Source organism: Aquarana catesbeiana, linkage group LG02 (assembly GCF_042186555.1).
Source record: "Aquarana catesbeiana isolate 2022-GZ linkage group LG02, ASM4218655v1, whole genome shotgun sequence".
In the NCBI taxonomy this organism is placed as follows: Eukaryota; Metazoa; Chordata; class Amphibia; order Anura; family Ranidae; genus Aquarana; species Aquarana catesbeiana.
In genome coordinates, this window is record NC_133325.1 from 787,302,993 (window position 1) to 787,375,081 (window position 72,089).

Below are 72,089 nucleotides of genomic sequence, written 5' to 3' on the forward strand. Positions count from 1 at the left end.
GCCACCATTTTTCTCCTTGGTATTCTGTGAAACTCCAACAGTGACCCTAGGTGGTGTTACCAGACCTCTTTGGTTTGGGCCAATCTGACAAACTCTCAGGAGTGTTCTGATAGGACCTAACTGTGGTCCTAGGGGATGGTAAAGCATTGACCCTCTGCACCTGGTTCCCTGACCCTGGTGCCGGGTTACTTGACAGTCGGTATGGCCCAGGTGTTTGAGCCGCTCTCCCCTACTGTGGCCTCATTCTGGCCCCTTTCTTTTGTTTCCTGGAGCTCTGCTCTTCAGCGGGGTTCTCAGTTGGCTCCCTCACTGAGACCCCCTGGAGTTTTCCGGCCGATTTATCTTTCAATAATGTCTTCAGCAACTCCTCCAGTAGTTCAACATTCCCTTCCTTCCATGGGCACTGTACCTTGAAGTGTCCGGGATCCCCGCACTTATAGCACTTTCGAGTACCCGCCCACTCAGTCTGGCGCTGGGCTTGTGCCTCCATCACTTGCAGCAAGTTTTGTTACATCTGCTCTTGAACTTGAGCTCCATTCTCTGGTGACTTGGCCAGAGTAACCTTTGGGGTGGACTGCACAATAGGAATCTTAAGGTGTTCCCCCCACTCAAATTCCTCATCACTCTCCTACGCTGCCTTCTACAGGTACTGATTGTGCAGCAATCTTCTCATTCTTCTGAAAGGTCCTTGGGGCGAGTCGAGCCTCTTGATCCTTCTCGTCTAGGAAAGCCTCCTTTTCTCTCACCAAACCCATCAACTCTGGGAAAGAAACGGCCTCCTTAGTGCCTTTCAGGAGTAAATGCAGGACGGTAGGATGGTTTGGCCTAGCTCCTTGTAGAGTCTGGTCTAACCAGACTTTGTCCACCTCTCTGGGATCAACATCCTTTTTCAGAAGATCTGGTGTAGAATCTGGTCTATGGGGACAATGTATGCCGACAATCTTCTCTCCTTTTATCTGGTGCGTATGCTCGAACTGGTACACCAGATCACTTCTCCACCCTTCAATAAATGGCATAGAGAGCTTCGATGTAATCCCTGGCTTCACAATCCAGCTTTCCCCTCCTAAAGCTCCTGATTACATCTGCTGCAGGCTCTCGCTAATTTGCCATCTTCCCACTGACCCCGACACATTCCAGTCTTCTAGGGCTTGCATAGCCTGATCCATCCAACTCTCAAATTCTTCCTCCCCATCAGGCCTGGGGATACGACCTGAGAACGTCAGCAGCTTCCGATATCTCTCATTGGTGGATGTCTGGTGACTCTGTATCAGACTATCCACCAGGCGGCTCATGTCCAGATAGAATGATGCAGGTGACATCCCGGTTCCGGGGCTTCCTACTGTGGCCATGGATTGCCCCCTGTTTAGTTTCTTGCAATAGGGCTCTCTGGTGGTGTCTCCGGTGATTTCTCTCCCTTCTCCACTGACAACTGTACTGGGATCACCTGGCCATCTAAGCCTTATGCTAAACTCACCACACCCTCTTTGAACTCTGCCAGAATGTACTCTTTCCATTCTAGAAGGGCATAAGTGAAGTCCTCCTGCACGTCATGTTTCAGGTCTAAAGAGGTAGGACCCCTGTTCTGGTACTGCCTTCTTCATCAACTGCCATACCTCTCTATCAAACCATTGGTCTCCTGGTAACCTCAAAACTGTGGTTTTCTCCAAATGGCTCCCATACTCTTGGCTCCATTGGGTAGCTGTTGCCGAGTCCATGACCTCTTCTATTCTGGACTCCTCTACTGATCTGCTTGGGCAATCCAGATGGGATATCTCGGTGGGTCCTCCATATGTAGCAGTACCCCCATAGGGGCTGCTGATTGACTATATACCCCACTGGCTCTGCAGATCCTCTTACCTCTGACATCTCGGGTTCAATATTGTAATGTTATGTTATCAATGAGGACCACACACAGAGTTACTGAACCACTTAAGTAATTTACTGTAATAGATGTTGAACATAAAAGAAAGTGTAATTCAGTGTAAACAATAAGTGACTATTGACAACATATAAACTTGAGAATTGTAGATCAAATAGTTACCATAATAGATGTATGTAGACAGGTGCACAATGGGATAAACATCCAATATACTCCAAAACTTATATTAAGCGCCTTCCCACTGAAACCTCAAAGCACAATTTGCAGTATAATATTATGAACATGCAACAGTACAATATATACATCCTGTACTCAAGGGCTCCCCCTAGGGTGTAATGCAATGTTCCAAATGCAAAGCGAACTGTGATGCTTTGTAGAAAAGGATAAAAGTTCCTTGTCTTCATGATCTTAAGCTAGTTTATGGTATTAGACTGCAGTATTTGTAAATCCAAACAGGGAAACAAGTAGAAAGTAAATTGTAAGATAAATGATGCGCTGGTAATCGTGTACTTGCACATATAAGACACTTGTAATACTTTCTCCTTAGAAGTGGGTACAACTCAATATTAACTTTATAGCACAGGGAAGACAGACCCTGAAGTTCCACTGTATGCAGCCCATGGATAAGTGAGATCACTTCTGTGGGACTACAAGTCTCACCGGCAGTCTGTAACTAACTCACACAGCAACAGTGCACTATATTGATCTGGGCAAGTGCCCGCTCACCACAACAGGCCCAGATGCTTGTTATGCTGCGTACGCACTGTCGGAATTTCCGTAAGAAAAAGTCCAAAGGGAGCTTTTCATTGTGTATTCCGACCGTGTGTATGCCCCATCGGACTTTTTCTGTCGAAAATTCAGACGGACTTCGATACAGATCATGTTTTATATTTTTCCGACTAAACAAATTGCTATCTGAAAAACCGCTTGTCTGTATGCTGTTCCAACGAGATTAGCAGAAGGAGCCCAAAGGGTGGCGCTCTGGCTATTAAACTTCCTTTTTCTAGTGCCGTCGTACGTGTTGTACGTCACTGCGTTCTCGACGGTTGGAATTTGGTGTAAATGTGTATATGCAAGACAGCTTGAGCAGAATGCCGTCGGAAAAACCTTCAAAGTTTTATCCAATGGCAAAACTGGTCATGTGTACGGGGCATAAAGCTCCTTTCCTGATATCTTAGTCCGACCCAAGCTGGCGCCGTCACACCGCTCCTTCTGATGACTGATGACTGTAATGCAGGAAACCTCTAGAAATCTTGGGTCTTCCGGTCCATCCGCACGCCGGTCCAACTGACTGTGCTCTGAAACACCTCAGAGACCGTTCGATTCCGCTCCGCGCCTCACAGGCCGCAGTTTCCCGGTCACACACACAGACCTCACTGCAGGCAGGCATTGAATGGCATCCCAAGAGGCCGAAATATGGCCGCCCTGTTCCTTATATTACTGCTCCCAGCATGCAGTGCAGTAACTTGGCCTTGTGGATCCTGTAACTTGGCATTGTGGGTTTAGTAGTTCCAGACTAAGATAACACATGAGTCACTTCCTCATTAAACTATATCTCCCACAATGCTTTGTAACACTGCTTCACAGAAACTAAAACCAAGTCTTAATAGGACACTAGAGGGAGCCAAACTCATTTGTAACCAACACAACTGTAATGTAATTAGCAAAGCATGGCTACAGGTGTATGGTGGTTGTCATGATCCAACCAAGTGGGAGTAGATCTGGATCATATTTTTTTCTTTTTAGCAGCATTGCCAGCCTGGAAAGGTGTGTGTGTGTGTGTGTGTGTGTGTGTGGGGGGTGATAGATGTACTACCAGATTCAAATACAGTAGCAATTTGAAGTCAAACTCCAGTTAGTACTTTAAAAGCAGTTACAGCAAACATGGTGCAAATCCTGAAAGGAAACTGTCCTATGTATTTTGCCACCAGGGAACCAACCAGAACATGTGCCTCTGCTTCTGATCCCCCAGGGATAAGACAGAATAGAGTTTGTTTTTTATATTAAAGTAGTGATTATAGTGTGTGGTTGGCAAGCTCCTCTGGTGCAGACTGATGTGATTGGCTCACTGTTCTCTGTACAGCACAGTGGTATATGTCAGAGCTATACAAATGTATCATAGTGTGACTGATTGGGGGAAATTTAGAGTGTAAGCTCCATTGGTACAGAGACTGATGTGACTGGCTCAGTGTTCTCTGTACAGCACTGCAGTATATGTCAGAGCTATATAAATGAATAGTGTGTGACTGGGGGGGGGGGCATTAGAGCGTTGAGCCCGAAAACTGACAATGTTACATAAAACCCAAAGCATTACCTTGAAAAAGTAATTTTTTTCCGGCAACAACCTGAGTACTGACGAGGATTGCCTTAAATTCCCCGAGGTTCGTCTCAGACTGCTTTTCATACTGTTTTTTCACCTGGGGAAAAAAAATTAAATAAAAATTGTTTGCATTTATAGAGCTACAACAATTTGTCCCAGTTCAGATTTAAAGAGACAAGTTAACATTTTAAACTTCCCTAGAGGACCTTCAACCTCCATCATACAGGGAAGAGAACACACACACACACTAGCCTAGAGAATGCAGTAAAAACGCACCCATCATGTGTTTTTGGTGCAGTTTGAGTCACATGTCCTTTAAAAACTGCACTGTAAGTGTGGTAAAGTCACAGCAAAAATGCATATGGGTTTTTGGAGGGGAGGAATCAGTGTGAAAGCAGCCCTATTTGTGCCAAACTATTTTGATATCAATGTTCTAAAAAGGTGCGGCATTATGATGAGGATCTATTGGTACTTTACCATGTCCATGCAGCTTACCCCTAAAATACCCCTTCATAGTTTTAATTTTCTATATACAGTAAATGCCACAAATTTTGAAACAATATTTTCTACGGTTATAAAAACCATATCCGGTAAAAGCAAATGTCGTCACAAGTTTATGCCAAAATATTCTGCTACATGTCTTCGTATTTTTTTTTTTTAACCAAACAAGAAGTTTATATTGGTTTGTGTGAAAGTGTCTACAAACTGATATACATCTATAAAATAGAGATTTGAAAAGTGATCAATCCTGATGTACGGACTAAAGACAGGATTTGACCAATTTGGTGTCGAGGAACTTCAGTGGTCTGTGGAGACTTGACTGACCGCCATCCATAAAGACATGGTTTGAGGAACTTGAGGACACTTGGTCCTCCATGGAGCCCTGACCTCAACCCTACTGATCACCTTTGAGAGGAATTGGAAAAGACAATCATAAGTCAGGTCTTCTCATCCAACACCAGTACCTGACCTCACAAAATTCACAGACTCACAACATTTTAGGGCTCAATTACACATAATCTAGCCATGTGGATGAGCTGTTGGTTCATGCAGCTGGGTCTGCCCATTACTCTATGGCAGTGATGGCAAACCTTGGTACCCCAGATGTTTTGGAACTACATTTTCCCACCATGGTGCTCATGCACTCTGCAGTGTAGTTGATCATGGGAAATGTAGTTCCAAAACATCTGGGGTGGCAAGGTTTGTATGAACACAGCCGCAAGTCCCAAATGTGTACAGGGGGGCGCACACCCACACCTGTCAAATTAGAACCTGCAGCTATGTTTACACAGCCTCGGCATCTCCATAACATAGGCTGCCTACACAGGACACCACCCATGAGAATGAACCCCCAGGCCTTCACTCAGATTTGTCAACTATATTTTATTATATTTAAATTGAACACATCCAATAATGATTTTAGTGTACTTTTTGGGGGGAGGGGGGTGGGGGTTTAGTTGAGCCCCCTCACAAAAGTCATAGTGTGTATGATCAGCTTGTAAGCCGTGTGGCCATTCTGTCCCAATGAAAACAAGGCACTGCCTTTGCAATTCATATTTTACTGTCAGGTAGGCAGAGATGTCCCTCTACTGGCCAAGCTACACATTTGTCTATTTAAAAAAACAGTATCAGAAAGAACAGCAAACAGGTAAAAGTTAAATACAAAATGAAACATTTCACAAAATACATAGGAGGGGGAATTTATCAAAATAGGAGCAGGCAGAATCTGGAGCAGTTGTTTATGGCAACCAATCAGCTGCATCAGCATGTAACATGCATTGTTAAAACTCAACTGAGCCATGCACAGCTGCTCCAGGTTTGATAAATCCCCCATTGTGGTTATATTTTTAGGGATCCAGGAGAGTGAAGCAGCTTCTCATATTAAAAGGGCCTTCCATGTACTATATATATATATATTGGCAGCCATTGGGAATTACATTGCTTCTTCCATTTTAAACTATGGGACTAATTCACAATGTCCAGCTAATAGAAACACATTATAGTTCCTTTATAGGGCCCATTCACACCAACAGGCACTCATTATGATGCACACTGGGGTGCATTGTTACAATCCATTGCAGAGTTTACAGTTATAAAATAATGCATTAATCTCCATACTGACACATTGTAATACATTTTAATACAACACACTTGTATGGAGAGCACAGGACACACAGAGATGAATTATCTCAGGATCCCAATGCAGATCATCACACCTGGTGATGACAAGTCCTTAGGATTGGATCCCCCAACCACTTATCTTATCAAGGATGGCTTGATCTTCTTCAGTAGGTTCCCTGGGCTCACCCATCCCCCCAACTACTGCCTTCTCCCCACTCATGTTTGCAAAGTTCCTAACATACTGATGCCCCTCAGCCAATACCTGGGATTATATACCTGAGGGCCATACCATTCCACAGAGAGGATGGGGATGTCCAATAATGACTACACCCTGAAGGTGATTGGCCATTAAGGAGAAATCTGATACTAGAGTATGGAAATGATGCCATATGAATCTTGTGATTGCTGCAACAAAGTCTGTGCTGAGAAAAGTATTTTTTATATTTTTCACCCCACAAGCAATCCGTGGAATGGTACAAGCAGCATGTGGAACCCTGGAGGCAAATTTTAGGGCAGTACACAGCTCCCTGGTTTTACTGCCCCCTATTCTAGACCTCCCACCTAATGTAAAACATACAGGTGATCAGAGCTGTACATATGGGGCATCAAAAATTAAACCCCCCTGTTACATGTGCAGCAGTGTCACCACCAAACGTGACCCATTCATAGGGTTGCCACCTCATTCCTTTAAACCTGAACACATATGGCTGATTTAATGTAGATAAGGCACCAAGTGAGTTTAATTACCACCTTAATCAGCCAAAGAACCTGTTTAATTAATATGTGTTCGGGTTTAAAGGGATGAGGTGGCAACCCTACCCATTCAGGTGACTTGGTCTGTGTCACAACCACATATGGTGGTTTGGCCTTTTTGGGGTTAAAACAGGCAATGAAAAGATGACATATCTCCCCCCAGCATCCTGCACCACCCTCCGAAAAGCGATCCACAATGGATCACTTCTCAGTGGGGCGGCAAGACCTCCCACCCATCTGAATGAGGCCTAAATGAATATTTTTTAAACACAGGTACCCCCAGACGGCTTAGCCCTACCTGTTTGCTATATCAACCTTCTGTTGCCTGTTATCACTAGTGGGGAAGACCACCATTTATTCCACATGGGTCCAAGTTCAGTTTCCTTATCTCTGCATAAACTGCCAGTGTGTGGCTTGTGTTGTTATATATTGTACTGCTGTATTCTGTGCATTTGCTTCAAGAGATAATACACTTAGTTATCTACTTTATAGTCCAGAGTCTAATTTCAGGGTGACCTGAAGGTATTGAGAATCCGTTTGTAACACACTGCATTGTTACTGGTTGCAGCATGTTAAAAAGCCATATGATGGCAGTGTTCTGCAGTTTAGCTATTACAAGATCTAGTATAGCAATGCTAAGAATGTTGGGACTTGGATGCTGCAAGCTGGATTTCTTCACTCAGATAAGCTGGAACTGAACTACAGATCCCAGAAGAGTGGGCGAGGGGTGGGAGCCTTTTAAAAGGAAAAGCCAGGGAACATTCGGGGGGGAAAAGGAGGAGACTGTGATAGAGTCACGGTGATGTCACAACGCCGTTAACCTAAAGTGTGAAGAAGTGGTAAAGTGCTTGAGACTGTGTAAACCTGGTTAGCTCAGGGGTAGGTGGTAGTTAGGGAACAGGAATCACACTCTTGGTGCTGAGAGAAAATCCCCCTCAGATATCATATGCATATGTGCCAGGTGATCAGGGCCCCCATGTAACATGGCATCTGGGTGCTTGGATTGATTCCCCAAGCCCTAACCTGGACCAAAGAAAATTGTAGGACCCTACATTAAAGGTGCTCCAGGTGATAGGGTTCCAGGACTGGTGACCAGGAGGGTGAGTTGGGACTATGGTCTGAATTAGTGCATAAGATGAGGTTTTGGGCACAAGAACCAATAGGTGGCCCTGAGGCTCTGTCTGTGGGTGGAAGCTCAGCTGCACTATCTTATCATGCATACTGAAAATGAGCTCCGTTTGCAAACTGGTCCCCAAAACTGAACTGCATATTCTAGATGAGGTCTTTTGAAGGCTTTGCATGGGGGTCGATTATCCCTCTCTAGGAGTCTAGTCTGTTTCATGCAAAAAGCATCCCGATGAAGAAAACATCAACCGTCAGCCACGAAAATCCATCGCAACAGGTTGTCCCTTAAGAACACTCAACCAGGAGATGTCACAAAGAACCTAAAGACACGGGTTCATTGCGCAATTCCTTATTGGACAAATGATGTCTCATAGATACAGTATAAATATCAGCCCTTGCTGTGCACCGTCCCTCATTCAGAACAGTCTCTTTACTCCTCATTTGTGTCTGATCTATATATAAAAATGCACTTTTTAACTTTCAAACTTCCCGCTTTCTCTCCTCCTCCCCCTTTCATCCAATTTCTAAATTGCTAAATTTTTAAGTTCAAAAAGCCAGTATAAAAGGAATAATAGTGGTAAAAAAAAAACACTTAACTTAATGATTTGGGTAAACCAATGGTTTTAGTCTGAATTTTTTGTAAAATTCTCCTTTAAGGGGGCGTGTCCTAGGTCTACATACTTTTTTTTTTTAATAGGTGTCCCTCATTCCCACCTCAAAGTTAGAAGGTACGATAATGTGAACCCTCTTCCAAAAGATAGTGCTCAGGTGTTTCCAGTGAAGGGTACTGTTAATGCTACAACATGCAAAAGACAGTCATGCACTTCCTACTTGTAGCAACAATTTGGGGGAAGACCCTTTTCTGTTCCAGCATGACTGTGCCCCTGTGTACAAATCCAGCTCAACAAAGACATGGTTTGACCAATTTGGTGTGGAGGAACTTGAATGGTCTGTGCAGAGACTTGACCTCAACCCACCCACTTGATCACCACCCATAAAGACATGGTTTAAGGAGTTGTGGGGAGGAACTCAAGTGTCCTCCAAGGAGCCCTGACCTCAACCCTCCAGCTCAATAAAGACATGGTTTGACCAATTTGGTGTGGAGGAACTTGAGTGGTCTGTGCAGAGACTTGCCCTCAACCCTACTGATCACCATCCATAAAGACATGGTTTGAGGAGTTGTGTGGAGGAACTCAAGTATCCTCCATAGAGCCCTGACCTCAAATTTGAGATGAATTGGAAAGAATCATAAGCCAGGTCTCCTCATCCAATGCTAGTACCTGTGATCACAATCTTCTGGCAGAATAGAAAAAATAAATAAAATTTCTTACTCACTACTCAACATTTTTAGGGCTCAATTACACATAATCTGGCCATGTGGATGAACGGTTGGTTCATGCAGGTGGGTCTGCCCATTACTTTAAGGCAGTGATGGCAAACCTTGGCACCCAAGATGTTTTGGAACTACATTTCCCATGATGCTCATGCACTCTGCAGTGTAGTTGAGCATCATGGGAAACGGCACCCCAGATGTTTTGGAACTACAAGGTTCACCATACTGCTCTATGGTAACACCACTGGCGGCTGGTGCTCAAAATTTTTTTTGTGCGGGGCGCAAACAAACTGAAAATAAAAACCCTATCAATTGTAGCCTCACTGTACCCATTAATCGCAGCCACTGTGCCCATCAATCCCATTCTTGCCCCATCAGACCTCAAATCATGGTATATAGCCTTTCGCACAAAGCCTGGTATATAACATGTCTCACAAATCCTGCACAATTACCCCCCCCCATCTGCGCAATTGTCATGCCCCCATCTGCACAATTACCCCCCCCCCAGTCACTCACTGAGTGGAGAGAATGAGAGATGGGCAGAGCACTGCAGTGAAGCACAGTGAAGGGAACCAACACAGTGAGGGAAGGGTCCAGTCCTCACACACTGCGGAGCAGAGGGGCAGCTCACGTGCCACGGCCATATACAAATTGAGTGAGTCAGCTAGGAGGGGAGAGAAAGACACCGTCCGTGACATTCAACAGCCTGGACACACACACACACACACACACACTGAGGCCCACAGCGGTTTACATACCTTAGAGAAGCCGGGCCAGCAAAGCTCAGGAGTCAGCCAGGCCTTCTTCACTCCACAGTCACCACGTGCTGCCAGTCCATCTCAGTCCACTCCTCCACACGCAGTGAGCTGAGAAACAGGAAGTGACATGGTGCCGCAAAAAGCACCGTCCTCAGCCATTAAAATAAAAGAACAGGAGCTGCAATGGCAGATCACTGGAGAAGTATTTGCGCCCCGGACACTCCCTAAACGTGGGCAAATCAACTTCCCAGCTTGCAATCAGCTGATTGCAGGCTGGGAAGCTTCCCATAGACCACCGCATGTCCGGCCACTCCTAAAGTGACTTTTTTAAAACAGATTGGGGGGCAGCACCCCCTATGGATGGGCCACCACTGGGTAACAGTGTCTGTATGAACACAGCTGTCCCAAGTTGATAGGTGTGGTGAGTGGCCCCAAATGTGTCCAGGGGCCAGACACCTGCAGCCCCACTAAATTAAAACCTGAAGCTGTGTGTAAGCAGCCTCTGCATCCCCATACCATAGGCTGCCTACACACAGCTTCAGCCACAAACCCACTGTACAGGACACCACCCATGAGAATGAACCCCCAGACCTTCACTCAGATTTGTTAATTGAGTATTTATATTTAATAGAAATTTTAAATTGTCTGAAGCCGTTTCTCATATTTAAGGGCCATCCATGTACAATATATATTGGCAGCCATTGGAAATTTCATTGCTTCTTCTTTTGTAAACTATGGGACTAATTGACAATGTCCAGCTAATAAAAACAGTTAGGTACCTGGTAACTCTTTTTCTAAGAAGTCTTCTAGGGCAGCATCAGAGTTTACAGTTAACAAATTAATTCAACTCCATACTGACATTGTAATACCTTTTAATAAACACACTTGAATGGAGGACAGAGATGAATTGTTATCTCAGGGTCCCAATGCAGATCACCACACCTGGTGCTAACAAGTCCTTTAGGATTGGATCCCCAACCACTTACTTTGTCAAGGATGGCTTGATCTTCAGTAGGTTCCCTGGGCTCACCCATTCCCCCCCCCCCACCGGCTTCTCCTCACTCATCTTTGCAAAGTTCTCAAAAGACTGATAACCATTAGACAGTACAGGGGATTATATACCTGAGGGCCGTACCATTCTATAGAGAGGGCAGGGGTGTCTAATAATGACCACACCCTGCAGGTAATGGGCCATTCTCAGGAGAAAAAACAGATACTAGAGTATTGAAATGATACCGTACAAAATCTTGTGATTGCTGCAACAAAGTCTGTTCTGAGAAAAGTATTTTTTACCAACCCTTTGAAACCTTGGGGGGGGGGGGGTTGAACAAAGCAAACTAAATATTGGCATGCATTGAAGAGGATTAACTTAAGAGAAAGCGATAATTCTCCCACTCTACAAGACTCTGGTCTGGCTGTGCCTGGAGTATAAATAAATAGGTGGTGCTGCGCTAATCCTAGCAAGATGCAAATAAGAATATAGATATACTCCAATTGGTCTAGATCGAACACACTAGGGTATAGACAAAAAAAAATTAATTTATGAAACATTATATATATATATATATATATATATATATATATATATATATATATATATATATATATATATATGATAAGTGCTCACTCTAGCGTAAAAAAAAAAAAAATTACACAGGAAAACATGTTAAAAGTGCACTAATGTTGTACAAAATAATTGATATCAGTGAATCTCCATAACCAAAATAACACTATTAAAAAAAAAAAAAAAAAAAAATATATATATATATATTGTAGGAGTACCAACTCCTATATAGAAGTGCAAAGAATAAAATATAAGTGAATTGCAAAGTGTAACATACATGCAACACACAAAGTGACTATGTGCAACAGTAGAATAAACGTGATAATAAAGCATAAAATGTCCAGTCAAAGTGCTTCAGCATATATAAGTCCTCCTTCGTAGAGGAACACCAACTTCCTAACATGCATAAGTTGCAGTGCTCAGATGTAAAAAAGTGCTCATCTTCGTGTACACACACACACACACGTGGGTAGTAGCCCCTTACCTCAAGGTAATAGGGTAAAGGCATATGAGCAGTATTGGGAATACCATCCTTTAGATTTCTCCTCTATCCTCACGGTCCTAGTCCCAGAGCATAATTCCCTCAGATGATAGGGGCACGGAAATAAAAAGGAAGGTCCCAAATAGTGTGATATTGTATGGCTAAAACTGGCTTTTATTGATAAAAAAAAAAAAAAAAAAAAAAAAGGGTACTCACAATAAACAGTAAAAAAAAGGCTCATCTCCAACGAGCCTCGATCAGCATAGGTGCCTGTCCTGTCCCTACGCGTGACGTCACAACACACGTGACTTCATCAGGGGATCCCGTGATGAAGTCACGTGTGTTGTGACATTACATAGGGCCGGGACAGGCCCCAATGCTGATTGAGGCTCACGAGCTCACCGCTTGTCAGAGATAAGCCATTTTTTTACTGTTTGTTGTGAGTACCCATGTTTTTTTTTTTTTTATCAATAAAAGCCAGTTTTAGCCATACAATATCACACTATTTGGGACCTTCCTTTTTATTTCCGTGCCCCCCTATCATCTGAGGGAATTATGCTCCGGGACTAGGACCGTGAGGATAGAGGAGAAATCTAAAGGATGGTATTCCCAATACTGGTCATATGCGTTTACCCTATTACCTTGAGGTAAGGGGCTACTACCCACTAGTGTGTGTGAACACGAAGAGGAGCACTATTTTTGTATGTTACACTTTGCAATTCACTTATACATTTTATTCTTTGCACTTTATATAGGAGTTGGTACTCCTATAATTGCAGCTACAACTTTGTTTTTTTTTTTTTTATAGTGTTATTTTGGTTATGGAGAGTCACTGATAAATTTTATACAACATTAGTGCACTTTTAAACATGTTTTCCTGTGTCTTTTTTACGCTAGAGTGAGCACATATATATTGTTTCATAAATTATTTTTTGTCCATACCCTAGTGTGTTCGGTCTAGCCCAATAGGAGTATATCTATATTATTATTTGCATTCTTGCTAGGATTAGCACAGCACCACCTATTTATTCATCCATCAACAGGGTCTGGCTGTACCCTATTCGGTGCAGGCAGCTTTTCCTAATAGCTCTGGTTCAAACACACATGATAGCGCAGGAATAATTATATACATATTGCGTCTGGAGTATACTGTCCAGTCCTCAGGAAGGATGTACTGGAAATGGAGCGAGTACAGAGAAGTGCAACAAAGCTAATAAAGGGTCTGGGAGGATATTATTTCTGAAGAAAGGTTACAAGCACTGAACTTATTCTCTCTGGAGAAGAGACGCTTGAGAGGGGATTTCATTTCAATTTACAAATACCATACTGGTGACCCCACAATAGGGATACAACTTTGTGGACGGGAGTTTATTAAGACACATGGCAACTCATTAGGATTGAGGTTTAACCTTAAACTGCATAGAAGGTTTACTGTAAGAGCTTTGTTGCCTAAATTTAGGAATCAAAAAATTAAAAAAAAAAAAAAACCCTTCCAAAATATTTTATTGTATTTCTCAGTTCACATTACAATGAGCAAGATAACACTGAACAGGATATTACAAATACATATCAATGTTATATACATAATGAGTGTTCAGTCTTAAAGTCAAGACAGCTCAGCCCACAAAGAATGTTGTTTGTTGTCAGCCAAGTGCATTTCTTGAAGATCAGATTATGTACTTTCAGGTTTTTTAACCCCTTGTTGCTGGTCCTTTAAAAAGGAGTTTCAAGAAGGATGGGATGTGGAGTTTTTGAACATGTGACCTCTAATTGGTCCTCATCTTTAGCTTTGAAACACTCCAGCTCATCATCCTTTGTCTTATTCGCCCAGAAAGACACCAAAGTGGGTCCCTCGTCTGAACCAGGCAGAGGTACGAAGACGCGAACGGGGATATAAGTGTCCTCTCCAGTGTCAACCTGAAGACAAAGAAAAAAAAACAAAAAAAAAACAAACAGAATATTCAATTGCATTGAAGAGGATTAACTCCAGGAGATAAAGCGATAATTTTCCCACTCTACAAGACTCTGGTCCAACTGCACCTGGATATGCTGTCCAGTCCTCAGAAAGAATGTACTGGATAAGGAGTTTTTGAATGTGTGACCACTGATTTGCCCTCATCTTTAGCTTCGAAATACTGCAGCTCATCATCCTTTGTCTTATTCGCCTGGAAAGACACCAAAGTCGGTCCCTCGTCTGAACCAGGCAGAGGTACGAAGACTCGAACGTGGATATAAGTCTCATCTCCAGTGTGAACCTGAAAAATAAAAAAAATTCCACCTTTAATTGTGTATTTTCATCTAATAATTATATTAAGAGTTCTACCAGAAAAAACAAAAAACTAAGTTCTTCTGGTGCAGAGACTGATGGGAGTAGCATTATCTGTACATCATGGTGGAATATGTTAGAGTTATAGCAACTCCAGGAGGTTGGGGGGGTGCTGTGACCCATGTGTGATTAGTGGTAGAGAAACCAGGGGGGAGGAGGATGTGAAAGTGCAGTGGCTGGGAAGGTGGTTTGAGGAATGGGGGCAGAAGCAGAGGATTTGGGAGTGGAAGACCGCAGTGTGGGATGAGGGTAAGGAATGGGCGACTGCAGCATGAGTTGGGGTGGTGACCAGCAGCACAAAATGGGGGGGGGGACCCAGTGTTGGCTGGGGCAAGTGAGGAGCAAGGGGACCCACAGTGTTGGATGGGCAAGTGAGGAGAAGGGACCAAAACCCAATGGCAGGGTGTGGAGCAGAGATTGTAGCTTGGGTGAGGGCCAGAACCATTAGAAGTGTAAGAAGTTGGGGATAGCAGTGTGGGATGATGGGGAGGGGGGCATAAGTTTGGATATGGTTGCTGAGGAATAACACTGAACCTGGAGGCAGAGAGGAAGAAGATCAGACAGTGGTTGGTGGTGGGCTGAGAGCACTGAGGGTGATGGTACGGTGTATGGTGGTTGTCATGATCCAACTAAGTGGGAGTAGATCTGGATCAAATTTTTGCTTATTTTCAGCAGCATTGCCAGCCTGGATAGGAGGGGAGTGTTAGATGCAGCAGATTTTAACAAATTGAAGCCAAACTCCAGCTGATACTTTATAAGACATTACAGCAGTTTATTTTTGGGGTTTACACCGTGTCCCATGTATTTTGCTGCCAGGGAACCAGAACATGTGCCTTCGTACCCCCACAGGTAAGATGGGATAGATATTTTCTTTACATTATTTATAGAAGTATATTATGTGGTTGGTAAGCTCCTCTGGTGCAGAGACTAATGTGACTGGCTCAGTGTTCCCTGTACAGCACAGCGGTATATGTCAGAGATATACATATGTAGAATAGTGTGCAACTGTGGGAGCATTGAGCCCTAAACTGACAATGTTACATAAAACCCAAAGCATTACCTTGATAAAGTAGTTTGTTCCGGCAACAAGCCGAGTACTGACGAGGATTGCCTTAAATTCCCCGGTGTTCTTCCCGGACTGCTTCTCATACTGTTCTTTCACCTGGGGAAAAGAAAAAAAAATCCACATAAAAGTAAAAGCGAAAAGTTTAATGAAGGCAAGAGAATTTCATGTCAACATGCAAAGCTGTATGATACTGGGTGTTTTTTTTTAGTGAAGGGGGATGGTCCACTTTAAGGCCACCTTTTACACCAAGGAGTTTTTGAAACACTTTTGCGTTAAGGCACCAGAAAAGCTCATAAAAAACCCTTCCCTTTAAATTCTAGGTACACACAAATTCTAGGCCTGCCATGTACCATGTGATAACTGCAAGTCGTGTTGCCCGTGTGAATAGGGTCTTAGAGCCAACACCCTTTTAGATTTAGAGCCAACACCCTTTTAGATTTAGAGCCAACACCCTTTTAGATTTAGAGCCAGGACATTTTTAAATTGTTTGCTTGTATCCAACACTAAGCAAGCAGTCATGAATGGAAACCATTCATGACCATTTTGCTTACATAGTAATCATGTGATCACTATGACCGGTAAGGTTAATCAAGTGAGGAGCGGTGTGCGCCCAACCAACATAAATCTACGTGGCTGTGCCTCCCGCCTGATGTATAGTTACTATGAGCGGTGGGTAAGATAACAAGGCAGAGTTATTGAAAGCTGAGTGTTTGCTCCCCTAGTGACTGATCTACAAATTGTTACAAAAAGTCAAACAAGCAAAGTGTTGACATAAAAAAAAAAAACTGCTCCAGCACCTGAATATCTATTATGGATATGGCATATAAGGCCCCATAGACTTCCATTGTGAGAAGGAGTCATAGAGACAAATCATAACCTGCATATATAATGAGCATACATACTTCCCAACTTTGGGATAGGAACAAGGGACACCTATCAATACATGTAGCCATAGGACACACCCCCTGCATACAATACAAGTGTTTTACCATTTCTGTATACTGGCTTTGAAATATACAAATGCAGCAATTTTGAAAATTGGATGAGAGGTTTAGCGCTGGGAAACACTTTTTGAAAGATAAAATAGTGCATTTTATATTCAGCTATATAGATCAGACCAAAATGAGGGACACATGGAGGAAAGGGGGACAGAGGGACATTGTTCCAAATCAGGGACAGTCTGGAGCCATGAGCATATATGAAGTCCTTCATACACTAAGGCCAACAAGTTTGGCACCTGACCATCACACCTACTTGTATGGCTCATAATGCATAGCTCCTAACTGTCCCTGATTTCAAGGGACTGTCCCTCATTCAGAACAGTCTTTCCTCCTCATTTGTGTCTCATCTGTATAGAAAACGCTTCCCTCTTTACCTCCCCCATCCAATTTCTAAATTGCAGAATTTGTAAAATTCAAAAAGCCAGTATAAAAAGGAATAGTAGCGCACCACTGATTGGCACCATGTGCGCCCCCACGGGCACGCAGCAGCTGTTATCCTGAAGGAAGTCATGATGCCCAGTCAGGATAACTGAACCACCGTCCGGCCGTAATTTTGCTATAGGCCAGGAAGTGGTTAAGGGACGTGGCAGGGGGGCATGTCCTATGTCTACATACTTTTGATAACAGGTGTCCCTCATTCTCATCTCAAAGTTAGAAGGTACAATAATGTGAACCCCTTTCCAAAAGGATAGAGTTCAGGTGTTTCTAGTGAAGGGTACGAGTAATCCTACAGCATGCAAAAGACAGTCATTCACTTCCTACTTGTAGCAACAGTTTAGAGGAAAGACCCTTTTCTGTACCAGCATGACCCCCCACCCCAATTTACAAATCCAGCTCCATAAAGACATAGTTTGACCAATTTGGTGTGGAGGAACTTGAGTTGTCTGTGCAGAGACTTGACCTCAACCCACCCACTTGATCACCATCTATAAAGACATGGTTTGAGGCGTTTGGTGTGGAGGAACGGGTGTCCTCTATAGAGCCCTGATCTCAACCCTACTATCACTTTTGAGATGAATTGGAAAAAAAAAAAAAAAAATCATAAGCCAGGTCTTCTCATCCAATGCTAGTACCTGACCTCACAAATGATCTTCTGGCAGAATAGAAAAATAAACTCAACATTTTTAGGGCTAAAAATATATAAACACAAGAGAAAAAGACCAAAGACCTAACCAAATTAACACAGGTGGATATGAGTGTCTATAGGGCTTACCCACTGCCTACTCAAATTAGACACCTGTATACATCATCATCCCCAATTGTGAACGGTGATTGTATCACCAATCATGGGGTGATTGTCCTCTGAACTAAATCAAGTATCAAAAAAAAAAAAAAAAAAAAAAAAAGGGAAAGAGATTCCAAAAAGCAGTTCAGCAAGGACCAGCTGACGTTGTTAATTACATAGCTTTATTAATTATCCCAAAATAGAAAAAAAGCAAATATATACACAAATAACTCCACCAAAGGGGAGATTACTCCTACCTACAACATATGATTAAAATAAGACAGATGTCTGGCCACCTAATACACACATCTCATGCACTCGTCTCACACACACATGCAGACAATGATCTTAGACCCGGGTCATGTGTATACTAAATAGTCCAGAAGAGCTCAGAACAAGTAAACATTATCAAAACATCAATGGGCTTATCAGAACAATTGCCTGCATACAGTTGGTGTTTAAAGATGGACGAGAGTTCCACTTGGGGATATTGGCTCCAGGCCGGGCATGTGCACAGTGCAGCACGGGTGATTACAGAGGTAAATGGTCAATGACCTAACATGTCAGAGTTCCACAGTAAGACCAGGCGCCACTGTCAGAGTGTGGAACTCTGACACGTTAGGTCATTGACCATTTACCTCCGTAATCACCCGTGCTGCACTGTGTGCAATCTTAAACTTAACATGGCCCAGGAAGAGTCCCTTATTACTCGTAAAGAATGTAAATACCTCAGTGTCCGAGAATTCAATACCCCTACGTTCTACACAATCCCTAAACTTCACAAATCTATGACAGATCCCCCAGGGAGACCCATAGTGTCAGCTATACAGGGTCCCCTGGAGATGTTAGATTCAACTTTTAAATAAGTTGCTCAAGTTTATATTGCTTTGCCAAATTATTGCTTCTTATAAGAAAGATGACATGGAGTCAGGTATGTCTGTATCACAGTTCTCAGCATAAAGGATTGCCGCTCTTTACTTCTTTCAAAGGCCTTTTTATAGGCAATTATACAAACAATAGCATCAGCACAGCCCCCCCACACAGGGCAAGGGTAAACAACAACAGGAGTCACCTGGGCTACGAACACAAGCTTCAACACCATGGCAATATAGTTACAAGAAAACAAAAGCAGCTTCAATTGAGTTCAACAGCCAAAAAGTTAAAAACAGAGATTTACATGTAGGCATCATATTAAGTGAGAACTCTAAATTAAATCCCTGACCTTATCAATTTCCCCCTTTGACATCATCCTCTCCTTCCCCCTGGGTCCTCATGAATAAGTTCTAGTCAGTTTTTCCCCAGAGTCCTTTCCCTGACCGCGAGTTGTCAGAGGGGTAGAACCCATCCCCCTAGGTATTACCAACATCTTAAAATTCAAGAAGAGGAGTTTTATAGGAGTAGGGTGATGTCAATACACATTTATCGGTATGCCCTGTCTATTCTCCTAATTTTCCGATTTATTTTCCTGTATACACATATATTCGTGATTGTAAGTGATATTAATATTAGAATAATAATAACCATTGGACTTAACAACCAGTGAAAGGTATTGGTTGCTGTAGAAGACCTTCCACTAAATATATCCCACCAATGTGGTGCAGTATCCTGTTGTATCTGTGAGGAAAGATGTACTAGTCTACCTTTGTCAATAATTGCGGATACAAGGTTATTTTGTAGGGTATGTTCTAGTGTTTCTATGTGTTATCTTAACAACTCTGATTGTTCCAAAACCTGTTTTAGTGGGTCTAAAGAAATTATAAAGGGTGTAGTGTCAGTGAGATTATGTACCTCATAGACTGAAGAGAATATCTTATCGGCGTCTGGTTCAAAAAGATAGGTGTCGTTACCCCATTGTAATATTTTAATCTTTTTTATACATCCCGCAAACGGCGCCGATTTATTTAATGCTGACATGGTGCGGTTATCATTAGTAATGATACAAATATGCTGGGGTCCTATTTCTATGAATCTATTGTTCACATTTATCGGTGTTCTTTGCATTTTGCATATGCTAGTTTGGTATTTTAACAAGCAAGGTTCATATACTGGGGAACTTCTGCCACATACCATTCCCTTATTAGTTCCTTCACATAGAGTTAAATCATGGGTTCCGTTTCCTTTATCTACATATTTCCCATATATTTCTGGATACCAAAACTCGTCTTTAATTACTAGTGGCATGACCACTATTTTACACATTTCCATTACATCTGCTACCCGATATGCTTCAAACCTTCCTACACACCATTTCTCCTCACATTCTATCTTATCCCCTTTTACTTGGAACCATACACCATCGTCAGTTAGACCCTTAAAATATTTCATCCAGGTATGATAATTTCCCAACTGTAGTTCAGTCCTGGCCCTATTTATTTGTATATGATAGGATAAGAGGTTAAAAGAGCACTGTGTGAAATTTACAAACTGTTGATTTTGATTCCACAGCTGGAGCTCTGCTCCTATCGTGTGATTTATTAACCCTCCCAAAAATTGTAATAGGGGTATTTCTTGCAATTGGGTTTCAAAAGTGGTGGGTAACCATTTGCTTGTGATAGTCAAGCTGTCAGCTATGTGTCCCCCTGCATGCTTCCATCTGTTGTTCATTTCTTCTATCTCTACCGAGTTTAAAATTCCCATCCCTGTACCTGTCAGTCCCAATAGTGTGTCATACCATTCTCGTTTATACCTACACTCCGGTATAGAGGGAAAGGTGATATTGAATTTTATTTTTTGTTTTCTGTTGTGATGTTGATACATTTATGCAAGTGTTTGGTACGGGTGTTAATATGGAAGATTCAATTATTGGCGTTACTTCTTCCTCCATTTGTATGTGAAATCCATAGGCCTCTGCACTCCAATACCACCCATCATTTCTCTCTTCCCTCCACCAAGATGCACAGAGGAAAGTACTGGATTGATTAACGGTAATATCTGTCAGATTAAACATCCCTTCGGTTATATTCCCTCCTTCTGCCATGACTGTTAATATTTGGTACATTTGTCCCACTACCCGTTCCCGGGCTTGTTTCCATGTCTGTGAAAGGGATATTTTATGACACCTATGGTTCTTACTATTGTTAAAGGGGAAACCCATATTATCATTCCACTGGAAAGTTACGGTTACTTCTGAGAGGGGGTCTGCCTGTATCCATGCTATACCTACATCTACATGAAACGGTCGCCTATGTCCTTCAACAGTATAATTACCCACAGTGTAATCCTTATTTATCTCATATCCTGATACATTTGCTACTTTAGGATCATCTATACTCCATTCAAAAGTCATTGTTTCTTCTACCTCAAGTACATTAATACCAGGAGTCCATGCATATATTTGTAAAACAACAATTTTCAACAAAAAATATGTAAGTAGATATTTCATCATGTTGTTTTCTCGGGTTGTTTCTTGCAATGTGATGCGTGTATCCAGGTAGGTTTTCCTTCCAGCTTTACTGAGGTGGCTGTGGTCAAGAGTACTTGGTAAGGACCTTCAAACCTGGGTTCCAATGTCTTTCTGGTGTGTTTCTTTACATATACATAATCCCCTGGTAGCAGCGTATGTGTACCTGTTATTGAATTAGGGTCTGGAAGAGAAGAATACACACTTTTGTGGATCTTAGTTAGACGTTGTTGTAATTGTATCACATATGCAGTCAAACTATCACATTGCAATTGCATACTCTGTGGAAAGTATAAACCCAATCTAGGTGCATTCCCAAAAAGTATCTCATATGGGGATAATCCTGTCTTTCCTGTTGGAGTGTACCTTATAGAGAACAAAGCCAAAGGCAGGCATTCTGGCCAAGGCTTGTTTAACTCTTGCTTGGCTTTTTGTATTTTTAACTTTATTGTCCCATTTACTCTCTCCACTGATCCCGAATTCTGTGGGTGGTAAGGGGTGTGAAAACTTTGTTGAACCCCTAACATGGTCATCACATTCTGCATGATTTCTCCTGTAAAGTGTGTCCCCCTATCTGATTCTATGGTTTCAGGAAGACCAAACCTAGGTATTAACTCAGTGATCAGTTTCTTAGCTGTGGCTTTAGCTGTAGCCGATTTTACTGGATAACTTTCGGGCCAACCTGAGAATAAATCGATACACACGAGGACAAATTCAAAAGGGCCGCTCTTAGGCATTTGTATGTAATCAATTTGCAGTCTCTGGAAGGGGTATTGGGCCCGGACCTGGTGTTTTCGTGGGGTTTTTACTCTCTGTCCTGGGTTATTCAGGAGACAGATTTGGCAGGCTGCACAGTAGTTTCTTGCAGTGCTACTGAATCCGGGGGCGAGCCATCCTTGGTTCACAATCCTATACATGGAATTGGAACTGACATGTGTGGGTAGGTGAACTGCCGCTGCCATTGCTGGGTACAGAGAGGCAGGTAGGCATATTTTGCCCCCTTCCCTCCATACATTGTCAAGGTCTGGTGCTGCTCCCATTCTGACCCACTTATCTTTCTCGCTCTCCCCTGCTTGCTCCTGTAATTTACTCAGCTGCTGCCATGTTGGTTCTGGGATACTCACCTCTACCGCTGCTAAGGTCTCAGGGCTTCCTTCCCCTAGAGCTGCCTGTTTTGCAGTCAAATCTGCAAATGCATTTCCTTTTGCCTCAATTGTTTTTGCGCTCGTGTGTGCCGCTATCTTCATGATGGCCACTTGTTTAACCTTTTGAAGATTGTTCAGGACTCTCTTAATCCCTTCTCCATGTTTTACAGGTGTACCTGCTGCTGTCAGATAACCTCTAGCCCTCCATATGTGGCCATAATCGTGCGCTACGCCATAAGCGTAAGCGGAGTCAGTGTAAATATTCCCTTCTCGTTCTTTTAAGTATTCTAGGGCTTGTTCTAAAGCTTTTAATTCTGCTTCTTGTGCTGACATGTGGGCTGGTAAGGCCTGTGCTTCAATTACCTGCGTATCAGTCACTACAGCATACCCTGTGTGATATTTACCCTTGTCATCAGCAAACCTACTGCCATCTATGTACAAAGTGTGCTCAGCATTTAAAATTGGTGTATCTGTAACGTGTGGGAATCCCATTGTCTCCTGTTCCATGAGCTGAAAACAATCGTGTTCATCTACTTGTTTAAACAAAAGAGTGTCAGTGTCCTTATTTCTTTTCTCACTAGTACTATTAGTACTATTATTCCCCCTTGCCAAATCTGGTGACTGAAGAGGCAAAAAGGTAGCCAAATTTAAGGTTGTACAGCGCTGAAAAGTAACATTTGGAGGTAAGAGTAAAGTACACTGTAACCTTAATTGCCTAGCCATTGAAATGTGTTTGGGCTGTACCTGAGACAAGATTGCATGTATGTCATGTGTGGTATGCACTACGACTGGATTGTCTAGAACAATCTCTGATGACTTATCTATGATAATTGACACTGCTGCTACCGCCCGTACACAAGACGGTGAACCTCTAGATACTGGATCTAATGCTGCTGAAAAGTAAGCGACTGGTCTTTGTTTTACATGTGCCTGTGTCAGAACACCTGTGGCATGTCCAGTGATCTCAGCAATGTACAGATTAAATATCTTGGTGTAATCTGGTATACCAATAGCCGGGGCAGAAATCAACAACTTTTTCAAAGTGATAAACGATTCATAAGCTACTTCTGTAAGCATGTACGGTACAATTTTCAAACAATCGTATAATGGCTGCATCAAAGCGCTAGCATGTGGTATCCACTGTCTACAATATGACACGATACCTAAAAACATACGCAATTGTTTGAAATTCCGTGGGGGTAACATTCCCTTTATCACTTGAACCCTCTCCTCAGTGAGATGTCTCGTACCCTGTGATATACAATGTCCCAAAAAGATAACTTTTTCCTGACACACTTGTAACTTTTTCTTATTAACCTTGCAACCTTTTTCTGCCAAAAATCGCAACAAATTAAGGGTGGTGGCCAAACAAGTTTCCTTGTCAGGGCAGCATAACAATAAATCATCCACATATTGTAACAATACACAGGAATCTGGTGGTACCCATTCTCCCAACACCGTTTGCAATGCTTGCGAATACAAGGTAGGTGAATGCGCCATACCCTGAGGTAGGCGTGTCCAGGTTAGTTGCCGATTTTTGATTGAAAATGCGAACCAAAGTTGGCATTCTTCAGCAAGCGGGACGGAAAAGAAAGCATTCGCTAAATCTATAACCGTAAAGTACATACTGGTTGATGGTATTTGTGACAGTAATGTATGTGGATTGGGTACTAAAGGTGTCATCGGGGCTAGTATTTTGTTGACCGCTCTAAGGTCTTGGACCATTCTATACTTAACCGGACTACCGGCTACTGATTTCTTTTTAACCGGGTACAAGGGAGTGTTTGCTGGTGATTTTACCTCTTTTAGAACTCCACTTTTTAAGAAGGATTGGACCTGCATTTCTATGGCCGTCTCTTGGGGTGCACTAAGTGGATACTGCTTTTGTTGGGGAAGCACTGCTCCTGGAATCAGCTGTAGGGTAACCGGAGGTATGGGCAAAAGTCCAACATCAGCTGGATGTTTCTCCCATAGTTCTCCTGGAAGGGACGACAAAATCTGATCTAAGTCTGAAGGAGGTGGGCCGGACAATTCCGATTCCTCCTCTAGGTATTGTATCAGGTTACACATCTCCATGTGTTCTTGATTATCCCCTATAGCTAAGGTGACAGTGCCATCTGGGTGATAGGTAATGTTAGCTCCTATTTTCTGCAAAATGTCAGCTCCTAACAAATTAGTGGGGGCTCCTCTGGATACCAGAAAGCGTGAAAGGAACATGTGGTTTCCTACTTTAACTTTCAGAGGTTTTGTAAGCGGGGCGTCGGCTAAAATGCCATCATATCCAGTTATTAGTAAAGTGTCTGGTGATTTTTAGCCAGGGAGTAGTTCAGAGTCAGAAAGTAACGAGCGTGAAGCTCCTGTATCGACTAAACAAGAGATTTTCTTATTACCAACCGTTATATTTGTCTTAAGCATTGTTGTTTTGGATTTTTCTAAAACCGGGGTGAGTCATGCTCGTGGACCATCTCCCTGCTGCCTGATATGACTATTTTTGTTGTCCCTGGGCTGGTTCCTTCTCTGATTAACTGGAGAATCAACCCCTTCCTCTCCTTCATCCCTTATTCTTTTCCTACAGTTGCGTCTGATGTGACCAATCTTGTTACAGTAGTGACAGGTAAGGGGTTTGCGAAAGGAACCTCTACCTTGCTCTTGGGGACCCCCGAGTGCGTTGATAGCATGAGATTTCCTCCCTTTGGTTTCTGCTAAGTCCGCCTCTATGCCTTGCGCTTTTTGTAACAACGTCCCTCTATCTCTAGTTGCCCTCCACTCTGGTGTGCAGGCTTTCAGTCTTTCACTTATCTGTGGAATTAATCCCTCCATAAATTGTCTATTGAAGGCTCGGATTGTGACTGGCAGGGCCAAGTCCAATCCCTCATCTGCCATCATACTTTCCATAGATAAGTAAAATTCCGATACAGTCTGTCCTGGCATTTGCTTCATGGGTGATATGGACCCCCTCTCCTGTTGTTTTGCCTGACAAAAAAAGCTTCTAATCTAGCAATAAAAGGGGCCCTTGAGTCTATATGTCTGACATGTCCTGTCTCTAAATTGCCATCCCCATCAACTTGTCCTGCAGGTCTGTGTGGACCTATTTCTGTCATAAACTGGTTAAACAGGGTCAGAGTCATTTTGTGTCTGCATAGATCCTCCCCATCCTGCCAGGTCGCTTCATGTGTATTCATTAACTGTGTCACAAATCTACAAAAAGCAGCTGGCTTTGCTACCGGGTCTGGGGCGCTCTGTATTAATGCCATAAGGGTGTCTGCCGACCATGGTGCCCAAGTCCTTATTTGCATTCTACGAGTGACAGTAGGTGGGGCATTTGGATGGGCTGCTTGTCCAAATTCTGGATTGTTTACCTGAACAATGCGTGTATCAGTGCGTACGGGAGCTACAGTTTCTGGATGTGGTTTTTGTGCCCCACAATGCACACATTCTACTGCCCATTCTGGGTTTTGTGCTCCGCAATCCTGACAAACCCATCCTCTCCCCTCAAGTACCGGATATATCTTGTGTGGTTTGTGTTCTACGTCAGTGTATGGGGGTGGGATGGCTGAGCTGGGAGCCTCGACATTTTTTGTTCTTCTATCTTTCATATCCCAACCATCACAATCTGGATTATATTTCCACCCCTCTTCTTTCGCTCTATTTGAGACCTTAATTAAGCACTGAACCTGACACATCCATTGCTTCTCTAACACCTCTCCTTGTCTGTCCCTTTTTATTTCACTCCATACATCCGGGTCTAAGCCCGCTGCTCCTTTCACCTTAAATTTACGAAGGACATCCTTTAAGTCCTGTGCTTCGGTTTTCCCATAAATGTTCTTAATTATCTGTGGCACCGTATAGTGCGCCACAATTCCCTGACGGGGTTTTGTGTTCCTCTGGCCCATTCTAACAGTCCTGCCTAGGTAGCGTGTGGGACACTTAGTGTACAATATAATGCGGCTACAACATATACAAGAATGAATAATTACTTTATATGCTAGCCCAATAACAAACCAGCTAAGTTACACTAGTTCCTCGTTGCCTTCCTCCTAGGGTGCTAGAATACTAGAAACCTCTTCCGGAATGAGATTTCTGAAATCGAATTACTTTATATGCTAGCCCAATAACAAATAATTACTTTATATGCTAGCCCAATAACAAACCAGAATGCGGCTACAACATATACAAAAATGCGGCTACAACATATACAAGCATTCCTTTAAGTGGCCAGGTATCCGACTAGATCTCGGGACTTTGTTGAGACCTTATTCCCCCCCTCGTATCTGGGAATCCCTCTCATACACTCTTATCCCTGCTTTATGGAGCAGACAGGGCTTATACTCTCAACCCGTCTATGGTTTATGAGTTAGATGTGAGGTTAAGCATAAGCATCAGACCCCCAAGCTCACAAGCCCTCAGGTTCCCAATCGTGTGAGGTAAGGCGCATTCCGTTGCTTAGTTCGGCAATCCCCTTCTAACTCATACCATCCTTGACAAGGCTCATTCACTTTCTCAACAAGACAGACAAGACAAACACAGATAACAAAACAAACAAATAATTCCAGCAATATAAACGAAAATATGCAGTAATTCTAGACTCACCACTACAGAGGCTGGTGTTTTAAAACCAGGAGAACCGTAACTGACAGAACGGATAGGCACAAATCAGGGGAGCACAGAATATAAGAAAAATAAAGCTTTTTCTTACCTGCGCAGGTTTTTTGATCTGTGGTTCCCGGAATGCCTGTCCTTTGGTTCCGTCAGCGTAGCTCAGCCACCTCTTGTAGCAACTTGGTGGGTCCCTGTTGTTCGGGCGCCAAATTGTTAGATTCAACTTTTAAATAAGTTGCTTAAGTTTATATTGCTTTGCCAAATTATTGCTTCTTATAAGAAAGATGACACGGAGTCAGGTATGTCTGTATCACAGTTCTCAGCATAAAGGATTGCCGCTCTTTACTTCTTTCAAAGGCCTTTTTATAGGCAATTATACAAACAATAGCATCAGCACAGCCCCCCCACACAGGGCAAGGGTAAACAACAACAGGAGTCACCTGGGCTACGAACACAAGCTTCAACACCATGGCAATATAGTTACAAGAAAACAAAAGCAGCTTCAATTGAGTTCAACAGCCAAAAAGTTAAAAACAGATTTACATGTAGGCATCATATTAAGTGAGAACTCTAAATTAAATCCCTGACCTTATCAGAGAGGATAGGTAAATATGTAGATGCACTAATTAAAGAGCTAGTATGGGAACTCCACTCATTTGTACAAGACACACGGGATGTCCTCAAAAGACTGGATGGCAGGTCGGTACCACAGGGTGTACTGCTGGTAGGAATCGATGTGGAGTCGCTTTATACATCAATTCCACACACATGGGGCCTTAAAGCGATACAATACTTCCTGGATAATAAATTTCCATTCCAGGCTACACAAAATGAGTTCATCATTGACCTCATACACTTTATGCTGGAAACAATTGTTCTCCAGTTCCTTGGAATCTACTACAGACAAATTAGAGGCACCTGGATGGGGGCCCCATGGGCCCCATCATATGCATGTTTGCATTTGGGCATGTGGGAGCTGGACTGCGTGTACCCCTCGTCGATGTACCTTGGCCACTGTCTTTTGTGGCTAAGGTACATCGATGACGTGATCATGCTGTGGAATGGTACACCTGGGGACCTTACCACCTTTGTGGACGAATTAAACAATAATGATAGAAATATCAGGCTTATGTACACCTACGACCCAAAGGTACTGTCCTTTCTGGATCTCTCTATTAAAGTTGAGGATGGAAAGCTCCAGACAAGGACATTCAGAAAGGACACAGCGGCCAATACATTACTCCTGGCCTCCAGTCATCATCCGAAGTCTCTCATACGGGGTATCCCGGTGGGTCAGTTCCTCAGAGCCAGGAGGAACTGCTCAGGCGAGGATGACTTCCACACTGAGATACGTAATCTGTATGGGAGGTTTCAGGACTGAGGATACTCCAATAAATCCATTAGAAGAGCCAAGAGGAGAGCTCTCCTCTCTGATAGACAGTCTCTCATAAATAACCATACTGTGAGCAAATTAGGAAATGAGAATCAGGCCCCAATCAGGATTACTACTAGATATGGGGCACAGTGGGAACAAACCAGGAAGGTTCTGGGCCACCACTGGCACATTTTGTCTGAAGCCCCCATTCTGGGAAATATTGTCGGAGATAGGCCACTCCTCACAGCTAGAAGGGCAAGGAACCTCAAAGATTGTCTAGTCCATTCTGAGTATACTAGACCCAAGAAACGGGACTGGCTCACCTGTCTCCCACCTCTGAAGGTTATGTACCCACGTGGAAGGTGCCACATCTGTAAATACGCTGATAGGACTGACATGTTCGCCAGCTCTAACGGTAGCAAACAATTTAAGATCAACAGTTTTATTAACTGTACCACAACACGCGTGATATACATGCTAACTTGTCCCTGCGGACTAATTTATGTTGGCAAGACTAAGACAGCTAAGGATTAGAGTTGGCGAGCATGTCCAGAGTATTATCAACAAAGAGGACGATTGTCCCCTAGCACTGCATTTTCTGAAGGAACATGAAGGGGACCCAAGGGGCTTGAAATGCAAAGGCATTTATAAACTGAACCTACCAACTAGGAGGGGGGACTTCGATAGGGTCCTCTACCAGAAAGAAAAAATGTGGATCTTCTATCTAAACAGTATGCAGCCCCTTGGCTTAAACAATGAGTGTAATCTGTCTTTTTGGAACGCTAACTAGACATTGAATAAGATATACACTACACAACACAAACTATGGGGATCCGATGACCATCTGTACTTATAAGATGGCCCACAACATATCCCGCAGGGAGATAACCTTCATCCAATTAAACATCTCTCTCCACCTTCTTATCCCCTCTTCCCTTATCTTGGGAACTAATAAAGTATAAATATAATGACCTTCATTGGCTTATCTGAGTATCTTAGCTACTCAGTATCCCCATACATGGTTGTGTATATCGTTTTATTGGCCCCTCTTTAGGATCGCACCTGTACTTAGATGTAGAGTTGCACTAATGGTGAATGACGTGTTGATTTGTGTTCAGGTGTGTTAGGTTCTGATTGTTAATTGATTTTATTAGTCTGGCTACTTAAAGCACGGACCCTGACCCATTGCGCATGCTCTGAGGAAGCCTGGGATCAGGTGAAACACGTAAGCATCTTGCCACTGTGCTATCGGTGGCTGGGACCCCTGGATGTCCACCTACACCTTGAACCATCTCCAAATACTTCCACACTGCGGGAGTGCCAGCAGCCATGAAATTCAAAAGTGATCCTCTCTACTCATTGATTCCGGGTGCGGCTTTCTACATTATGTTCCATACAGCCCCTGGACATTACTTGATCTGAGGATCTGAACCCTGCTGCTCACCGTATGCTGTGAGCTGGAACGAATCAACACAGACGTGAGCGTAGGGTCTCTCAGTGTGTATTCCTTCTGAGTGAGGAGACCGCGACTACATGGGAGCTTGGAGGAGCGAGAGTCAATCAGTACAAGACTTCTAAACGGTGAGCTGTCATACCCCAATACTTGGGAGTCACTCCAAATAGAGTTAGTGGCGCCTGGTCTTACTGTGGAACTCTGACATGTTAGGTCATTGACCATTTACCTCCGTAATCACCCGTGCTGCACTGTGCACATGCCCGGCCTGGAGCCAATATCCCCAAGTGGAACTCTCGTCCATCTTTAAACACCAACTGTATGCAGGCGATTGTTCTGATAAGCCCATTGATGTTTTGATAATGTTTACTTGTTCTGAGCTCTTCTGGACTATTTAGTATACACATGACCCGGGTCTAAGATCATTGTCTGCATGTGTGTGAGACTAGTGCATGAGATGTGTGTATTAGGTTTGGTGGCCACCTAAGTCCCCTTAAGACATCTGTCTTATCTTAATCATATGTTGTAGGTAGGAGTAATCTCCCCTTTGGTGGAGTTATTTGTGTATATATTTGCTTTTTTCTATTTTGGGATAATTAATAAAGATATGCAATTAACAACATCAGCTGGTCCTTGTTGAAGAACTGCTTTTTGGAATCTCTTTCCGTTTTTTTTTTTTAAATGATTTTTAGGGCTTAATTACACGTAATCTGGCCATGTGGATGAACGGTTGATTCATGCAGCTGGGTCTGCCTATTACTCTATGGCAGTGATGGCAAACCTTGCCACCCAAGATATTTTGGTACTACATTTCCCCATGACGCACATGCACTCTGCAGTGTAGTTGCGCATCATGGGAAATGTAGTTCCAAAACATCTGGGGTGCCAAGGTTCTCCATCACTGTTCTATGGTAACACAGCCGCAAGTCTCAAGTTGACAGGTGTGAGTGGCCCCAAATGCACAAATGTGTTCAGGGGGCCATGCACCTGCACCCCCACACCTGCTAAATTAAAATATGCATATATGTTTATGTGGCCTCTGCATCCCCATACAGTAGCATAACAGACTGCCTACACAGCTTCAGCCACAAACCCACTGTACAAGACATCACCCATCAGAATGAACCCCCCAGGCCTTTACTCAGATGAGCCAACACCCTTTTAGATTTAGAGCCAACACCCTTTTAGATTTAGAGCAAACACCCTTTTAGATTTAGAGCCCATTCACACAGGGACAACTTGTCAGGCGACCTAGTCGCCTGACAAGTCGCCTCCCGTTCTGTGCTATGGAACTGTTCTAAGGGGAGCGACGCAAGTCGCTCCGACTTAGAAAAAGGTTCCTGTACGACTTTGGGGGCGACTTGCATAGACTTCTATACAGAAGTCGTTTTGCAAGTCGCCCGGGCAGTCGCGTGCAGGTCGCCTCGCTGAGGCGACCTGCAAGTCGTGTTGCCCGTGTGAATAGGGTCTTAGAGCCAACACCCTTTTAGATTTAGAGCCAACACCCTTTTAGATTTAGAGTCAGGACATTTTTAAATTGTTTGCTTGTATCCTATAATTTTAGTGTAGGGGGGAGGTAGCTGGGAGTTTATCAAAATAAAGCAGACAGAATCTGGAGCAGTTGTGTATGGCAACCAATCAGCATCTAACATTCATTGTCAAAACTCAACCAAGATAAAAGCGGATTGGTTGCCATGCACAGCTGCTCCAGGTTTGATAAATCCCCCCCATTGTGGTTTCCATTTTAGGGATCCAGGATAGTCTGAAGCAGCTTCTAAATATTAAAGGGCCATCCATGTACAATATACATTGGCAGCCATTGGAAATTACATTAGTGGTGTATTTAGGTGTATTTTGTGCTGCCCTAGGCCTGACTAAACTTGTGCACCCCCAATTTAATTACAACCCACCCTTTCCTGTTAAGGCCATGCCCCTTCCTGTTTAAGGCCCACCCTGTCATCTGTAAACCACACCCTTTCCTCTTTAGGCTCCACCTCTTCTTGGAGCTCCACCCCTTTCTCTTCCCACTGCACACGATCAGGAACGTCCCTCAGAGCGAGTGCTCGCAGCACGGCTACAAGGTGCGCTGTGGCTTGATCCTGTGATCATTATGATCACGGAATCCAGCGGAGCAGAGATTGGGATATGGGCGCTGTGATCGGCCCTCCCGCTCACGTGACGGCTGTGTCCAATCACAGCCGTCAGAGACGCATGTCTCTGTGACAGTTCTCCCCACTGAGCTCAGTGCAGGGGGGGGGGGGGGGGAAGAATCTGCAGATCTGTGACAGCTCTGTGCGAGAATGATTTTACACAGAGAGCTGTTACAGATCACCCCACAAACAGTACACCAAGCACCACTGATATACCCCTGTCCCCATACACATGTCTGTGTCCCCATAAAACATCTGTCTGTCCCCCATCACTGCCAACCCCAAACACTGATTTGGGTTATTTTTACCAAAGAAATTTATCATTTTTGGTCAAAATTTATCAAAAGAAATTACTTATTTGCAAAATTTTATAACAAACTAAAATGCTTTTTTTTTAAAAATGTTTTGGTGTTTTTTTATTTGTAGCTTAAAAAATAACCCCAGTGGTGATTAAATACCAAAGAAAAGCTCTATTTGTGTGAAAAAAAATGATAAAAATGTTATACGAGTACAGTGTAGCATGACCGTGCAATTGTCATTCAAAGTGTCACAGCGCTGAAAGCTAAAAACTGGTCTTGGGAAGGAAGGGGGTGAAAGTGTCCAGCATTGAAGTGGTTAAAAGTGGGTACCAAGTGCAGCCTCATCAGTGGCCATCAAAGCAGCCTCATCAATGCAGCCTCGTCAGTGCCCATCAGTGCAGCCTCACCAGCATTACCAGTGTCCATCAGCGCAGCCTGATCGGTGCCCAATAAGGGTCTCCAATTGCATTCCAATACCAAATTATGTGCGTAGACTGCAGTTCCTATTTAAGCACCCATTCACATTGGGCCGATTTGGCATGCGAAATCGCATGCCAAATCGGCAGCTATTGCTGGCAATGGCACTGTCTGAATTGTGTGGTGCCGCAAAGTCGGCGTTGCACCACACCAATTCCCAAAAGTAATTTCTGTGCTACTTTTGGCGACTTTGGGGGTGATTTGAATAGACATCTGTGCATGAACCCACACAGAGGTGTATCAAATCGCCCCCCAAAGTCGGACTGCATTGCTGGTTTGAAATTGTGCGAGTTCAGCTGAACTTGCACAGTTTCTAATCTGCATCAGTGTGAACCTGGGCTGAATGGATGGGTAATAAAATTCAGACTAATCTATGATCAGAAATTACACTTTTCTTTATATGTCAGAAGCAGCATTAGGCTGGGTTCACACCTATGTGAATTGGCTGTGGCTTTACAAGCATCCAATTCACATAGCAGGAGAATGTGACTGGCTCTCTATGGAGCCGATTCACATATCTCCGGGGGCATCTTTTGCTGTTTCAGGGCTGAATTCAGGCAAAGATTCTGCCCCGATTTGTCCCTGAAACGGAGAACAGGGACGCACAGCGCTCCTGTGCGATCCAAGGCCGGTTCCAGTGTGAACTGAGCCTAGGTTCACGTTGGAGCAATTTGTCATGCGATTTGAGAGATCAAAATCACATGACAAGTTGCAGCCTATTGGAGGCAATGGCACTGCTCCAATCGGTGCGACACTGATTTTGCAGTGTCGCACTGATTTGCAAAAGTAGTTTCTGTACTACTTTTGCCGATTTCAGGTGCGACTTCAATAGACATGTGTGAATAAAGCCACACAAATGTCTATCAAGTAGCACCTGAAATTGCGCTGACCTTGCTACTTTGAAATCCCGTTATTTCAAGTGAAGTAGCATCAATGTGAACCAGGGCAAAGAGATACAAGTAGCTATGAAAGGCCAGGGTCCTGGGTGTAATCCTTGACTCTGACCTCTCCTTCAGCCCCCATATCCAATCACTGGCTAAATCCTGCCGCCTTAACCTCCGCAACATCTCCAGAATTTGACCCTTTCTGACTAATGACACCACAAAGCAACTTATTCACTTCTTGATTATTTCCTGCCTCGACTACTGCAACCCTCTCCTTAATGGCCTACCCTTACGCAGACTATCCCCCCCCCCCCCCTTCAGTCTATTATGAATGCTGCTGCTAGACTAATACACCTCACTAATCGATCCGTGACTGCCACCCCTCTCTGCCAATCCCTTCACTGGCTTTCCCTACCCCACCGTATAAAATTCAAAATGCTAACCACAACATACAAGGCCATTCACAACATCGCCCCCATCTACATCACCAACCTCATCTGCAGATATCGCCCAAATCGCCCCCTCCGCTCCTCCCAGGACCTCCTGCTCTCCAGCTCCCCTGTTACCTCCTGCCATGCTCGCCTTCAGGACTTCTCCAGAGCCTCTCCCATCCTCTGGAATTCCCTGCCCCAGTATGTCCGATCAGCCCCTACCCTGTCCACCTTTAGGAGATCCTTGAAAACTCATTTATTCAGGGAAGCCTATCCCACACCCACATAACTGTCCCTGAGCCACCCCCATCAAATCATTCTTTGCAGCTATTACCTTTTGTACCACCACCCCCTCCCTTTAGAATGTAAGCTCTACGGCTTTTTTCGTGCGGGCGGCGGAACCCCCCCCACAGTGCCACCCTAGTCCTGGGCCTTGTTGCCCTAGGCCAAAATACAGCACTGAATTACATTACTTCTTCCATTGTAAACTATGGGACTAATTCACAACTTGTATGGAGAGCACAGGACACACAGAGATGAATTGTTATCTCAGGATCCCAATGCAGATCATCACACCTGGTGATGACAAGTCCTTAGGATTGGATCCCCCAACCACTTACCTTGTCAAGGATGGCTTGATCTTCCTCAGTAGGTTCCCTGGGCTCACCCATTCCCCCATCTACTGCCTTCTCCTCACTCATCTTTGCAACGTTCTCAGACTGATACACATTAAAGCGTACAGGGGATTATATACCTGAGGGCCGTACCTTTCCACAGAGAGGGCGGGGGTGTCCAATATTGACCACACCCTGCAGGTGATGAGCCGTTCTCAGGAGAAATCTGATACTAGAGTATGGAAATGATGCCGTACAAATCTTGTGATTGCTGCAACAAAGTCTGTGCTGAGAAAAGTATTTTTTATATTTTTCACCAACCCCCCCCCCCCCCAACCAATTAGTAGAATGATACGAGCAGCATGTGGAACCCTGGAGGTAAATTTTAGGGCAGCACGCAGCTCCCTGGTTTTCCTGCCCCCTTTCCTGGACCTCCCACCTAATGTAAAACATACAGGTGATCAGAGCTGTAGATATGGGGCAGCAAACATGAAAACCCCCCTGTCACATGTGCAGCAGTATCACCACCGAACGTGACCCATTCAGGTGACTTGGACTGTGCCACAACCACCCTATAGCCACATATAGTGGTTTGGCCTTTTTTGGGTTAAAACCAGTAGTGGCTGGTGCTCAGCATTTTTTGGGGGGCGCAAACAAACTGAAAAATTTAGAAAAAAACCCCATCAATTGCAGCCTCACTGTACCATCAAACGCTGCCACTGTGCCCATCAAATGCAGCCACTGTGCCCATCAAACGCTGCCACTGTGCCCATCAAACGCTACCACTGTGCCCATCAAACGCAGCCACTGTGCCCATCAAACGCAGCCACTGTGCCCATCAAACGCAGCCACTGTGCCCATCAAACGCAGCCACTGTGCCCATCAAACGCAGCCACTGTGCCCATCAAACGCAGCCACTGTGCCCATTAATTGCCGCCACTGTGCCATAAAACGCAGCCACTGTGCCCCATAAAATGCAGCCACTGTGCCCATCAATTGCCACCACTGTGCCATCAAACGCAGCCACTGTGCCATCAAACGCAGCCAATGTGCCATCAAACGCAGCCACTGTGCCATCAATTGCTCCTACTGTGCCATCAAACGCAGCCACTGTGCCCATCAATGGCCGCCACTGTGCCATCAAACGCAGCCACTGTGCCCATCAAACGCAGCCACTGTGCCCATCACTTACCACCACTGTGCCATAAAATGCAGCCACTGTGCCCCATAAAATGCAGCCACTGTGCCCATCAATGGCCGCCACTGTGCCATCAAACGCAGCCAATGTGCCATCAAACGCAGCCACTGTGCCATCAATTGCTCCTACTGTGCCATCAATTGCTCCTACTGTGCCATCAATTTCTTCCACTGTGCCCATCAATTGCTCCAACTGTGCCCCATTAAACGCTGCCACTGTGCCATATCAAATGCTGCCAGTGTGCCCCCCCCCCGCCATCTATACTTATCTGTCTCGGTGGGACAGCTCCTCGATGTCTTCTCCCATCCTCTGCTATGATTGGACGCCTGGCATCTAATTACAGCGCCTGTCGTTTCAGCCAGTCAGGTGACGGGTAACAGATCCTGGTCACCTTTTTTGATACCTATTAGAGCCTATGGCTCTAATCGGGTGCTTAAAAACCACCCAATAAGGGGGTGAAAGGGGTCAGGCGCCTGAATAGGTGGAAGCGGCGGCCATAGATAGATTCATACAATGCATTAATCTATCTATTGGTGATAGAGGGGGGTGGCTGGAGAGAGGGGGCGGCGCCCGTGCACCCTTAAAGCACAGGCCGCCACTGGTTAAAACAGGTAATGAAAAGATGACACATCACCCCCTAGCATCCTGCCAACCACCCTCTAAAAGCGATCCACCATAGATCACTTCTCAGTGGGGCAGCAAGAGCTCCCACCCATCTGAATGAGGCCTAAATGAATATTTTTTAAACACAAGCAATGTAAGTGACAGAATTTGACTTGATATCAGTCTCTTGTAAGCTCTGTACAACACAGCTCAGACTGGAAAGGGAGAAGCTGCATAAGGAATCAATTAGTTGTGCTGCAGTGCTCATGAAGTAACATGGGGCATGTTCAAAGAAGGAGAGAGCAGAGTGACAAAGAAGTGAGCTGGTGATTCCTGTCCTCTAACCACCACCCACTCCTGAGCTAACCAGGTTCACAATTCCCAAACACTTTACCACTTCTTCACACTTTAGGTTATCGACGCCATGACAGCACAGTGATGTCATGGCCTTGTTAACCTAAAGTGTGAAGAAGTGGTAAAATGTTTGGGACTGTGTAAACCTGGTTAGCTCAGGGGTGGTTGGTGGTTAGGGGACAGGAATCACCACCCTGGTGCTGAGAGAAAACCCCCCTCAGATATCATGTGCCAGGTGATCAGGGCCCCCATGTAACATGGGCTCTGGGTGTTTGGATGGATTCCCCAAAGCCCTAACCTGGACCATAGCTCAGGGGTGGTTGGTGGTTAGGGGACAGGAATCACCATCCTGGTGCTGAGAGAAAACCCCCCTCATATATCATGTGCCAGGTGATTAGGGCCCCCATGTAACATGGGCTCTGGGTGTTTGGATGGATTCCCCAAAGCCCTAACCTGGACCATAGCTCAGGGGTGGTTGGTGGTTAGGGGACAGGAATCACCATCCTGGTGCTGAGAGAAAACCCCCCTCATATATCATGTGCCAGGTGATTAGGGCCCCCATGTAACATGGATTCTGGGTGTTTGGATGTATTCCCCAAGCCCTAACCTGGACCATAGCAAATCATAGGGCCCTACGTTAGAGGTGCTCCAGGTGATAGGGTTCCAGGACTGGTGACCAGGAGGATGAGTTGAGCCTATGGTCTGAATTAGTGCACAAGATGTGGTTTTGGGCACAAGAACTAATGGGTGGCCCTAAAGCTCTGACTGTGGGTGGAAGCTCAGCTGCACTAGTTTATCATCCATACTGGAAATGATCACCCTGTTTGCAAACTGGTGCCCAAAACTGAACTGCATATTCTAGATGAGGTCTTCTGAAGGCTTTGCATGTGGGTAGATTATCCCTTTCTAGGAGTCTATTCTGTTTCATGCAGAAAGTATCCTGATGGAGAAAGCCTCAACCGTCAGCTAGGGAAATTCATTGCAGCAGGTTGTCCCTTAAAAACACTCAACCAGGAGATGCCAAGAAGAACCTAAAGACACAGGTTCATTGCGCAATTCCTTATCGGACAAATTATGTCTTATAGATACAGTATATTATCAGCCCTTGCTGTGCGGCTGTTTATCGAAGGCAGGCTTTCTCAACTAGAGTTCCTCCAGAGGTTTCTAGGGGTTCTAGTTCTCCTACCTACAATGGCCACCAAGGTAAGAGTAGCGTTCTTCCCAATGACCACCAATAAGGAAGCAAAACAATGAGCACCAATGTTAATTGCCATTCTTCCTTCCCCTGACCACCAAGTTTCGTCATGACCAGGGTCACCATGATTTTTAATGTCTTTAAGTGTAGCACCCTCTAGGTAGGTAGGTGCTAAAGGTAGGATTTTTGTTAGGACAGGAAAGATTAAGGCAGGCCTGGCTGCCAGTCAGGCCTGTTTGTTTTGTTCTGATGTGGGCTCTGAGTGGCTCAGGGTAGCAGCTGGTGACTCACATCACTGAGACCTCCCTCTTCTTTCTAGAGCTTGCTAGAAAGATCTTGAAAGAGAGGAGAGGTGGCGCTGCCTGGGGTGTTTTGGGGAGCCCTGACCAATCCCCAACCAGGATTGACAGCGGGCAGCCCTCCCTAAATAACTAGGGTCAGCCCAGCTGAGGGGTTGTTGTCAGGTGGAAAAGCTGGAGATAGAGAGTGTGGACACTGTCGGGGCCTTTGAGGGAGCTCCCCAGTCTGGGGGGGGGTTGACCTTGGGCCTGGACTCTGGTGCAGTCGGGACCGCCGTCAGGAACACATGAAGAGGTCCTGGACCGGATTCCCAAGAGAGAGCAAAGTGAGGACAGCGAGAGAGACTCCAGGGAGGACAACTGGTCGCAGCCAAGAGTGCTGGTGAGTGAGGCACAATCGGGAGGACTGGGGGGCATGCCTGAGAGGACTGGGAGTTTGCAGTCTGAGATAGGTGCAGATCCAGAAGTGTGGACATTCCTCAAATATTTTAAGCCCAACTGGTGTTGGGATTCTACATTTGCACCCGATATTTGGGGGGGGGGGGGGGGGGTAATATATGAGAAGGCATACAGAACTGAACTGTTTTTCTGCCTACCCTGGCATACCTTCGACTCCTTGACACGGATGTAACAAAAGTATGTGGCCTTTGGCTTCAAGAGGTTGTACCCATTTTCTATTATCTAATAAATTTGTGTAATGACCCCCCCCCCCATATCATGTCTGGGAGGCCAACAAGGGAAGGCAGGTGTTCCCTTGGCACTATGAGGGGGCCAGCAGTGTCTGTACACAGGCAAAGGTGGTCGTGGACCTTCCACAGACAGGGCACGTGTCTGGTGTTGACTGTGCTATCCAGCCACAGGATGCAGAGAAGGTGGACTGATTTACAAAACCATCCTCAGTCATCCAAGCAGGGACCAGTGTGCAGCTGCCAGAATGCCCTATTCTGCTCCACTGTCGGGCTGAAGTCCCTTTCCTTCCACTCTGCAGCAAGAACATGTGGAGCAGATTCCTGCTCCTCTCATGAGGAACCGCATTACATATCTTCTATGGCCTGGGTACAACCCTTTGAAAACTATAGTGATCCCTGAGAGCTGTGGACTAACCTCCGGGTGGGCTGTTTTCTGGCTCTAGTAGCCTCTGTTGGCAGGTACCCTCTTTACCTGAATCCTGGCTTTCCTTCTGGGCCTGTTGGGGAATCGTACCCAGGAACAGAACTTTTTAAATTCTCTGGTGATATAAAAATTAGCATTTTGTTTTGAATACTTACTACAATCCCATGTCTGGATACACCCCTCAAGAAAGGAGGAACTGAAAACACATTGGGCATTTGTTCCATTATAATCTTCAATTGCACATATTCACAGCCTATAAATGCCAGATGTTTATTTCATGATATACCTTTTTGTTCCGCCCGCACAATACATACAGATCTGAATTTTTTTTTTCTACAAATACATTTTATCCATTGTTTCAAATAAAATTATGAATATTTTAAACTTTATCTAAAGTGGTCACCTTTAAAGTCCCAAGGTGAATTGTTCTATAATTACGTAGGGATGTTGGTAACCAAGTTCTCACCGTCATTATTCTGCCTCCTTGTCCTCAGCTACTCCTGCCCAATTTTTCCACACCTGTGTGACCTAATTTTCAAGAGTAGAGTCCAATCCTGCATTTGCCAGGGATAACTTTGAAGGGTTATGGTGTGAAGGCACCAACACCCAAGGCTCAATTTTCCCACAATTACTACTTCTATCCAAAGTCTACCAAAGAGACACTTTGAAAAATTAGTAATCTTGGCCTGAGTGTACTATAATTTGACTTCTTCACATAAAGCTTACACACTGTTGTGCAAAACTTTATTTTCAGCCAAAGTGACACAAGAAATTATCCAAAATATATATATAAAAAAAACTAATCTGTGCCAAGGGCACAAAATTGTGGACACAGACTCTAAGCCATTTTTACCAACTAAAGAAAGCTTGGAGAAAAATCAATTTAAATCCCCCCTTTGCCAGTTTTGCTGCAGCAGGTTCTATACATGTTACAAATGCACCACTTTACTGGTAGACTAAAGAGACCCCCCAGGCACTATATTTAAAGGAATTTTTCATTTTAAGCATAGTTAAAATATCACTGCTCAATCAAAAAATAATAGTTTTTATAACTTTTGTTGCATTGACCATATACTGGACAGTAGCCAGACCCTTATACCCCTTTTTTTGGCCAACAACTTGCATATAAGCCTTAAAAATTAGGGACTTCGATTTTTTTCAAGTTCTGGTCTCATAGACCAATAGGGTTCTGGTCAGAACTTGTTCCCCTGTCCTGGTGTAGGACAGAACCTGGGGGTGTTCTGCCCATCACCACTGATCATCAGTGGTTACATGATTGAGAGCTGGTCCCACTTGCTCCTGATCATTAGCAGTGACCATTGGTCTTTCACATCTCAGTCTGTGCTGGGTGCATGGAGAGTGAGCATGCTTCTCCCGTTATTAACCAACCCTCTTAGCTGTTCCTGCTTTACCTGGAGACTTGCCAGGCAGTGTTCTCCTTGCTCCCAGTGCCTCCTGGCCAGGACACCTCCATGGGTTTTAGGAAGCTCCTGTCTGTACCCAAGTTTTTTTTTTTTCCTTGGAGGTTGCATGTGATCTAGTATTCAGAAAAACCCTAGGTGCCCCCATCAGTCCTCGTTACATCAGGTACCCCATATCAAAGTCGTCCCCCACCCCTCCTTCACTCAAACTGAAAATGCAGCTCCTTTCTCTAATCTTCACTCCCCTGCAGTGCTGACACTGAGCTGTGTCAGCCATTGCATCCTGCAGGCTGGAGGGAGGAGAGTACCCAAATTCTCTTGCCAGCTATCTTAGGGAGCCTTAGTCCAGTCTCAATAATGAGTCAGATTTTCTGGCTGACTGAAAACCAGACACATGATTCAAAACCCGGACTGTCTGGGTGAATTTCAGACAGGTGGCAACCCTAACAAATGTGCACTTCCCAGGTGGTAGAGGGAGCCTAGGCAAGAAAAGCAGAAGTGCTGTTCTGCAGCACTAGGGGGGGAAAAAAAAAACCTTCCAAATTTTTTTTTTTTTAATTTTTTTATTGCATTTCTCAGTTCATGAGCAAGATAAACACTGAACAGGATATTCCAAATACATGTTATACACACAGTGTTCAGGCTTAAAGATAGCCCAGTCCACAAAAACGTTACGCGTTGTCATCAAAGTGCATTTAGGCATGATCAGATTATCTACTTTCAGGGTTTAACCCCTCGCTGCTGGTCCTTTGACTTTAAAAGATGGGATATGGCGCTTTCTGAACAAAAACATGTGAACGCCTTTGGGCCCTCATCCGTAACTTCGAAATACTCCAGTTTATCATCCTTGGTCTTCTTTGCCTGGAAAGACACCAAAGTGGGTCCCTCACCTGAACCAGGCAGAGGTACGAAGACTCGAATGTGGATATAAGTGTCCCTTCTAGTGTCAACCTGAAGACAGAAAAACCATATAATAAGATTAGCATTCTACCACAAGATCATGCCTGGGGGCTACTTCAGTTTGCAAGCTCCCATGGGGCAATGACTGACAAGGACATTAGAGTGTAAGCTCATTTGATGAATTGACAAAACTGCTTGAATGTTGTCTGTACAGCACTATGAATAGGTCAGCTGTATAAATGTAAGTTCTTCTGGTGCAGAGACATCATCTGTACATCATGGTGGAATATGCAAGAGCTATAGCAAGTCCAGGAGGTGGGGGGGAAATAGATGCTGTTACCCATGTGCAATTGGTGGTAGAGAAACCGGGGGGGCGGGATGTGGAAGTGCAGTGGCTGGGTAGGTGGATTGAGGAATGGGGCAGAAGAAGCATAGGATTAGGGGTTGGGAGTGGGAGACTGGAGTGTGGGATGAGAGTAAGGAATGGGAGACTGCAGCACGAGTTGGGGTGGTGGCCAGCAGCACAAGATGAGGGGGACCCAGTGTTGGCTGGGGCAAGGGGACCCACAGTGTTGAATGGGCAAGTGAGGAGAAGGGACCAAAACCTAATGGCAGGGTGTGGAGGAGAGATTGTAGCTTGAGTGAGGGCCAGAAGCATTAGAAGGGTAAGAAGTTGGGGATAGCAGTGTGGGATGATGGGGAGGGGGCACAAGTTTGGATATGGTTGCAGAGGAATAGCATTGAACCTGGAGGCAGAAAGGAAGATCAGACAGTGGTTGGCGGTGGGCTGAGGAGAGTACAGTGTATGGTGGTTGTCATGATCCAACCAAGTGGGAGAAGAGCTGGATCATATTTTTGCTTATTTTCAGCAGCATTGCCAGCCTGGATAGGAGGGGAGTGTTAGATGCAGCAGCAGATTTAACCAGTTCAATACTGGGCCTTTTCACCCCCTTCCTTCCCAGACCAATTTTTAGTTTTCAGCACTGTCGCACTTTAAACGACAATTGGGTACAACGTTGCACGACTGCGCAAACAAAATTGACGTCTTTTCCCCCCACAAATAGAGCTCTCTTTTGGTGGTATTTGATCACCTCTGCTTTTTTTTCCTCAAAATTGTCTCTTGTTTATAGCGCAAAAAATAAAAATAATATTTTTTACTTTTTGCTATAATAAATATCCCAATTTTTAAAAAAAAAAAACAAATTTCCTCAGTTTCGGCCGATACGTATTCTACATTTTTGTTAGAGAAAAAAAAAATGCAATAAGCGTATATTGATTTGCGCAAAAGTTATAGCGTCTATAAAATACGGGATAGATTTATGGCATTTTTTTTTTTAATTATTTTTTTTACTAATAGCAGTGATCACTTTTTTGTGACTGCGACATTATGGCAGACACATCGGACACTTTTGACACATTTTTGGGACCATTCACATTTATACAGCGATCAATGCTATAAAATTGCATTGATTACTGTGTAAATGTGACAGGCAGTGAAGGGGTTAACCACTAGGGGGCAGGGAGGGGTTAAATGTGTGTCCTAGGGAATGCTTCTAACTGTAGGGGGTGGGGACGTACAAGGGGAGGAGACCGATCAGTGTTCCGCTGTTCTGGGAACACAGATCACTCTCCTCTGAGCTGAGAGGACGTGGATCTGTGCGTTTACACATAGATCCACGGTTCGGCCAACGGGCAATCGCGGGTGCCCGGCGGACATTGCGGCCACACGCACTGGGTCCGGAGCAACGCGGCGGGTGCGTGCGCACCCCCTAGGCCGTCATATGACGTCCACCCAGGATGGGAGATCCCATCTGTGGACATCATTTGACTATAGGCGGGTAGGGAAGTGGTTAAAAAACAAACAAATTGAAGCCAAACTCCAGCTAATACTTTGTAAGCTGTTACAGCAAACATTAACTTTTTTGGGGTTGCACCGTGTCCTATGTATTTTGCTGCCAGGTCACCAGAACATGTGCCTCTGTACCCCCAGGGGTAAAATAGGATAGATATTCCCTTTACATTAGTGATAGAAGTATAGTATGTGGTTGGTAAGCTCCTCTGGTGCAGACTAATGCGACTGGCTCAGTGTTCTCTGTACAGCACATATGTCAGAGGTATACAAATGTATCAGTGGCGGCCTGTCCATAGGGGGCACTGCTCCCCCTCCAGGCAAAAAAAAATTTTTTTTGACTAATACTGGTCCTAAAAATACCAAAAAAAGTCTGTAAGTGCACTCTGTTCGGACGCCGGATACAGTGCACTTATGGGAAGCACCACATCTATGCAATAACAGGCTTGCAGATGCAGCACTTCATTTGTGGGCGTTTATCCCACCTTGTGGCACTTTCTGAAGCACTGAGTAGCTTCTGCCCGGCGCTCCTAGTATCTATTACTATGGCTGGGCGGTTTGATTGACATCTCAGTTTGAGGTCACTTTGTTTTCTCTCTCACTGCACCTGGGAGAGAAGAAACAGGAAGTATGAGAGGAGTGGACTTCTCCATCACTGCTGCCAGTGCCCACACAGTAGGAGAGGACACCACACAGCAAGACAAGTACCACTGTGCTGCTCCCACGGAGAACAGGGGAGGGGGGTTTGGTGGGACTCTGCTTGGGACACCTGGTGGCAGGCGACGTGGCTAGTGACATGCTCAGGGCTCCCACCGATTCTGCATTATGGTGAGTTGAATGATTTCATTTTATATTACAATGCAATAGAAATAATGCGCTTCAATCATCCCAAAACCATAACCATGGTGCCAGGATGATTGAAATGCTAACACCAGGTGTTTGGAATATCTTTATCTGCTGATTATTAAACTTTCTAGATTACACATTTATATTGTTGTATAGGATCTGGGCCTGCTGTCCCTCCATACTTCTCTCCTATCCCTCGTTCCATCTCAGACGCCAACCACACCACCTTAGAGCCACGCCCACTATTTCGCTGAAACCATGCCCATTTTCACCAAGTGGGAGGGGTCAAAAAAAGGGCAGGGTCTGGTGCCCCCCCCCCTCCCTAAAACTTCACCAGCCACCACTGAAATGTATAATAGTATGTGACTGTGGGAGCGTTGAGTCCTACACTGACAATGTTACATAAAACCCAAAGCATTACCTTGAAAAAGTAATTTGTTCCGGCAACAAGCTGAGTACGGACGAGGATTGCCCTAAATTCCCTGGGGTTCTTCCTGGACTGCTTCTTATACTGTTCTTTCACCTGGGGAGGAAAAAAAAAATAAATCGTAAAGTAAAAGCAAAACGTTTAATGAAGGCAAGAGAATTTAATGTCAACATGCAAAGCTGTATGATGCCTTTAGTGAAGGGGGGATGGTCCACTTCAAGGCCACTTTCACACCAAGGAGTTTTTGAAGCACTTGTGTTAAAAGGCACCAGAAAAGCTCATGAAAAATGCTTCCCTTTAAATTCTAGGTACACTACATTGTCAAAGATAATGGGATGCCTACCAGGTACCATGTGATAGCTGTGATTGGTTTATAGCCAACACTAAGCAAGCAGTCATGAATGGAAACCATGCATGACCATTTTGCTTACATAGTAATCATGTGATCACTATGACCGGCAAGGTTAAGCGAGGAGCGGTGTGCGCCCATGCCCAACCAACATAAATCTATGTGGCTCATAGTTACCATGAGCGGTGGTTAACAAGGCAGAGTTATTGAAAGCTGAGTGTTTGCTCCCCCAGTGACTAATCTACAAATTGTTACAAAAAGACAAACAAGCAAAAATGTTAGACATCAAAAAACTGTTCCAGCACCTGAATATCTATTGATATGGCATACAAGGCCCCATAGACTTCCATGGTGAGAAGGAGTCAGACAAATCAGAACCTGCATATATAATGAGCATACATACCTCCCAACTTTGGGATAGGAACAAGGGACACCCATTAACAAATGTAGCCATAGGACACCCCCTGCCCCCTTTAAAGGAGATACATACATACGCTTTACCATTTTTGTATACTGGCTTTGAAATATACAAATGCAGCAATTTTGAAAATTGGATGAAAGGTTTAGCGCTGGGAAACACTTTTTGAAAGATAAAAAGTGCATTTTATATTCAGCTATATAGATCAGACCAAAATGAGGAACACATGGAGGAAAGAGGGACTTTGTTCCAAATCAGGGACAGTCCGGAGCCATGAGCATATATGAAGGCCTTCATACACTAAGGCCAACAGGTTTGGCACCTGACCATCACACCTACCTGTATGGCTCATAATGCATAGCTCCCTACTGTCCCTCATTCAGAACAGTCTCTTCCTCATTTGTGTCTGATCTATATAGAAAATGATAGATAGAGATATATTCTCTCCATCTATGGTAAACCAATATTTTTTTTTTGGACCATTTTCCTTTAAGGGGCATGGCAGGGGTGTGTCCTATGTCTACATACCTTTGCTAACAGGTGTCCCTCATCTCAAAGTTAGAAGGTACAATAATATGAACCCCTTTCCAAAAGATAGAGTTCAGATGTTTTTAGCAAAGGGTACAAGTAATGCTACAACATGCAAAAGACAGTTGTGCACTTCCTACTTGTAGCAAAAGTTTGGGGGGACCCTTTTCTGTTCCAGCATGACTGCCCCCCATCCCCCCAAATTTACAAATCCAGCTCCATAAATACATAGTTTGACCAATTTGGTGGGGAGGAACTTGAGTGGTCTGTGCAGAGACTTGACCTCAACCCACCCACTTCATCACCATCCATAAAGACATGGTTTGAGGAACTCAAGTGTCCTCTATAGAGCCCTGACCTCAACCCTACTGATCACCTTTGAGATGAATTGGAATGGATCATAAGCCAGGTCTCCTCATCCAATGCTAGTACCTGACCTCACAAATTATCTGGCAGAATAGAAAAAAAGAAAAAAAAAAAAGAAAAAAAAAAAAAAAAACCTACACACTCACTACAACATTTTTTAGGGCTCAATTACACATAATCTGGCCATGTGGATGAACAGTTGGTTAAGGCAGCCGGGTCTGCCCATTACTCTAGGGCAGTGAGGGCAAACCTTGGTACCCCAGATGTTTTGGTACTACACCCCCCCCCCACATGATGTTCATGCACTCTGCAGTGTAGTTGCACAGCATGGGAAATGCAGTTCCAAAACATCTGGGGTGCCAAGGTTCACCATCACTGTTCTATGGGAACAGTGTATATATGAGCACAGCCACAAGTTGACAGGTGTGAGTGGCCCCAAATGCGTCTAGGGGGCCATACACCTGCACAATTAAAATCTGCTTATGTTGATGTAGCCTCTGCATCCTCATAGCATAACAGGCTGCCTACACACAGCTTCAGCCACAAACCCACTATAGAGGACACCACCCATCAGATAGAACCCCCCAGGCCTTCACTCAGATTTGTTCACTCCATTTTATATTTAGAGTTAACAGACATTAGTTTGCTTGTATCCTATAATGATTTTAGTGTGGGATGTGGGTAGCTGGGAGTTCATCATACCGGGGCAGCCAGAAACTGGAGCAGTTGTGTATGGCAACCAATCAGTATCTAACATTTGTCGTCAAAACTCAACCAGCTGAAGATAAAAGCCAATTGGTTGCCATGCACAGCTGCTCCAGGTTTGATAACACCCCCCCCATTGTGGTCACATTTTAGGGATCCAGGAGAGTCTGAAGCAGCTTCTAAATATTAAAGAGCCATCCATGAATATTATATATTATAAGACGAGGGTGAGAAATGCACAGCTACTGTAAGTGGAAAAAGAGGGTTAACAATGCCCATTTGCAGCTTTAGGTCCCCCGAACTTCAAACTCGGTAGTTAAGGGTTCCTAGCTGCAGCCAAAATTTGGGGTCTCTGAACCCAAAGGGTCCCAAAATGACATTGCTGCAGATGGACACAGTTGACCGAATTTAGGGCCCCGTATCTCAGGGTCACTTAGTGCTAGGAACCCCAAATTTGGTGTGCAAACCCAGTGAAACTAGCACCATAAAATATCCAAAGCTGGGGTTTCTAGCACCAAGTGGCCCTGAGAAACAGGGCCCCAAATTCAGTTCAGAAAATGTCAAGCACTTTTCTGCAGCAGAGAATGACATTTTCTGAACAGATTTTGGGGCCCCGTATCTCAGGGCCACTTAGTGCTAGGAACCCCAGCTTTGGCTATGTTGTGGTACCAGTTCCAATGGGTTTGCACACCAAATTTGGCCCTGAGATACGGGGCCCCAAAGTCAGTTCAGAAAATGACATTTTTTGCTGCAGAAAAGTGCTTGACTCGAGTATAAAAGTCAACTGGTGTACATTGTTACAATGCATTGCAGCATTTACAATTTAAAAAAAAAACAAAACTAAATTCATCTCCATACTGACACATTGTAATGTATTTTAACCCAAAACACTTGTATGGAGAGCTCAGGACACACAGAGATGAATTGTTATCTCAGGATCCCAATGCAGATCATCACACCTGGTGATGACAAGTCCTTAGGATTGGATCCCCAACCACTGACCTTGTCAAGAATGGCTTGATCTTCTTCAGTAGGTTCCCTGGGCTCACCCATTCCCCCATCTACTGCCTTCTCCTCACTCATCTTTGCAAAGTTCCTAATAGACTGATACACATTAGAGAGTACAGGGGATTATATACCTGAGGGCCATACCATTCCACAGAGGGGGGGGGGGGGTGTTTTCAATAATGACCACACCCTGCAGGTGATGAGCCGTTCTCAGGAGAAAATTGATACTAGAGTATGGAAATGATGCCATACAAATCTTTTGATTGCTGCAAAAAAGTCTGTGCTGAGAAAAGTATTTTTTATATTCTTCACCCCCCAACCAATCAGTGGAATGGTACGAGCAGCATGTGGAACCCTGGAGGTAAATTTTAGGGCAGCACACAGCTCCCTGGTTTTACTGCCTAATGTAAAACATACAGGTGATCAGAGCTGTACATATGGGGCAGCAAAAATTAAACCCCCCTGTCACATGTGCAGCAGTATCACCACCGAACGCAGTGGCGTCACTAGGGGGTGGCTTTTGGGGCTATAGCCCCGAATCTGGGGCCCATAGCCCCGAGTCTCTGCAGTGGTCCCTGAGGGGAGGCTCTCTGGGGACCCTGATGTAATTGGGGGACTCTCTGGGGACCCTGATGTAAGTGGGGGACTCTCTGGGGACCCTGATGTAAGTGGGGGGCTCTCTGGGGATATACAAACACACACATGTATATTACTGTATATACATGTGTATGCCCACCCAAGCGTATGACTTTCTTTACTACGCTGCTATGGGCTCTAGCCCCAGATCTTTTGTAGACCTAGCAACGCCCCTGACGGAACGTGACCCATTCAGGTGACTTGGTCTGTGTCACAACCACCCTACAACTACATATGGCGGTTTGGCCGTTTTGGGGTTAAAAACAGCAATGAAAAGAGGACATATCAGCCCCACCCCCCCAGCATCCTGCCAACCACCCTCTGAAAAGCGATCCACCATAGATCACTGCTCAGCGGGGCAGCAAGAGCTCCCACCCATCTGAATGAGGCCTAAATGAATATTTTTTTTAAACACAAACAATGTAAGTGACAGAATTTGACTTGATATCAGTCTCTTGTAAGCTCTGTACAACACAGCTCAGACTGGAGAGGGAGAAGCTGCACCAGGAACCAATCAGTTGTGCTGCGGTGCTCATGAAGTAACATGGGGCATGCTCAAAGAAGGAGAGAGCAGAGTGACAGAAGTGAGCCAGTGATTCCTGTCCTCTAACCATCACCCACTCCTGAGCTATGGTCCAGGTTAGGGCTTTGGGGAATCCATCCAAACACCCAGAACCCATGTTACATGGGGGCCATAATCACCTGGCACATGATATCTAAGGGGGGTTTTCTCTCAGCACCAGGATGGCGATTCCTGTCCCCTAACCACCACCTACTCCTGAGCTCACCAAGTTTACACAGTCCCAAATACTTTACCACTTCTTCACACTTTAGGCTAACGGCGCCATGACATCACCGTGCTGTCATGGCGTCCAAAACCTAAAGTGTGAAGAAGTGGTAAAGTGTTTGGGAATGTGTGATATGTAAATTGTGCTTTTGTGCTGTTGAACTGTTTTAAGTTGTCTTTTAGGGAGATTATTCTTCCAAGTCTGGGCTGTTATCCATCACTCGGCTGAACAATCCCCCTCTTCTGTATATCAATACCACATTACTCACTCCAGTAAAACCGTATATAATATAAACATATTTGACTTGTGTGTGACGTGTCATTGAAGATGTCTGAACCCAGAGTGTCAGGTGTTCACAGGTGTGGAATGTTCACAGGGTCATGGCAATGCAGAAGAATAGGTGAATCCAAGCAGTCCTTAAAGCGGGATTCCGGCCAGCGAAATTTTTCTTTTAAAGTCAGCAGCTACAAACACTGTAGCTGCTGACTTTAAATAAGCACACTTACCTGTCCTGGGTGCCCCGCGATGTTATCCGCCCGAGGCCGACCCGTCCCTTGGCTCTCGGGTCCCGGCACCGCCATCCTAACTAAGGGAAACAGGCAGTGGAGCCTTGCGGCTTCCTATTGCGCACTCTGTGAATGGCCCCGTGGTGTTCTGGGAACACACACAGTTCCCAGAAGGCAACAGGGCCGCTCACGGAGGAGCAGGACACGCCGCGGAATAGAAAGAGGCAGATTAGGAAGACTGCCTAGCAACAAGGGTTCAGGTAAGTTTAAAAAAATTTTTTTTTTTCAAATGTTTTTTTTTTAAATCTTTTAAAGATTTTTCATGCGATTTTTTATTTCAGGGTGGCCCTCCACTTTAAGGGCGCCGTGCTACATTGTATTTATTTATTCTTTGCTCTGACACCGCTTGTGTGACGTCAGAAACCAGAAGTGATGAGGATTTTGTCACTTCCAGTTTCGGTCCCATGTAAACAAGGCATTACCGGCTTGAACAAGAATCTGACCAAACCGATCTTGGTTTGATCAGATGCTTTAGAGGCCAGAGGACAGATATGGGGTCTAAAAGACCCCAGATCTCCATAAAGAGGACCTGTGATGGCCCATGTTATCACAAGGGATGTTTTTTATCCCTTGTGAAAGCAAAACAGAAAAAAAAAAAAAAATTAAAGATACAGTGTAAACATTTTTTCTTTTAAATAAAGTACAATTTAAAAGAAATGTAAACTGCCCCCGCTCCTCCATGCTTATGTACAATTACAAACACACACACATAGGCACTACGCATATGTAAACTGCAACAAACCTGCATTTTGTTTCGAGTTGGGATCAAAGGTGGGGCCAAGGGTGGGGTCAAGGGCGTGGTTGAAGGGGGGTCCCACCAGGAAGGCTGTACAGGCCCCCATGATTTCTAACAGCGGCCCTGTGTGTAAGGAATGGCAAAACGGTGACTTGGGAGCCAAAAATGTCAGAGGGGCAGCCAGAGAACCATGCAGCCTTGGCCACCGGCTACGGGATGAAGGGCGCTGAAGATGGAGGAAGCCACTGTCACTCAGTGACGGCCCATCCAAAAGGGGCGCAGGGGAGACGCCCCCCCTAATCCATGTGCCCAGCTCCTAATCTATATGCAGGACACCAGACCCATGGATCTCAATGTTTTTTTTTTTTTTTTTTGAAGCACATGATTAGAGCCTGAAGCTCTAATTAACTTAAAAAAGGGTGGGCTCGGGGCGCAGAGCACTTTGCCCTGAGTCCAGTTGTGTGACAATAGTAAATAACTATTCGCTGTTGTCTTCCTGATTCTGGTGCATTGCTGCACCTCCCAAAGCATACCTGAGTGGAACTCCACTCCCGCAGTGTTCTTGACCTGCAGCTTCACTTATGAACAGATGCCCCACATTCTCTGATCTTTGCTTCTAAGGAGGATGGTTACTCACAGTACAGCTTGCTGGGGTGCCTGTTCTTCACCAGCCTTAGGAATGCCCGCAGCCAGTCCTAACTGTGGCACAGGAACAGTGGTGGTCACCTCAACCAGCCATCCAGCCAGAGGCAGCACCCCCCTCCACCTGGGGGCCCCCTCCTGGCTCAGAACTTCATCTCCATCTCTCCACACGACTCCCCCCACGTGGCACGCCCCAGCAGTATTTATGTGGTGCCCGCCCCATCTAGCTCTCAGCTTGGGATTGGCCAGAGGCTTCCACAATACTTCTAAGCAGCTCTCTTCCCTGTCTTTCAGTCCCTGGGGAAAACCCTGTAGATCTCTACCCAGGCTGCTGAGGGGGACCCAGCAAAGCCAACCCACCTGGGTCTGCCCTGCCTACCAAAAAGCAAGAAGATTAACTATTTACAGACACCAGTACCTGCAGGGTGCTACAAATGTATTCGGCAAAACATGGCATTATTCATGACAGCTGAGCCAATTATATATATATAAATAATCCCATGTTATGGCTTTAAACCCAATTTACTAAACCATTACGCAAGTATGGTGAATCTTTTGCAGGCAACTAGACTGTATCCTCATTCTACATACTATAGACCCACACTGTGCATTGATATGTGTGCACAGACTACAGCCGTGACCAAAAGTTTTGAGAATGACACAGATATAACATTTTCACAAAGTCTGCTGCCTCAGTTTTTTTTATGGCAACTTGAATATACTACAGAATGTTATGAAAAGTGATCAGATGAATTGCAATTAATTGCAAAGTCCCTCTTTGCCATGAAAATAAAAATCCCATAAAAAACATTTCCACTGCATTTGTGAAGAAGGCTTTAGGGCGCCCAAGAAAGTCCAGCAAGCACCAGGACCGTCTTCTACAGTTGATCCAGCTGCGGGTTTGGGGCACCACCAGTGCAGAGCTTGCTCAGGAATGGCAGCAGGTATGTGTCAGTACATCTACACACACAGTGAGGAGAAGACTTTTGGAGGATGGCCTGGTGTCAAGAAAGGCAGCAAATAAGCCACTTCTCTCCAGGAAAAACTTCGGGGACAGACTGATATTCTACATAAGGTACAGGGATTGGACTTCCAAGGACTGGGGTAAAGTCATTTTCTCTGATAAATCCCTTTTCCTATTTGGGGCATCTGGAAGAAGAAAAGGTGAGAGCTAACATCATTCCTGTGTCATGCCAACAGTAAAGCTTCCTGAGACCATTCATGTGTGGGGTCGCCTCTCAGCCAAGGGAGTGGACTCACTCACAATTTTGCCTAAGAACACAGCCATGAATAAAGAATGGTACAAAAATATCCTCCGAGAGCAACTTCTCCCAACCATCCAAGAACAGTTTGGTGATGAACAATGCCTTTTCCAGCATGATGGAGCACCTTGCCATAAGGCAAAAGTGATAACTAAGTGGCTTGGGGAACAAAACATGGAAATTTTGGGCCCATGGCCAGGAAACTCCACAGAGCTGAATCCTATTGAGAACTTGTGGTCAAACCTCAAGAGGAGAGAAAAAAAAAAAAATCTAATTCTGACAAACTCCAAGCATTGATTATGAAAGAATGTGCTGCCAGTCAGGATGTGGCCCAGAAGTTGATTGACAGCATGCCAGGGAGAATTGCAGAGGTCTTAAAAAAGAAGGATCAACACTGGTGTATCTGGATTTTGCAAAAGCATTTGACACAGTTCCACATAAACGTTTACTGTACAAAATAAGGTCCGTTGGCATGGACCATAGGGTGAGTACATGGATTGAAAACTGGCTACAAGGGCGAGTTCAGAGGGTGGTGATAAATGGGGAGTACTCAGAATGGTCAGGGGTGGGTAGTGGGGTTCTCCAGGGTCCTGTGCTGGGACCAATCCTATTTAGAGTGGTTGTATACCCAAACTGGACATTTTTACCTACAGTCAAACCTATAATAAGGCTTACTTGTAGGTAAAATTAATATCTCCTAAACCTGTACGGTTTAGGATATATTCCCTTTGCATGCAGCCGCTGACACAGCGGCACATGCGCTCTGAATGCCCGGCTGAAGGTCTGGCAGATGCTGCCGCACCTTGCCGGGAGGAAAACTCCAGTGCGCATGCGCAGGGGTGGCGTCATCGTGGCTCCGGCCACTCACAGCGCCGGAGCCGCAAACCCGGAAGACATCTTGCCCTCGGCATGGACCGGGCTCCGATACGGGTGCTTTGTTCTGTGGTAAGTATTTCATAATGAGCTAGTATGCGCTGCATACAAGCTCATTATGCCTTTGCCTTGCAGGGTTTTTTTTTTTTTTTTAATGTGCGGTTTTCAACCGCTTGAATTTGTTCTTGTTCATAAACGACCCGGAGGATGGGGTAAACAGTTCAATCTCTGTATTTGCAGACGATACTAAGCTAAGCAGGGCAATAACTTCTCCGCAGGATGTGGAAACCTTGCAAAAAGATCTGAACAAATTAATGGGGTGGGCGACTACATGGCAAATGAGGTTCAATGTAGAAAAATGTAAAATAATGCATTTGGGTGGCAAAAATATGAATGCAATCTATAAACTGGGGGGAGAACCTCTGGGGGAATCTAGGATGGAAAAGGACCTGGGGGTCCTAGTAGATGATAGGCTCAGCAATGGCATGCAATGCCAAGCTGCTGCTTACAAAGCAAACAGAATATTGGCATGCATTAAAAAAAAGGGATTATCTCCAGAGATAAAACGATAATTCTCCCGCTTTACAAGACTCTGGTCCGGCCGCACCTGGAGTATGCTGTCCAGTTCTGGGCACCAGTCGTCAGGAAGGATGTACTGGAAATGGAGCGAGTACAAAGAAGGGCAACAGAGCTAATAAAGGGTCTGGAGGATCTTAGTTATGAGGAAAGGTTGCGAGCAGAGGGGGGATATGATTTCAATTTACAAATACCGTACTGGTGACCCCACAATAGGGATAAAACTTTTTCGCGGAAGGGAGTTTAACAAGACTCGTGGCCACTCATTAAAATTAGCAGAAAAGAGGTTTAACCTTAAACTATGAAGAGTGTTCTTTACTGTAAGAGCAGCAAAGATGTGGAATTCCCTTCCACAGGCGGTGGTCTCAGCGGAGAGCATCGATAGTTTCAAAAAACTATTATATAAGCACCTGAACTGCAACATACAGGGATATACCAGGGGCGGATCCAGGGGGGGGCAACGGGGCAATTCCCCCCCACCCCTTGAGAATGTGGGTCAGTAAATGTGCGGGCAGGCATCGCTGTGGGTGAGAGAGCCGGCGGGCGGCTCCGCGGCTGAAAGCACGGGCGGCCCCGGTGGGGAGAGACAGCGGGCAGCTCCGGTGGGGAGAGACAGCAGGCGGCTCCGCTGGGGACTGGGGAGAGACAGCGGGCGGCTCCGGTGGGGAGAGACAGCGGGCGGCACTGTTGGTGAGCAGCTGTGCGGCTTGGTGAGCGGCTGCTGGCAATTCAGGGAGCCAGCGGGCGGAGGAGCAGAGAGATAACACCATCTCTCACCGCGCAGCGCCCGCCCTGCATCCCTGCAGTTCCGCCCTCACTGTGTGTGCAGCGTGCAGGCAGCCGCGGCAGCAGAGAGATTACATCATCTCTCTGCTGCTTGACTGGGACACAGCAAGAGACGATTATAGCAGGCAAGTAACAATCCGCAACGTGTGGCATGGGACGTGGCAAGTAACAATCCACAACGTGTGGCATGGGACGTGGCAAGTAACAATCCACAACGTGTGGCATGGGACGTGGCAAGTGACAATCTGCAACGTGTGGCATGGGACGTGGCAAGTGACAATCTGCAACGTGTGGCATGGGACGTGGCAAGTGACAATCTGCAACGTGTGGCATGGGACGTGGCAAGTGACAATCCACAACATCTGGCATGGGACGTAGCAAGTGACAATCTGCATCTAGTGACAGGCAACATGGCAATCCGCAACGTGTGGCAGGTGACAGCGGCAAGTGACACGCTAGGGGCTCCCACTGATTCTGCATTATGGTGAGTTGAACTATTTCTTTTTTTATAACAATGTAATAATAGTAATAATGCGCTTCAATTATACTGACACCATAACAACCATGGTGCCGTGATGATTGAAGCGCTAACACCAGCCGTTTCCCCATTAAATGTACCCCAAAAAAAGTATTTTCTGGCAGTGCCCCTCCCGAGACTAGGCTCTGGATCCGCCCCTGGGATATACAATGTAATACTGACATATAATCACACACATAGGTTGGACTTGATGGACTTTTTTCAACCTCACCTACTATGTAACACTGCAAATATTGACTCTTCAGGTCATTGTCAATAAAAGCCTTTGATACTTATGGAATGCTTGTAATTATACTTCAGTATACCATAGTAACATCTGACAAAAAGATTTAAAACCACTGAAGCATCCGTCTTTGTGAAAATTAATATTTGTGTCACTCTCAAAACTTTTGGTCATGGCTGTACAGGGTATATATAGTGAAGTTCTGACTAGTGTGGTTTGGTATGGAGGGAGTGTATGCTGCAGCATCCAAACATGCACTGGCTAACTTGTGACATGCTTAAAATATTTTAAATCCAACTGCTGTTGGAATTCTACATGTGCACCGATATGGGAAAAAAAAAAAATATGAAAAGACATACAGATAAGGTGAGCTGTTTTCCTGCCTGCCCTGGCATACCTTTAAAAAGTTCTGAATGCCAGGGAACAGGAAAGATTGTCCAAGCACAGTGACTAGTCATTAGAGATGGGTGAGATGTTCGGGGTGAGCATTGGTTCGGCCCCTCCGAACAGCACCCATTCAAGTGTTCACCAGTAGGGATGAGACGAACACCCCCCGGTTTGGTTTGCAGCAGAACATGCGAACAGGCAAAAAATTTGTTCGAACACGCGAACACCGTTAAAGTCTATGGGACACGAACATGAATAATCAAAAGTGCTAATTTTAAAGGCTTATATGCAAGTTATTGTCATAAAAGGTGTTTGGGGACCCGGGTCCTGCCCCAGGGGACATGTATCAGTGCAAAAAAAAGTTTTAAAAACTGATGTTTTTTCGGGAGCAGTGATTTTAATAATGCTTAAAGTGAAACAATAAAAGTGAAATATTCCTTTAAATTTCATACCTGGGGGGTGTCTATAGTATGCCTGTAAAGTGGCACGTTTCCCCTGTTTAGAACAGTCCGAGAGAAAAATGACATTTCTAAAGGAAAAAAGTAATTTAAATGTACTCGCGGCTATAATGAATTTTCAGGTTCCGCAATACACATAAAAGTCATTGAAAAAAACAGCATAGGATTCCCCCACAGTCCATTACCAGGCCCTTTGGGTCTGGTATGAATATTAAGGGGAACCCCGAACCAAAATAAAAAAAAATTTGCAAGGGGGTCCCCCAGATTCCATACCAGGCCCTTCAGGTCTGGTATGGATTTTGAGGGGGACCCAGCGCCAAAATTTAAAAAAAAATGGCATGGGGGTCCCCCTCAAAATCCATACCAGACCCTTCAGGTCTGGTATGGATTTTAAGGGGAACCCCGTGCCAAAATAAAAAAAATGGCGTGGGGTCCCCCCAAAAATCCATACCAGACCCTTATCCAAGCACAAAACCTGGCAGGCCACAGGAAAAGAGGGGGGGAGGAGAGAGGGCCCCCTCCTCCTGAACTGTACCAGGCCATATGCCCTCAACATGGGGAGGATGTCCCCATGTTGATGGGGACAAGGGCCTCATCCCCACAACCCTTGCCCGGTGGTTGTTGGGGTATGCTGGCGGGGGGGCTTATCGGAATCTGGAAGCCCCCTTTACAAGGGGACACCCAGATCCCAGCCCCCCTGTGTGAATTGGTAATGGGGTACAAACGTACCCCTACCATTTCACAAAAAAAGTATCAAAAATGCTAAAAAAAAAAAAAGACAATAGCCGGTTTTTGACATCTCCTTTATTAATGTCTTCTTCCTTCGGTTTTCTTCTTCTTCCTCCATCATGTTCTTCCCCCGCTTCTTCCTCAGGACGATCCGCCTCAATGGGAGTCTCCCACTGTGTGACGCTTCTGTTCTTGTGACAGCTCTTATATAACTGACGGCGGGGCCACCCAGTGACCCCGCCCTCCTCTGACTCACAGGGACATCCCTATGGCTTCCCCCATGGTGTCAGAGGGGGGCGGGGTCACACATTTACATAATTCAGGTGTGGTTCAGTGGCCTTACATGTACACATCTACATTCAGCAACTGTCCAGGCAGCTGCTTCATCTCCATAGGCTATGTAGCACTACCCCGGTAGGGGCCACTGGTGACTGTGGTCCATCTCCCACCCTGCACAGCCAGGCACATGAATTTCCAGACACACAGAGTCAAGAAGCAGTCCTTGCACTGTTTTGTTTTATTAGGGGAATAGAACTTGGATGGGAATGGGATACATATGGGATGCCCACTCGGTGGAAGAAACTTGGTAGGGACTTCACTATGTCAACTTTGGTATATACAATCTCTTCCCCTCAACCTCCAGCACATACACTTGCTTGCAGACGATCACTACTAGGACCAGCTAGCACTGTTGTGGGAACCTGACACTGCTTCTGTTAGGCCAAAAGCAAACGCCTTTTGCAGGCAGGGACCGCGGGCCCTTATAGTGTAGCAAAAATATGGTAGTCCTTAGTGCTAGCTGTCCTACATGTGAATACTGCTCCCAGTACCACCTCTTCAGGCACCTCCAGCCCTCTTGGCTGAAGCTGCCCCTTTCCACTTCCCATGCCACCACAGTCCTCCTGACTGGCTCCACATCCATCCCAGTCTTCTCAGTCCTCTTGACTGTCACTCACCAGCCCTCTTTGCTGTTCCTGCTCCTCCTGAAGACTTGTTCGGCTGTATTCTCCCGCTGTCCTCTCCTTCTTACTGCCCAGGACACCTGTCGGTTTTAGGAAGGTTTGTGTCTCCCCCTTCCCCTCCAGACTGGGGAGCTCCCTCAAAGGCCACAACAGCCTAACACTCCTTCTCCAGCTTCCACACAAACTCTCCTCTCCAGCCGGGCTGACCCAGAGTATTTGAGGGGACCTGCCCTCTGCCAACCCAAGTTGGGGATTGGTCCGGGCCCTCAGAATACTCCAAGCAGCTTCACATTACTTTCCCTCCCATTCTTCTCGCACATTCCAGAAATTGGATGGGGGGGGCAGGGGGTTTGAGAAGAGGTCTCAGTGATGCTAAACAGAAAAGTCAGTGCTACTACCCATACAACAAATATAGATAGCAGAGCTCCCAGGTGCTTGATCCACAGTTGGTGGCTGAGTAAATTAAATCCGTTTTCCAGTTGTTGCTCTTAAAAAAAAAAAAAAAAAATCTTCGTTTTTATTGACAAGCCACAGAGAACAAACCGCAAATGAAAACAGTTGACACGTTTCAGCCTATAAGGCCTTAGACTAAGGCCTTATAGGCTGAAACGCGTCAACTGTTTTCATTTGCGTTTGTTTTTATTGACAAGCCACAGTGAACAAAGATTTTTTTTTTTTTTTTTTTTTTTTAGAGAGCAACAACCGGAGTGCAGATCTTTTTTACTACAGGTCTCAGTGGTGATGCTGCCAGTGAGTCATTCATCTCTCCCTGGATTTCTGCCCAACCCAGGGCAAAATACACATGGCTGCTAGCCAAGCCTGCAAAAATTTACCCATACCTCCCAACTTTGAGATGGGAATGAGGGACACCTACTAGCAAAAGGATGTAGGCATAGGACATGCCCTCTTAAAGGAGAATTTACAAAAAAAAAAAAAAGTTAAACTCACAAGGGCTTTTTTTAACCACTACTATTCCTTTATATTTGCTGCATTTTGTAAATTGCAAAAGCCATTTGGATGAAAGGTTTAGCACTAGGAAACACTTTTTGAAAGATAAGTGCATTTTATAGACAACTATATAAATCAAACCAAAATGAGGGACAAGTGAGGAGGAAAGGGAGACATTGCTCAAAATCAGGGATAGTTGGGAGCTATGATGCACCTTTAGTAGAGAAAAAACAAAAACACAAAAACACAATTACACTTCTAGCACTAGAGGGTGCTACAACTTGAATGAGCTGCCTGTACATTGAGGCTCAAGCTGCCTAAACACATGGCCTGTACAGGGACTACACACCTTAGCACCCATGTGAATGAGGCCTAAGCAAAGTTGAACCCCAAAATACATACCCATTATTAAACCCACAACTGTTAAATAAGTCAGTATTTTCAATAAAGCATGATAGTTATACTACTATGGAACCTAAGGGGGTTAATCCTCCACTTCATGTGGAAAGGCAGTTTGGTCCCATCTTCTGATCCTCTTCCACTGCCCCCAATCTCCTGATAGGAACAGAGCCTTGGAGGCACTCTGCACATGCTCAGTTTGATATGTATTGCTAGAGTTTTTTTGGGGGAGGATGCATGTGATCAGCACTGTCCAGACAAAGGGTCATGCAGCCTCATAGGACACTCAGGATGAGGTGTATATTTGCACTACTGTGTATGACCATATAGTGTTAACGAAACCTGGGACCCTTCACTACTTTCGGACCGCCTGCCATCATTACAAGTCGGTCCCTTGGTGTTAACTATCATTAAGGCAGCAGATAAACAAAATACCGGGGTATTGGCAGCTAACTACGGGTGGTCCGCTTTAAGATAAGTGATCTTGTGGCAATTTGCTGCAGAGACCACTTTTAGTGGCAGCAGGAGAAGTGCCCCCTGCCGCTTACCCGAGGCGTCGGTAGCGGTGGAGATGATCCAATGTTCTCCCCTTAGAGGCAGGAAGTCGAGTGAGGGAATGATAGCCCCTCCCACTTGACTCCATACCATTGGTTGATGGAAGCAACATCTTTGGCCCCCAAAAAATAAAAAAATCATTGCTTTTAAGTGTAAATGTGAGGTCTTTTTGACCTTAGATTTCACATTAAAGGTCTTGTCATGCATCCCCCCTCCCCCCATTACAAGGGATGTTTACATTCCTTGTAATAAGAAAGTGATCCAAAATTTTTTAAAGGGACAGTGTCAACTTTTTTTTTTTTTTTTTTTTTTTATTACCCCATGCAGAAGTGAACACATACATAAGTCATACCCGCGTATGTAAACTGTTCAAACCACACGTGTGAGGCATCGCTGCGATTAGAGCAATATTCTAGCAAAAGACCTCCAACTCAAAAACTGGTAATGTGTAGATTTTTTTTAAGACGTCACCCAAGGATTTATTTTTTTTTTTTTTTTTTTTTGGGGGTCAAAGTTTGTCACCATTCCAAGAGCAGGTGCAATTTTGAAGCATGATATGTTGGGTGTCAGTTTACCAAAACATAAACACGGGAAAGCCAACTTTACTGTTTAGTTAATTAAAACAAGTTTTAAACAAAGGTAAAAAAAAAAAAAAAAAAAAAAAAGGGCCTGGTTGTCAAGTGGTTAATGAGGAACTCTGCCATCAAAGTTCTTATCCCACAGCTGCTCTGATCTTGCAAGCCTTTGGGACCTGGCATGCTGCTTTGTTCTGGGACCTTGTAGACACCTGTGCATGCATGGTATCTAGGGTTGCCACCTTTTCTTAAGGCCAAACCTGAACATTTTAGTAGCAGGTAACCATTTTGAATATCAACCCTAGGTGCCCCCATCACAGTCCCCCTGTTACATCAGGTGTCCTTCCACACAAAGTTGTGGACTCCTTCACATAGAGAACTGAAAATGCAGCATCTTCGCCTCCTGCAGGCTTTTGGGGGGGGGGGGGGGGCGCGCACAAAAACCCAACTCTCTCCAGCTATCTTAGGGAGCCACAGTCTGGTCTGAATAATCTGTCCGGTTTTCTGGCCGACTCCAAACCAGGCACATGATTCAAAACCCAGACTGTTGGGGTTGCTACCTGTCTGGGATTCACCCGAAATATCCCCCCCAAACATGCATACATTCTTCAGTCCTGGATGTGGACTTCCCAGGTGGTAGTGGCGGGATAGGCATGAAAAGCAGAAGTGCTGCAGCACAAATTTATATATACACACCCACACCTCAATTATGTAAGGGGGGGGGGGACCATAAAGTTGGGAGCTCAGACGAGTTAAGATTTGCACATTTAGAGGCGTGTTGATGCACAATGTGGCTTTATATTCATTTGAAAATTTGGGCAACAAAAACCTCTTCCAAAATATTTTATTGCATTTCTCAGTTTATTACAGTGAGCAAGATAAACACTGAACAGGATATTACAAATACATACACATAATCAATGTTATATACATAATTAGTGTTCAGGCTTAAAGTCAGGAAATCTCAGTCCACAAGAATGTTGTGTGTTGTCAGCCAAGTGCATTTCTGGAAAATCAGATTATGTACTTCCAGGCCCTTTAACCTCTTGTCCTTTGAGTTTCGAAAAGGATGGGAGGTCTGATCATGTGACCAAAATCGGCCCTCATCTCCATCTTAGAAATATACCAGCTCATCATCCTTGGTCTTATTCGCCTGGAAAGACACCAAAGTCGGTCCCTCATCTGAACCAGGCAGAGGTACGAAGACTCGAACATGTATATAAGTGTCCTCTCCAGTGGCCACCTGAAGACAGAAAATATAATTATATAATGGTGGAATTTGAACTTTAAGAGTTCAACCAGAAGAGTTTTCAGATGCCTTGGGGCTACTGTAGTTTGCAAGCTCCTGTGGGACAAGGCCTGACTCAAGGACATTAGAGTGTAAGCTCCTTTGATGAATTGACACAACTGCTGGAATGTTGTCTGTACAGCACTATGAATAGGTCAGCTGTATAAATGAAAAATAGTATGACTGGTGAAATAAAGTTAGACTGTACACTTCTGGTGCAGAGACTGATATGACTGGAGTAGTGGTGTCATCTGTACATCTTGGAGGAAAGTGTCAGCACTATAGCAAGTCCAGGAGGTAGTGGTGGTGGGGGTAGATGCCATGACCTGTGTGATTGGTGGTAGAGAGGATTTGAATGTGGTGGCTGGGTAGGTGGATTGAGGAATGGGGCAGATGCATAGGATTAGGGGTTGGGAGGGTAAGGTACGGGGGACTGCAGCAAGAGTTGAGGGTGGTGGCCAGCCGCACAAGATGGGGGATGAGAAGGGGACCCACACAGTGTTTAATGGGGAAGAGAAGGGACCAAAACCTAATGGAAGGCTGTGGAGCAGTGATTGTAGCTTGGGTGAGGGCACAGAAGCATTAGAAGGGTAAGGGGCAGTGGCATCTGATGGGGGGGGTGAGAAGTTGGGATAGCAGTTGGATGCAAGGAGAGAAAGAGAAAAGACGTGGTGGACTGATGTCTGAGGAGTGCACTGAGGCTGAAGGCAGCGGGGGTGATGGTACGGTGTATGGTGGTTTTCATGATCCAGCCAACTGGGAGTAGATCTGGATCATATTTTTCGCCTATTTTCAGCAGCATTGACAATCAAAAAGAGGGAAGTATTAGTTGTAGTAGCATATTTAAACACACTAACAATTTGAATCCAAACTCCAGCTAATACTTTATAAGCCGTTACAGCAAACTGTTTACTTTTGGGATTGCACCATGTCCTATGTATTTTGCCAACAGGGAACCAGAACATGTGCCTCTGATCCCCAAGAGATAAGGGCAGATAGACATTTTCTTTACATTAGTGATAGAACTATAGTATGTAGTTGGTAAGAGTCTCTGGTACAAAGACTGTGTTCTCTGTACAGCAAGATAACAAGGTGCGCCAAGTACAGCCTGTTGGAATCAACAAAAATTTGATATAATCAGCCAAGTGGCTACTCACATGACAGTTGTATATTTGTATGGGATGTGTGGTCACTGTAGGGTCTGGAAAAACATCCAGGGGGCTGTCCCAGTGGGCTACAGCAATGCGTTGGCAGGAATATTAGGGAGATGGAGCAGGCTGGCCCGCTTCCAGCTTGGCGGCAGCATGCGCACCAGTGTGGAATGCACTGAGCGATCCGGAAGTGAAATTTGGGGGGGGTTCAGATGACGCGTTTCAAAGCTTCCATTTTTTCCTCAGATCTAATTGGTGATTGGGGCTGTCAGTCTTATATAGGCTCCCCGGGATGGAGCAGAGAAGGCTTAACACCAATTTTAAGATTTAAAGGAGCCACTAATCCGCTCAGATAATAGTTTTAAAAGTAGAAATGCTGATCTATAACAATATCCATTTTTAATTTTATTGTATCAGCATTTCTACTTTTAAAACCATTTGTTTTCTGAGAGGATTAGTGGCTCCTTTAAATCTTCTTAACAGTGGCGTTAAGCCTTCTCTGCTCCATCCCGGGGAGCCTATATAAGACTGACAGCCCCAATTAGATTGGAGGCACAAGCTTTGAAATGCGTCATCTGACACCCGACATCACTCGGAGTGCGTTTCATGCTGGTGCACACGCCGGCAAGCAGGAAACAGGCCGGCCTGCTCCATCTCCCTGCAGCCCACTGGGGCAGGGCCCTGGATGGATTTCTGGACCCTACAGTGACCACACATCCCATACAGATACCCATGCCTGTTTTCTGACAACTGTCATGTGCGTAGCCATTTGGCTGATTATATCAATACATTTTGTTGATTCCAACTTACTGCACTTAGTCGGCGCACCTTGTTTCTTATCTTGCATTTTAGAGTCTGCTTGGCTCTTAAGGGAGCTGCCACCAGTGTAGTTTATTATTAATATATGGACTTTGTTCTATACCGGGACTCTTCATACTAATCCATTATGATAATTACTGATGCTATACCTTGGGTTCATCATTTTTAAATCATTGACATTGTACGTGTATTTTGTTTTAGCTTCCTTGCCTCATAACGCAGGGTTTGCCCTTATCTTTGCGCCATCTTGCCTTTTCTATTTGTACAGCACTGCAGTACTAGAGCTATATAAAAATGTATAATGGTGTATGACCGGGGGGGGGGGGGGGACATTAGAGTGTGGAGCCATAAACTGTCAATGTTACATAAAACCCAAAGTATTACCTTGAAAAAGTAATTTATTCCGGCAACAACCTGAGTACTGACCAGGATTGCCTTAAATTCTTTGGGGTTTGTCCCAGATTGCTTTTCATACTGTTCCTTCACCTAGGGAAAAATTAAATAATTGAATGAAAGCAAGAGAATTTAATGTTAGCATGCAAAGCTGTATGATGCTGTTTTTTTTAGTGGAGGGGATTGTCCACTTTGGTCGCTTCCACATGGAGTTTTTAAAGAACTTTTTTTCCTGCAAAAGCACCAGAAAAGCTCATGGAAAAAGCTTGCCTTTACATTCCAGATTACGCTATAAAAATTATTGGGACACCTGCCCTTACATGAACTTTAATGGCATCCCAGTCTTAGTCCGTAGGGGTCAACATTGAGTTGAGCAGAAAAAAAAAAAAAAAAAAAAAAGAAGCAGTGTCGCTCTAAGGGTAGTAGTGTGTATAAAAGGCTTTAATAATGTTAATATGCACTCACATTTAGGCTGATAACAGGCATGTAGTGTTACTCTTTATCATGAGATCGCATCCGGTGGACCGAAGCATGTAGTTCCGTCAGACAGGGGCGCCTGATTAAGGAGCACGCATGCTCTGAATGCAAGTGCTACGGCCACGCCCCCCCAGCTCTCCAGCATCTGACATCTCCACCCACGGACCAGCTGACGCACTGTCTGACGGAACTACATACCTCGGAGCTTCGGACGCCACCGGAAGCGGCCGGGGAATGACACACACACACACACACACTACTACCCTTAGAGCGGCGCTGCTCTTTTTCTGCTGGTCTTCCCCACAGAGGCCCTTCTGCTCTGAGAAGCTGGCTGCCACCTACCCCATCCATTTGTACCCAGTACTGTAGGTCTAACGACCACCTCAACTGTTTGCCTCCTGCAAACACCACTTTTTTTTTTTTTTTTTTTTTTACATACTGTGTGGCAGTGATCAGGTGCACTGATCGTATGTAAAAAAGTAAATTTTTTTTAAATTTTACATCCTGTCAGATTAGTTTAGTGTCACCATAGTGATATTATTGCAGGGGTATGAGACACACACACACACACACTCTAAGTGCAGCTGACTGTTCTGCCTAATCTAACTCAAATGACACTGTCTGTCTCTCTTTCAACGCCGGAACACACTACACAGGGCTGCCATGCAGGCGGCCTTATATAGTGTGGGGCTTTTACTAAATCCCCTGAGCCATAATTGGCCAAAGCCTCCTTGGCTTTGGCCAATTACGGCTCTCTGTTCAGACGGCACTGTGATTGGCCAAGCATGCGGGTCATAGTGCATGCTTGGCCAATCATCAGCCAGCAATGCACTGCGTTGCCACAGTGAATTATGGGCCATGACGCGCCACATGAATTTGGCACGAACGGCCCATATCGTTCGCAATTTAGCGAACAGACGATGTTCGAGTCGAACATGGGTTCGACTCGAACACGAAGCTCATCCCTACTCCTGAGCAACCGTCCATGCTTGCCACAGAGGTTCCTCTCCCAGTCCTTGTTTCTGTCAGTAGCAACTTCCTCCTGATGTTTCCTTTATTCCTCCTCCACATGGTATATTCCCCTCCCCAGAGGGGAGAACACCTGAGCTGCCCCAGCCCCTACATGCTGTCTTCTCAGTTCCCAGACTCCCCTGGAAGCATGTGACCTTTTATAGAAGTCCCACCTCTGCCCAAGCAACAATGATTGGTTCAGAGGGGTCTACAAAAGACTACCTGCCGCTCTATTCCTTTAGAACATTTCATAGAAAGTGATGGAAATCTTGCAGGCAGAGTGTAGATAGCCACACCTTCGTCTACTCTAACCTCCCAACCACATTAACCCACCAGCGTACACCAACAGGGTAAAAACACTGGCAATTTACCTAGCATTAATCCTAACTGCCTATTCCAGCACACACACACCTAAGTAGGTGGGCGCAACATAAATATAAAGCGAAACATTATGCAAAATACATAGGCGTGGGAATGTATCAAAACTGGAGCAATTGTGTATGGCAACAAACTTCTAAAATTCATTGTCAAAAAACCTCAAGCAGCTGATTGGTTGCCATGCACAGCTGCTCCAGGTTTGATAAACCCCCCATTGTGGTTACATTTTAGGGATCCAGGAGAGTCTGAAGCAGCTTCATATTAAAAGGGCCATCCATGTACAATATATATTGGCAGCCATTGGGAATTACATTGCTTCTTCCATTGTAAACTATGGGACTAACTCAAGTTCTAGCAAAAAAAAAAAAAAAAAAAAAAAAAAAAAAAAAAAAAAAAAACCCCCACATAGTTCCTTTATAGGGCCCATTCACACCAACAGACACTCATGATGCACACTGGGGTACATTGTTAAAATGCATTGCAGAGTTTACAATGATAAAATAATTACAGGTAATTCACCTCCATACTGACACATTGTAATCCATTTTAATACAACACACTTGTATGGAGAGCACAGAACACACAGAGATGAATTGTTATCTCAGGATCCCAATGCAGATCATCACACCTGGCGCTAACAAGTCCTTAGGATTGGATCCCCAACCACTTACCTTGTCAAGGATGGCTTGATCTTCCTCAGTAGGTTCCCTGGGCTTACTCATTCCCCCAACTAATTCCTGCTCTTCACTCATGTTTGCAAAGTTCTCAACAGACTGATACCTCTCAGGTAGAAACCTGGGCTTATATACCTGAGGGCCATACCATTCCACAGGGAGGGCGGGGGTGTCCAATAATGACTACACCCTGCAGGTGATGGGCCGTTCTCAGGAGAAAACTGATACCAGAGTATGGAAATGATGCCGAACAAATCTTGTGATTGCTGCAACAAAGTCTGTGCTGAGAAAAGTATTTTTAATATTTTTCACCCCCCCCAACCAATCAGTGGAATGGTATGAGCCACCTGCATATCCCTGGAACATACAGGTGATCAGAGGTGTACACATGGGGCAGCATATATTAACCCCCCGTCACATTCGCAGCAGTGTCAACACCAAACTTAACTCATTCAGGTGACTCGGACTGCGCCACAACCACATACGTTGGTTTGGCCTTTTTAGGGTTAAAAGCAATGAAAAGACAACATATAACTCCCTAGCCCAGAGGTCTCCAGACTGTGACCCGTGGGCCGGTTATGGCCCTTTGCTTGCCTTTATGTTGAACTTAGGGCACTATTCCTCCCACTGACACCAAAGATGGAGAACTATTAATCCAATTGTCACCATAGATGGGGCATTATTCCTCCCACTGACACCAATGATGGCGCACTATTCCCCCCCACTGACACCAATGATGGGGCACTATTCCCCCCACTGACACCAATGATGGGGCACTATTCCTCCAACTGACACCAATGATGGGCACTATTCCTTCCACTGACACCAATGATGGCGCACTATTCCCCCCACTGACACCATTGATGGGGCACTATTCCTCCCACTGATACCAATGATGGGGCACTATTCCTCCCACTGACACCAATGATGGGGCACAATTCCTCCCACTGATACCAATGATGGGGCACTATTCCTCCCACTGACACCAATGATGGGGCACAATTCCTCCCACTGACACCAATGATGGGGCACTATTCCTTCCACTGACACAATGATGGGGCACTATTCCTTCCACTGACACCAATAATGGGGCACTATTCCTCCCACTGATACCAATGATGGGGCACTATTCCTCCCACTGACACCAATGATGGGGCACAATTCCTCCCACTGATAACAATACCTCCTTTTGCTCACAGGCATGATATCATTATTTTACCCCCCCCCCCCCCCCCCCCCGCTGACCACCAAGTCCTGAGGCATTTTCTACTCCCAATGGCCACAGTTTGGAAACCCCTGCCCTAGCTGCCTGCCATCCACCCTCTGAAAAGAAATCCGCCACAGATGACTTTTCAGTGGTGCACCAAGAGCTCCCACCCATCTGAATGAGGCCTAAATGAATATTTTTTAAACACAAGCATAGTAAGTGACAGAATTTGACTTGGTATCAGCTTCTTGTAAGCTTTGTACAACACAGCTCAGACTAGGAGAGGGAGAAGCTGCACAAGGAACCAATCAGTTGTGCTACAGAGCTTATGAAGTAATATGGGGCATGTTCAAATAAGGAGAGAGCAGAGTGACAGAGAAGTCAGCTGCTTAGTCTTCCGTTACTCCTTTCATTGTTTCACTTATCCAGTTTAGCTGTTTTGCACAGTGTCTTTTTTTTTTAGCTTAAGAATGCCTAGACTTAGTCCAACCACCACAGGTACACCCCGTCACTTTTTTGTTTTATCAAAAGTGGTGTGTTTATCCTTTGTGTGATAACCAGGGCGATATCTGGCCAAGGTATTAGGGTGGTGTGAGCAGGGGTTGTGTTCCAACCAGGACTCAGAAGTGAACAGGGAACCCAAATAACTCAGCGACTCCTGAGGGGTTACCACTACATGTTCATACAAATCTGCTAAAGTGGGGTAACCTGAGGTGTCAGTGGGGCTGAGTCCATTAGAGTCAAGGCAAGAGCAGAGAACCCGATACAACCAGTTGCCGCTGTGGGGGTAGCGCTACATTAATTACACTGAAGAACTCCCATATTGTCGACTGTTGTATCTTGTTAACCTTTCCAAGTTTTTTAGGTATACTTTCAAGCAAAGGAAATCCTTGCCTCATCATTATCTCAGCAAAGGGAACAGTTTTTACTGAATGTCATGGGTTAAGTGTGAAGAAGTGTTAAAGTGTTTGGGACTGTGTAAACCTGGTCAGCTCAGGGGTGGGGGTTATAGGGGAGAAGAATCACCCTCTTGGTGCTGAGAGAAAACCCCCCTCAGGTATCATGCGTAGGGTGACCCAGACCCCCCCATGTAACATGAGCTCCAGGTGTTCAGATGGATTCTCTGAGCCCTAAACTGAACCACAGCAAATCGTAGAGCCCTACGTGAGAGGTGCTCCAGGTGGTAGGGTTCCAGGACTGGTGACCATGAGGGTGAGTCAGAGAGGCCTATGGTCCTGTCAGAAACCCTGAAATCAGACCGAGACAGAAGTACAGTTAAATCACACTTGTTTAATAATAAAAGTAAAAAGAACAAACGTAGTCAAAACATAGTCAAAGTTCAGTAACCGGAAGGGATAGTCAGTCAAGCCAGAAGTCAGGGATCAATGTAGTGGAATAGCAAGCAGGATCTGGAGCCAGAAGGGATGTCAGCAAAGAAAGTCTTTAAACAGGAACGCAGGAGATAGTCTCTGTGATGTTGATCAAGGCGAAGGCAGAGAACTTCTGGATTGGACGGCTTAAGTAGGACAGGCAGGACTGACGAGCAGGATATCATCAAGTAAGTAACTGTGGAGAGAGATGGGAGCTGGCAATTAGCCGACAGCTCTGAGAAGGAAGGGCTGAACCCAGCCCTGACAGGTCTGCATCCATGCACAAGGTGTAAGCTTTGGTCACAGGAACCAATAGGTGGCCCTGAAGCTCTGTCTGTGGGTGGGAGCTCAGCTGCACATGCTGATCACCCATACTGGAAATGAGCACCCTGCTTGCAAACCGGTGTCCAAAACTGAACTGCATATTCTAGATAAGGCATTACTATCCTTTGTACGGGAGTAGATTACCTCTCTCCAGGAGTCTATTTTATGCAGAAAGTATCTTGGTGGAGAAAACTTCACCCACCCTTCAAAATCAATCACAGCAGGTTGTCCCTCAGGAACACTCAACCAGGAGATGTCAAGAAGAACCTAGAGACACGGGATCGTTGTGCAATACCTGACTGGACAAGTTATGTCTTGTATATACTGTACATTGTCAGTCCTTGCTGTTCAACTGTTTATCTAACGTAGGCTTTCTCAACTAGAGTTTCTCTAGAGGTTGTCTTTGAATAGTGAGCATTGACAAATTGTTCTCCCACCTACAATGACCACCAAGGTAAAGGTGGCATTCTTCCAAGGAAGCACTACAATGAGCGCCAATGTTAATTGTCTTTCTTCCTTCTCCTGACCACCAATATAATTCTCAATGTTTTTAAGTCTGACTGCTAGAGATTTTAAGTTTGAATTATATTTAGAAAAAAAAAAAGCATGAAGCGCATACTAATATAATTAAAGAAGAGGTCCGGTTGCCTCTGAACAAGTCACCATCAATAAATAACTGTATATATCCTGTGGTCCTTGTTTTTGTTGAAATTAATGGCCTGGTGGCAGGGTCTTTTCAAGTGATGTTAGACTTCTGGTGCCTTGCTGAGAAGAACTCCACTCCCGCAATGTTCTTGACCTGCAGCTTCTCTTACACCCTACCATCTTTAGATATCCCAAGCAGAAAGTATCTTGGTGGAAAAAATTTCACCCATCAGCCAGGAAAATCCATCACAGCAGGTTGTCTCTCGGGAACACTCAACCAGGAGGTGTCAAGAAGAACCTAGAGACACAGGAACGTTGCGCAATACCTGACTGAACAAGTTATGTCTTGTATATACTGTACATTGTCAGTCCTTGCTTTGCAACTGTTTATCTAACGCAGGCGTTCGCAACTAGAGTTTCTCTAACCATTGTCAGGGGTTCTTTGAACAGTGAGCATTCAATACAAGGTAAAGGTGGCATTCTTCCAAGGAAGCACTACAATGGGCGCCAATGTTAATTGTCTTTCTTCCTTCTCCTTACCACCAATATGATTCTCAATGTTTTTAAGTCTGACTGCTTTAAAGTTTGAATTTGATTTAGAATAAAAAGCATGAAGCGCATACTAATATAATTAAAGAAGAGGACCGGTTGCCTCTGAACGGGTCACCATCAATAAATAACTGTATATATCCTGTGGTCTTTGCTCTGACAGCATGCCCCATGGATTTGTTTTTGTTGAAACGAATGGCCTGTTGGCAGGGTATTTTTAAGTGATGTTAGACTTCTGGTGCCTTGCTGAGCAGAACTCCACTCCCGCAATGTTCTTGACCTGCAGCTTCTCTTACACCCTACAATCTTTACGTATCCTAAGCATGCACACATTTGCCACAAGCCTCTGGGGCCTACCACAGGAAATTCCTGCATATGCGCACATGCTGCTGGGTTCTGGTATCTGGGACCTTGTAGATACCGGTGCCATGTGTGTGCATGCATGGTATTCCCATGTGTGCAGAGATGTGCTGCAGGTGCTAAAGGCCTAAATAATAATAAATATGTGAATAAATGAGCTTGTCAAGCCCAGACAAACTACAGCACTCAGGAGGAGTGGTCTCATAAACTAGGCATAACGTGGATGGTAATTGTAATGCATCTACCAAATCGATGGATCATACAAAATGGGTAAAAAAAACTATAAGTACCACATAAGAAATAATGCCGCGTACACACGGTCGGACTTTTCGTCTACAAAAGTCCGACAGCCTGTCCGACAGACTTTCGACGGACTTTTGGCGGACTTTTGGCGGACTTTTGGCGGACTTGCGGCAGACTTTCTTATGAACAGACTTGCCTACATA

General features: G+C 44.9%; 3 protein-coding genes across 3 annotated transcripts; all 3 read right to left on the reverse strand.

The window, feature by feature from the left end:
• Window positions 1–13,820: 13,820 nt before the first annotated feature.
• On the reverse strand, window positions 13,821–34,939 carry LOC141129405 (leukocyte cysteine proteinase inhibitor 1-like). The gene is made up of 4 exons (XM_073617427.1): window positions 34,786–34,939; window positions 15,721–15,822; window positions 14,375–14,589; window positions 13,821–14,251 (listed from the first exon to the last, which is right to left on the reverse strand). The coding sequence occupies exons 1-3, from the start codon at window positions 34,864–34,866 to the stop codon at window positions 14,395–14,397; spliced, it is 378 nt and encodes a 125-aa protein (XP_073473528.1). The 5' UTR covers window positions 34,867–34,939; the 3' UTR covers window positions 13,821–14,251; window positions 14,375–14,394.
• Window positions 34,940–41,435: 6,496 nt separating this feature from the next.
• On the reverse strand, window positions 41,436–48,456 carry LOC141129404 (cystatin-A5-like). Its single transcript, XM_073617426.1, has 3 exons — window positions 48,353–48,456; window positions 44,979–45,080; window positions 41,436–41,913 (listed from the first exon to the last, which is right to left on the reverse strand). Exons 1-3 carry the CDS (start codon window positions 48,431–48,433, stop codon window positions 41,683–41,685), a joined length of 414 nt encoding a protein of 137 aa, XP_073473527.1. The 5' UTR covers window positions 48,434–48,456; the 3' UTR covers window positions 41,436–41,682.
• A 13,383-nt stretch (window positions 48,457–61,839) lies between these two features.
• Window positions 61,840–67,413, reverse strand: LOC141129406 (leukocyte cysteine proteinase inhibitor 1-like). The gene is made up of 3 exons (XM_073617429.1): window positions 67,186–67,413; window positions 64,640–64,741; window positions 61,840–62,240 (listed from the first exon to the last, which is right to left on the reverse strand). Exons 1-3 carry the CDS (start codon window positions 67,264–67,266, stop codon window positions 62,112–62,114), a joined length of 312 nt encoding a protein of 103 aa, XP_073473530.1. The 5' UTR covers window positions 67,267–67,413; the 3' UTR covers window positions 61,840–62,111.
• Between the last annotated feature and the right edge of the window lie 4,676 nt (window positions 67,414–72,089).

Coding starts and splice junctions, on each gene's coding strand:
- LOC141129405 (XM_073617427.1), bottom strand. CDS start 34,866: ATGAGTGAGGAGAAGGCAGTAGATGGGGGAATGGGTGAGCCCAGGGAA. Junction 15,823..34,785: donor ATCAAGCCATCCTTGACAAG/GTAAGTGGTTGG, acceptor TCTTTTCCCCAG/GTGAAAGAACAGTATGAGAA. Junction 14,590..15,720: donor GAACAAACTACTTTATCAAG/GTAATGCTTTGG, acceptor TTTATTTTTCAG/GTTCACACTGGAGATGAGAC.
- LOC141129404 (XM_073617426.1), bottom strand. CDS start 48,433: ATGAGTGAGGAGAAGGCAGTAGATGGGGGAATGGGTGAGCCCAGGGAA. Junction 45,081..48,352: donor ATCAAGCCATTCTTGACAAG/GTCAGTGGTTGG, acceptor TTTCCTCCCCAG/GTGAAAGAACAGTATAAGAA. Junction 41,914..44,978: donor GAACAAATTACTTTTTCAAG/GTAATGCTTTGG, acceptor TTCTGTCTTCAG/GTTGACACTAGAAGGGACAC.
- LOC141129406 (XM_073617429.1), bottom strand. CDS start 67,266: ATGAGTGAAGAGCAGGAATTAGTTGGGGGAATGAGTAAGCCCAGGGAA. Junction 64,742..67,185: donor ATCAAGCCATCCTTGACAAG/GTAAGTGGTTGG, acceptor ATTTTTCCCTAG/GTGAAGGAACAGTATGAAAA. Junction 62,241..64,639: donor GAATAAATTACTTTTTCAAG/GTAATACTTTGG, acceptor TTCTGTCTTCAG/GTGGCCACTGGAGAGGACAC.